Source organism: Equus caballus, chromosome 8 (assembly GCF_041296265.1).
Source record: "Equus caballus isolate H_3958 breed thoroughbred chromosome 8, TB-T2T, whole genome shotgun sequence".
Taxonomy (NCBI): Eukaryota; Metazoa; Chordata; class Mammalia; order Perissodactyla; family Equidae; genus Equus; species Equus caballus.
The window spans coordinates 95296232-95368320 of NC_091691.1; positions in this window are offsets into that span (position 1 = coordinate 95296232).

Sequence of the window (72089 nt, forward strand, 5' to 3'; positions counted from 1 at the left end):
TACTTAAAAGTCAAATTCCTGCTATTATAAAAAATTCAAATTAATAAAAATATTTGTCAAAATTTGAAGATAATAAAATTCAGGGTAGCAATGGATTGTTGCATATGAAAGGCAAATTACTGGTGTGAAATGTTATAATTTTTATGGAGATATTGGCATAAAACATTTTCTATAAGATATTGTTAAACATATATAGATTTATTCTATTTGTCAAAATGTATATTTACCCATCTATTTTTAAATGCTAAAATGTCAATAGCTTGGTATGAACACAGTGAAAGTTGATATAGAATACACATCAATCTTAAAGCATTTATTATCTTAGCAGTGTAAGACTGAGGAAGGGTAATTTTGATTCTTTTTTATTATATACTTCATGTTTTGACCTGTAAACACAATAAAAGTTAGTGTTAGAATAAATATTTAATGAATTAAATATGACATCGAAAATGTATGAGTATAAATTAGGACAACATTCCTAAAATGTTGCTATCAGGTAAAATTATAATAAAATTTAAGTGTATTAAATCAAATTACTGTCAATTAATAAAAATTAATAATAGTAACAAGCCTGACCTACACTCTAACTTTAATATCTCCAGGCATTTAAGATGTATACATATGAATAATGATTATAATGTACACAAGAGGAAAATATAAATTACAGGCATTTTAATATTTTGGATTCTAGTTTATGTTAGGATTTTTCTAAAAGTAAATTGTTATGCTATTTTAAGAATATACATATAGATCTATTTTTCATATTTTTAAGATATAAGTCCTTCTATTAATCTATTTTTTCTGAAATTACATTCAGATTTTCAGAATCCATTCAGAAATCATCAGAATTTATTAATATCTGTAAATATTATTCTAACTTTTTCTCAAAGGGCAAGTCTAATTATAAGGAAGAACAATTTGGGAAAAATACAATTGTGAGAAAGAAGTTAAATTACCAGATATTAATATAGATTAGCAGACATTTGTTCCTTTCCAAAATGTCCATGGAGACTTTGGGTCTATGCCAAAATGATATTGATATTTGGTCCTGTCCAAAACCATTTAGCCAGGGCCAAATATGCTCATGGACGTTTTGGACAGGACCAAGTGTCAAGGACTTTTGGCATGGACCAAATGTCTTATAGACATTTTAGACAGGACCAAATGTCCTGCAGTAATTAAAGTATACAAAATGATGTTACATTGAAATTCTGGCAGCGAAACCATAATTGTCAGAGATAGAATTAAAAATTAGAAGCAAGAATAAGCTTACACAGACTTTTTAATATCATTGCACTTCAAATGAATAATCAAATGAAAAATAATTTTTAAATAGTGTTAGTAATATTGGCTAAAATTTGAAAAAGTAATAATTTCCCTATCTCATATTTACATCAGAATTATTTACAGATAGCCAAATCCTTTGATTATAAAAATAAAATAAAATATAAATCCACATGCAGTACAAGAAAGTGTAGGCATAATTATATCATCATGTTGCTGGGTAAATTTTTTTCTGCTTTAAACCATGACATAAAAAATATGACAAGATGAAAAAACATGCAATTAGTTAAAAATATTTTCACTTGAAGAATAATTGCACTTAAATAATTTAAAAATATTCATAGGTTAATAAACAATTCAACAAAAATGTCAAATTGTAGAAATATTTATTCTTACTAACTAAAGAAGTGACAATTAAAACAGTTAAATACCAATAAATTTGTTGTTCTTCTGGCATAGTTCCAAAGAGTAGAAACCGTGATAATATTCAACAATGATGAGGAAGCTGAAAATAGCACTTATTAGTTCCTTTTAAATAAAACAAAATTTCTGCAATATTGAAAAACGTAGTATAAATGTGCATACACATATATACATACATAGAGATATTCATGTGTATATCAGACTTTTAAGCATATATTTTTAAAGTAGATATTATTTTTCTGAAATTTATGCCAAGAAAGTTATTGAACACATGCATAAAGATGTATGTGCAATGTGTTAAAATTTTAACAATCTAATTGGCCAGAAACAAGGGACTAATTAAAATAGAACCAGCATGCCTGTGAGTTCTTTATCTTGCTGTTGTGCCTTTTTTTTCCAAAAAGAGCTTGTCATATAAATTTACCAGTTCTTTATCGAAAGTCAGGCAGAGCATTCTTTATTAGGGGAACAAAACTGGCAGTTGACATCCAGGTAAAGAAAAAGCGAGTTTGTTGAAGGTCCTTCTTTTAGATTCTCCCCTTGCAATTTTGCAGGTTGTCAGAGCTGTAATATCTCTGGGAGGATGTTGACCGATTTATGTAAAGTTCATAGGCTCACTCTGCAGGGGAGTCAACCTGGACATTTACCTTCCCCTAGAGATTCAGAGCCAGGGAAACCCTTGTGTGCAGTGATTTGGCTGAGCCCAGCCTAAGGCCATACAAGGCTAACAAGGCAACAAACTTCCAGAAGTGGTCTTAATAGGAGGAAAAAATAAAGAAGGGAGGGATGAAGAATGGGAGGAGGAGAGGAAGAGGGGGAGAGAGAGAGAGAAACTCATCTAATTATGCTTTGGCAGGAGTGATGCTGTGTTCTTTGCACTGCAGCCTATGGGGAGGCATAAGATGATATCCACTTTGAGGACTTGATTGACATGGGGTCTGCCAAGCTTCTCCACTATAGAGTTGGTTTTTTTTTAATCAATAAGTATTTGATTGGAGGTAGTTGAAAGTATGTAAATATCACATTACTTGCCAAGCTTTCCATTTACCTATTTATTTATATCTCTATATATTCCTTGTGTCCAATTTTATTCAACAGGTTATAATCTATATCATTATTTATTCTGTACCTAAATTATCTTGACATAATCAGTGGGAAGCTGTTAAAACTGCCTGTGAGAACCTGATTTGACATGTCCACATGCATCTCTGAGCACTTCCTTGCTTTCTGGCACAATACCACGCTCAAGCCACAAATGGTACTTTGTCTGCCCTAGTCCTGGAATCATGCACGTTTATATATTAAAAGTAAAGAAAATAAAGTTAAACTCTAAGGTTGGCAAAAAAGAGTTTCAATGAAACAATGATGGAGAGTTGTAGATGGATTATGCAAGCATGACCTTGTTCCCAAAAATGGGGTCTCTCCCTGATGAATCTTTCCACATTTATACTGGTCTCGGTAGGAGTTTGCTCTTGCACAAAAAGATGTGACACTTTTCTTAATCTTTTGCATTTGCTAAACCAAGGCAAAGTCATTCAAATAGCCATATTTAACAGTTAGAGGTGACAAAGCATATTTAAGTCAGAGCATATCCCACCTGCAAAATATTTCCCATTACTTTTATTCATATTTGCCATTGCCCTTGCTGCTGTCTTCCCTACACTCAGATGCCTCCACTCTTAGTATTTATTATAATTCTAGTATTCATTAATTCGCCACACCTTTATTCCTCTTTATTTTCTTAGCTATCACGACTCAAGATAATACTATTTTTAATAAAAGTCTACTTCAATTAAGAAATGTTCACTGAGAACTTATGAGTTAGTGCTATTTTTGCATTTTGGAGAATAAAAATGTAAATAAGGTGCTTTCTTTATTCTCCAATATATTACAATATAGTTAAATTATAATACATATACTTGCATCACATGTAATGAAAGCTGAAATAAATGTTCATACAAACTGATCTGGCAGCATAGATGCTGGTCAACTTGTTTTAACATGCAATCACAAAGAACAGAATTTACTTACAATCAGTCTTGTTAAATGTTAGTAAATGCATGCACACATTAACTTAATAGATATGAAATATGTAAAGACCATAAAAATATAGGAGATCAATAAACAACAGGTTGAAAAAAAATAAAACATTGGTTGCTTTTGACAAATAATAAGTAGTCTGATGTTAGGGAGTATAACAGGCAAGGTGAGTGAGAATAGTGCTCTTCCTTAAGAAGGCTACCACAAATAATGACCATGAAAGCCAAGAGCATGGATTTTTCTATTACCTTTGTTACTATTGGAGATTTTGGTGGAGGCAAATGCACACTGAGCACTGTGCTGTCTGTATTAGAAAATTTAATTTGGTAGAATGGATTGCACAGTGGTGTTATTTATATACGCCGATTGTCATAATGGAAGACTGAGGAGGCAAAATGGACTTAGATCCAAATTATTAAAGACAAGCCAAAATAGAGATACAGACTAGAGCAAAGCCAATGAGGATAATTGCTGTCAAAATGACAAACTAAGACACCAAGGTAACATATGATAGTCCTTTCATAGCAAGTGGTGGATAGAGGAGTTAACTTAAAGCTGAGTTACAGTTCAAATGACCGTAAGGGGCACTTATGCTAGATGGGGCTGGGGTCCTTCCTGATCCCTCCACGTGTTCAGGCACCCACGCCCAGCTGCTGTGATTGTCCTGGACTTACAACAGTTCACAGCTCCTCTCTTCTCCAGACAGGCCCTTGGCAAAAGGGGAACAGCCTCACTCTATAGGCTGTACCCTCTCAGGAGGAATGCTTCACAAGTAACTGACTGACAAGGCAGTTTGAGCCTCACTCCCAACCTTGTTTCAAGTTGGAACAAGCTCTGAGGTGCAGTGTCTCTACAGACCTTCTCTAGCTGACGCCATATTCTTGCCTAGCTTTCTTTCCTTTGCACTATCATCTTTCTCTCACTCCATTTATTCTGTGAGAATGTCTTGAAAATCACCTAAAGAAGAATCTCCACATCAGGATCTGCTTCCATAGAACATAATCAAGACCCCACTGATTTCTGAACTTCTTAGGGGATACCTGTAGCCTCTCCTTTTTTGACTTTAAAGCTTTTCTACTCCACTATTGGCCGTTAAGTGTCTGCCAAATGCAAGTGATGGTACTGGCTCCCTTCTCATAGCAAGCTCTGGGTAAATTGTCTCTGCTTGTTCTCATTTGGCTGGTCTTTGTTTATTTCCACATTGGGAATGAAAGCAAGGCAATGCCAAGGTCAATAAGGAGAGCTTAGTCATTATTTAGACAACGGTTTTGAGAGAAAGGTTGAAATAATTGCAAGATCGTGAGTAATTGGAAGCTCTTGTTACCACACAATGATGAGCTCCTTTGCCCAATGTGCATAAAAAGCCACTTATTATGCCATCACCTTTTGAGAAGAGAAAAAAGCTTTATTGCGCGGTCAACCTGCAAGGAGACAGGATGCAAAAACTCTCAAATCTGTCTCTCTGATTCAGGGTTTGGGGTGAAATTTAAGAGGTTAGGGAGAACAGGCTTGTCCCCGGAAGTGTGAGTGGGGTAGGTTTTGATAGGAGGGCTTTAAGCCTTTATGGTGAGGTGTGGAAGGACCTGAACACCAAACCTTCCTAGACAATGGATCCCTCACTTCTGATAAGAGTCTGACTTTCAAGTTCTGGTCATGCCCCGTCCTTTGGTTCCGTCAGGGTAAAATCTTTGGTTCTGGTGTCATTTCAGGTCAAGATTTTCTCCTCTATGTATGCTCTGGTGACGTGACTTGCAATTTTTTTTTTCTTCTCACTGCCCATGAAAAGCAACTTTTAATCACTCGGTTGATTAGATGGGGTCAGTTTGGACTGGTCCTAGAGGGCTCGTGGTTACACTCTTACCACTTCTTTTGAATATGGAGTTCACTAGCAGGTATTTTTAAAGTACAATGTTCTATATGCTAATATTCATTAAGCCAAAACTTTGTTTAGTTCCAAATATAACTCTTTGAATGTACATTTGATGTTTTCCTAATTCAAATAATCTAATACTTATTTTTAAATGTATTCATTAGAGATATCATAGACTTTGATCTTTTCTAATTTTGACCCAATCTGCATGATTTTAGCCTCCCCCATCACAGTGCTATGCTCTCCTGCTACAGAATTCTAAGTTGTAAAAGTTACATTGGATGCAGATTCAATACCTATGTTTAAAGATAGGCAAACCTTATTTTGTACAACAGACTTATTGTAGTAGACACAAATTCAAATATTAGGATTTGTTTTTATCTCTGTGAATTTTTTTTTTTCTAAAAAATGCTCACATTGCAAAATGACATCAATTTTGCCTTTCAGAAGAAATTAATGTTGACGATAATGTATGGCAGCTATATCACATGTGGAAATGGATTAGTTTGGGCACATTTCTGTTACTGGAACTCTGCAAGGCTGCACAAGAATGACCAGCTTAGCAAATAGATGCTTAGAACTTCTGGCTGTGATCTGGTCAAGTGTACTGTTGACTCCTGGGATTGCAGCCTCCTGTCCATGAAGAGGGGACCATAGGGAGTTGCTGTGTTTGCTTTCCTGAGCCTGTCTTTGAACATAATTGCTTCTTGTGATTTGTTCCCTCTTTAATCAGGTGCATGACTTACACTCTAATGCACATATAAAATCTCTGTGGTTCAACTCTATACTCATCTGAGTCCTTTTATGAACATCTGGAAAGAACCCAAAAGCATTGGAAAATCTTTCTGAAAATATTACTTTGCAATTGGGTCTCCTTTCAGATGTGTATGGAGGTTATGAATCACTAAATATAATGACTGAAATATTATGAATTTGGAGATAACTTATAAAACTGAATATTCTTCCTGAGTCTTTTCATCCAAAGATTATGAGTATATACAAACTCATTCTTCAGTGGGAAATAGTATTATGGCTTTTGAAAAATTATGTCCATGCTTTAAAAACTGTATATGCAAATAAATATATTTTATTTTTAAGGAAATTTTATTCAAAAAGTTTCTTAATTTTTTGATGGGCTTTAAAAAGTCAATTTCAGGGACAGAGCATTACTAACATATATTCTGTTGAGGAGTTTATGTGTACTGTTTTTGAAATAAGCAAAATGCTTCTTTGAGTTTAATATATGGGATAAGTAAAAAAAATGTGTCTCGCATTCAACGGTCTCAAGTCCCACGTATTACTTGGGGAGTTTCATCAAGGTTTATGAGATATGTAAGTCCCTGGCTGATTTTCCTGTCATTTAAAAACTATTAAAATTACAGTTATTCAAATGTCATTTTAAAACTCATTCATTTAAATACTTCTTCGTATCCTAAATAAATTGTTCTGTGCAATGAAGCAACACTTTCATACACAATTCGTCTTTGTTCTATTGACTCAGAATCAAGTTGATATACTATATTTTCCTGAGAAAATGTTGACTTGAAATACTCCAACAATTATCTCCTATTTTCATTTTCAAAAAGCTTTAGAAATATATTCACTGAGTAATAAATGTGTGTGAATCTGTTGTGAATCCACAGATCTCCTAGCAAATTTTCTCTGAAATAGATGTATAATGTTTGGGTAAAATCTCTGTTTGGAAATGAAATCTAGATCCTCGGCTCTGTGAACCCCAAACTAAATAATTATTTTGTGATAATTTTTCCCTTTTTTTAAATTACTGCGAGCACATATTGTGAGAATTTATGATATTTTAACTGGCAATGACAAAAACATATGACAGAGGCTAAATCATCTGGGTCAGAAATTGGACGGCTGTATTTTTCTTCTTCTCCCCAAAGCCTCTCAGTACCTAGTTGTATATCATAGTTGTGAGCGCCTCTGGTTGTGGCATGTGGGAGGCCACCTCAGCATGGCCTGATGAGCAGTGCCATGTCCGCACCCAGGATCCCAACTGGCGAAACCCTGGGCCTCCAAAGCGGAGTGCACAAACTCACCCGCTCAGCCATGGGGCTGGCCCCTAGACTGCTGTATGTTTTATCTCAGTATATACTTTTCCAGTGAAAAGGACGCAGAACTTAAACTTCAATATTTACTTCTTATTTGCTGTGTTTTTTGACCCAGCCTTGATTTCAGTAAAAATTTTCATGAAACATCTTACTTGGCAATCCCTCAGCCCTATTTCTGTTCTCCACTGCCTCTTCAATAGTTCAAGGTGTTTCCTTTTTTACAGGTGAACCTGTGACTTAAAGTCACATTCTTACGACAATATGCTCAAGGAAATTTCCCTTTGAGTTTTAATGGTAAATGTTTTTATTACCAAAAAAAGTGTGCATCCTTACAAGTTGAGGAATGAATGAAAGGTTATTTATCCTACTCTCATTCTTCTAATCACATTCCTTATATACACATATAGGAGTTACCCTTCTTACTTTCTTTTTGTTTACTTTAATATCTTTTTATAAAATCAGAATATATGTTACACGATATTATTAATATTGTTATTTGGATTTCTTCTGCATGGAATATTTTTCTCTTCACCATTTACTTATTGATTCGATTACTTATTTATTTAGATAACTATGTCCATAGGAATATTAATTTTATACTTTGGATTATAAAAATCACTACTTAATTTTTTGCTCCTATCACTCCAGATTTGGCCATTGGAAGATCTGTCCAGTAACACCTGTGCACCTTTGACATCCTTCTGTGTGTGCGTGTGTGTCTGTGTGTGTGTTAAAAGTTCCTTACTTACTGGCACTGCAAGATGCATCAGGTTCATCTTGTATATTCCCTGCCCAAGTCCTAGAATCAGCATTTTCTCAGAAGAGCCTGGGTCCTTTTACTGGAGAATGGTATGACAAGCCAAGACGTGGGCTCTCGTGTACTCTCTGCTCCTGGGTGTTGTTTCATCTAGGCCCTCAGCTGACAGGGTAAAGAAATATGTGTGTGTGTTAACCCATAGCCACACAAATATATAAATATTTTATATATAAACATATGTATGTGTATTAAGCTAAACATGAATTTATCAAATTCTCTTGTTTGCTAAGGTAGAAACTTAAATTTTTGAGTACAGCTACCTTATTTTTGAATATATGTCCTTAATGATATATATTTCCTTCTCCTGCCAGAGCTATGAGAATTATTCTTGGCACTTTCTAATGGGAATCTGGTGGTGTTCGTGGAAATAAAACTCGTGCAAGTATGGTGGCCACCATAAGACTGGATGGGATACTTACAAGCTATCACCAAAATTCCTTAATTAAAACTGCTCACATGCTTTGGCATTTGTCTGATACCTAATGTCATTAGTCCCACTACTAAATCCTGCAGAGATATTCACAGGTCTCCCCTGATTGGATGATGCATTTATTCTTCAGGTATGTGATCCTTCTCACTACTGTATGAGCCAAAATATTTATATAATGTCTTTTTTACAACAGAAAAGTCAGCCATCAGTAGAGAAATCCCACGCCCACAGCAGTTCCGTCTCCTGGTTAATGAATAGATTTTCTTTTCTGCTCTCTCACTTTCTCTTTCCTTTGCACTCACATATGTCTCAGCTCTTTTTTAAGTTAAGATGATCAATAATGGCTCAGTTTTGCACTTTTATGTGCTCTTGGAGACCATGTGAGACCCCTATTTATCCTCTCAAGGGTTTTACATTTGTATAAATGAATAATGCATTGGCAGCACCATTTGCTTCTGTTTATTTTTTTCTTTCTTTCTTATTGCTGAATGTATAGGAAACTCAGTCATGTACTTTTCATTATTATGCCTACTGTATTAGCAACAATGATATGGATAACAGACTCAAGAGTATCTGTTCATTTTATGCTTCATTTAGTAGGTAATAGACTTCTCGGTAGATTTGTGCTGCTTAAAAATCCTCCCCTGGCTTCTGAGCTTGTACTGTACAGCAATGTGTCATGAGAAATGCCTTGTTGAAAGAATGGTAATTGAATTTTCATTTACTGACTTTCCTTGGGAAGTGGATACGTTAAAAGCAAACATTCACACCTATTTTGAATGTTCAAAAAACAATTTGTAACTAATTTTTGGAGGCTGAAAAGCAAAGATAATAGCAGAATTGTGGATTGTGCAAGATGGATAACTCTGTTACACATATGATTTGATTAAAACTCAGATGGTTGTTAGGATGAAATCCTTACTGGAAAACATTTCAAAAAGTATTCCCTTATTGCATAGATATACAGTCTTAAATGTCTAGAAAGCATCACACAAATATACTACAACGAAATGTCAGATGCACAGGTGTGATATATCAAATCAAAACACCAAACTCACTCACTTTTCTTTATTATTTCAAGAACATCCTTAGGTGTGAACACCATGTACCACCAGGAGGAAAATATGACTTGAACTCATCTTATTAATCTTATACAGTTAAGACTTACAAGTTTTTAGGCGAACCAGTTGAATACACTTTTAATTCGTGAACACAGTATCTATATAAAATTAAAGAGAATTAGAAGTTGAAAAATATGCAGTTTTAAAATGATGGCCAGTTCTCTCTCTCTTTTTTCTTTTCTCAGAATGGAAGAAAAAAATGCAAGGTAAAGTGTTAAAATTCCTTTCAATCTTACTTTGGTGTCTTTATTTATTGATTGTGTTACTGTCTTAATTGGGACAGGTTACTTTATGCTACAAAACCAAACAGTGCCAAAATCTCAGTAGCTTAACACAAAAATGTGCTCTTTTTTCTTTCTTTGTTTTAGGCTCTCAGAGAATTAAGCTATTGAGATGCCATCTTGCCATATGCTTTTATGTTTATGTTTACGAGGGTAAGGGCAGAGTATGTGATGGATCAGTGTTGGCTTTTAATGGCCACCACCTGAATGTAATACCTGCCACTCCTGCTCATTTTTCCCCAGCCAGAGTAGTCGTGGCCTCAGCTAACCTCAAGGATACAATGCAGCGTAAAATGCAGCCCCACCATGTGTCTGAAAGCAGGAAAGCTGAAATATTTGTGAACAGCTCAATGACTACTACATTTGTGTAAGTTGAAACAAATGAACACAATCTGGTTATTTTGTCAATTTTCATGACTTACCCAATAAAGAAAATTAAAAAAAATAATACAGTGCTGCTACTACAAGGACCTACCACCATTCCCAAGTGCCACCAAAACAAGTCGTTTCAGAAATTCAGAGCAGAGATTTCTAATATAAAAATTGGAAAGAAATAAAAATCCCAATATCAACAGGCAGACATATTCAGTTATCCCCACATTCTCTGAAAAATGCAAGGACTCCATCTCTTGACTGTCTCACCTGTGGGGGACTGGAATTGGCCACCCCAAGACATGTCTCTTTGGCATGATGATTATTTGGGGCTTGTTACTTTTAATAAACTGCAGACAGGAAAGGAGCTCTGAAAAGCAGAGTTTACTTACCCTTTGTTAAGAAACATTTACATCGTAAGGGAAATCTCCATCTGCAAAGGTGTCTCCCTCTCTGTACCAGGAAGAAGGGGGATGACATTATCTCTCGAAACTCTTAATCACTGCCAAAGGCAAGGATTTAAATCTGCATTTGTTTACTGTGCTTGTGTGGTAATCTCCCATGATCTACTCCCCCTCCATCCCCAACATCCTCCTGTGTTCTTAGCTGAAGATGATATTTAAGGTGGTGCCTTCAGCCATTTTGACAAGTTGCTCAGTTTGTCTGAGCATCTCCCACGTATACATGTTATAAAGCTGTGTTTTATTTTCTCCTGTTATTCTGTCTCATGTGAATTTAAGTCATTCTCCAGCCAGAAGAACCCAGAGAGGGTAGAGAAAATGTCTTCCTCCCCTACACACCTGAGTTAGGACCATTTTAATTTCTTCTTTCCGCGGTATCTTAGCCCAGGCTCCTAATGACTTATGCACATTATCCCAATGTGCAACTATTTGATTATTCTGGCCTCTAGAGGCAACGTCACTTGGTTCAATTACCTTTTTTTAAGCCTTTGTCCATAATTGAAATTTTCTTAATTTGTGACATACTCCTTTTATATTATTTTCTACTTAGGATTCTTGTGGAAAAGCAGTCTGCTTTATTCATCAAATAAACTCTAAAGCAATCTTAAATATTTCAAAAATTTCATAATATGTTTGAAATTCTCTTCTGCCTAATAAATAGCAAATATCTGAAAAAAGAATGTTCAAAATTCTGATTTTAGTTATCTGAAATGATGATGGAGATGAATTAATTCCTGAGTCTTCTATTTTATTTAGTGATATAAAAATTTATAATTTATAGCACACCTTTAATTTTATTTCTTGATGATGAGGCAAAATGAGTTATTAAAAATAGCATGTTTTATAATTTTAAGAATTTAAATTTCCAATTGACAATACTTACTCTTGTGAACAAATTTAGTCTCTGTGATTGCAAGAAAATTGTATAATCTGATTCTCAGTTTTCTTATAAGAAAAATAAAACTGTGATTTCTAACATGTAGGGAGAGAGAGAACACTAAATGAGATCAACATGGAGAGAACAACCCCATGTCTGAAACAGTACAGGGTCAGTAAATGTTACTTTCATTTTGTCATTTTCATTCTGGCATTTTAACAAAAATAGCTTGATATTATAAACACAGAATATTCCAGATTTTGGCACTAAGGCATACTAAGAGAGACACTTGACACTTGTTCTCATGGCCTTCCCAGAAAACAAACCAACCACCCACATCGTAGACCTGCACAAGTTCATTTATTTTGAATTCCTAACAAAAAGGAAAAAAAAGGGCAGAATATACAAGAGATGAATTTAAATTTTAGATCCTATTTTTAAAGGGATTAGGAAAACTGCTAGACGATCCATGCTCTCTACATATAGGTTGGTTATTGTTTCCTATAATTGTATGGTCTTTATTTTTCAGATTCCAAAAAATGAGAGCAAACTTCAATTCATTTCTCTGATTTACCTCTCCATGATTAGGCTGAATTCGAAGGCAAGAAGCAGCAGCTGCAATACTCATTAGTGCTTTAGGCAGAGTTGGAATTATGTGAAGTCGGAATAGCAGTGAGTGAAAATAAATCCAGTTGTCCTAGTGGGTCTTATGGTAACTCAAACAAATTGAAATCAGCTCTGTTCCACAGAGGCCATCCAAATGAACCCGAGTTCCAAAGCTCACACTGATAATACATCAGTGTTCTATAGACATAATTACTGTTTACTTATTGTCTTCTTAGCACCTCAATCTAGTCAAAACAGTCAAAGACTGGAGGAACAACACTTTTGATAATTACCGAGGTAATTTAAGCCAGTATCCCAATTTTGGAATTAGGTAAGTACTCATTATGGTTTCCCTGATGCTTTCATCTAATACCTGAATTTACTTGAACCTACAAATTAGCAGCTTTCAAGGTGCTTAGCACATTTTCATGTGACATATAATATTTTTAAGCATTTAAAATTCATGCTAACTTACAAAAACTCTCTCTGAAATGTTAGCACAAAATTATGTAACCATTTCACATAGGGTAAATTGGAATTCATTATTTAAGTAACTTGCCCAAGGACTCACACAATTTATAGAACTAGCTTAGAAAGCCATATTCTTAGTCTAATGTTATATTCACTGAAATAAACCTCTTTTCTAGGTATACGTTTTTACTTGTTGGTACTTAAAAGAAAAAGATACCATCTTTAAAAAGTTGTTTCTTTTGCTCTCGTTTTTCAATTATTTTTTCTTATATAATTATATGAAGAACAGGAAAATAGGGTCCCAGTGAATACTGAAATTTGGAGTAATTTGTGGTAGATATTTATTGAGCCACTATTTTGTATTAGGCACTGTGCTAAGTGCTGGTGAGTCAGAACAAATTTTTCAGTTCATGTTCTTTAGCAATAAACAAGTGCCATTGTTTGGACAACATTGGTTTAAACAAGTATATGCAGTTTTCTTTTTGCAGAATGTCTGGCAATTTGTTCTGCTATTGTTAATTATGAACACTCAAAAAGTGTACACACAGTTTCTCAAGCTTAATTTTCTACATACTTAACTCATGACAATGGTGTTCTCGGGAACAAATGAGGGAAAGTCTCATCAGTAACATTTATTTTACCAAAATTGTTTGACATGATATTTTTCAGTCCTGGGTCCCATCTTCTCATGTCAGTTCTGCTGGATTCTTACAACTAATTATCATCTATCCAAAATTTATGTTTTCCTAGGTTCACATAATTTCTTATGTACTTGGTTAGAAACCATTATTTCAGACTCCAAACAGACTGCTTTCCTTGCTACTTCCTTTTAGATTTATATCCATTCATAAGAGCATTGTTTTGTGTAAATTATGTACCACCTGACCATTACCTTTCAAACAGAGACATTTTCTTCTAAACTCTGGAACTGATTTTTTTTTTTATTTTTGGATATCAAAAATACCGAGAATAAAATATACACTGACATTGAAGTAAACACAGAGTTGAGAATAAAATTCTTATTTCTGCAAATCACTGAAACAAGGCAGGGGATATAAGAGTAATTCTGGTACTTAAAAACAAGGATAATGTAATATCTCATTTAATGTTGCTATTTTTATAGTAAGGTTTTGATCTGCAATCAAAAAATACAACATCACAGTTTGCCAAATCTTTAAACTGGATATTTTGAGACATTTTAAATTAAAGTCATATAGAAGGGGAATAAATTTTGCACAGTATAAAGTAGGTAACTTTTATCAGAAATCTATGGATTGTGTAAATATATATTGTAATTATAAAGGTATTAAAAATAACTTTATTCTCACAATTTGTAAATATTCAGTTTCATTAATATGTAATTCTTTAGCGGTAGTAGCTAAATTAGACATTGCTCAATTGCCAATCTTTCCTAAATGAAAAAAATTGTTAACCTAATTATGGAAATTATTATAATTAAATATCACATTATGCACCAATAAAATAACTGTCATTACAAACCATGATATGCTTATAAAATTAAAAGTAAATTCACAAGACATATTACTAAGTTGCATATTTTGACATAAAATCTCCAGAGGCTAATTGAGTCTGAAAAAAATTAAAATAAAAATAGATTGGGTTCAAATTGGAACTGTTGAGTGATCTTGGGTCATTTACTTCGATGAGCCTCAATTTTTTCGTTGAGGATATTGGCATAATAATAAAGACGAGGAAAGATTGTTTTAAGAAGCATTCCACTTGACAGAATGTGCAAAGCTCTCAAAGAAATATCTTATAGTTTTCTGGTTTGTTGTTTTGTGAGGAAGGTTGGCCCTGAGCTAACATCTGTTGCCAATCTTCCTCTTGTTGCTTGAGGAAGATTTTCGAGGCAACATCTTGTGCCAACCTTCCTCAATTCTATGTGAGATGCCACCGTGGCATGGCTTGACGAGCAGTGCCAGGTCTGTGCCTGGGATCTGAACTGTGAACCCAACCACCATGCCACTGGGCAGGCTCCAATATGTTATGGTTTTAATTTCAGTACTATTCGTATTAGTAACGCCGTGGTAAACTATTTTTACAATTATAATCTAAAGACAAATATTCCATTCTCTCATTCTGACAACGGCCTAATAAACATTTAGTAAATTCTATTCTTCTTTATTCTATTCTATCTTTTTCCTTTGTTCTTTATCTCAACAAACTGATTTTTGTGTTTTTATACAATCTATATAATTTCAAACTCTTTAAATGATTAAGGATATTTTATAGTAATAAACCTTGCAAAACATATTCAGAATAGATGCAAATTATGTCTTATGTGTTCTTTTTGGAAACTATGAAAGGAGTTATACCTCAGTTCTTCCATATCATAATTTCAAGAAATCAGTCAGATTACTTAAGCTCTTTGAGCTTTTATTACCTAGATGTGGGATTAGTTTTTCATTTAAATAAGAAGATTTTACCTAAAAGTATGATATCAATGTTAGGCACATAGGAAATTCATAAATTCATAATATTATATTCATAATATTGTTGTTATCAAGTAGATAATAACAATGCTTAAAGGATGAATTGGATCCTAAATACAAGTTAAAAGTTGGCTAGAAAACAATATGTTAAGCTATGTGGAAGAAAGGAGGATACCAAGAATGTTATTTTAGCATTCAAGTAACATTAAAAGTGGAAGGAAGTTAAGTAAACACTAAAAAATTATTTAAAATCAGAAAGTGACAATACTATAATAAAAGATGATGAATGATGTTTTATTTACTAATTATTCATAATTCTCTTGCTATTTTAATCTATAAAACAGTCAAACCAATGAGACATGGTTAGTGACGTCACCATTATATTTAATTTTTCTGTGATTTCTGTGATAAGAATATTAAATATTAGGTAAGTCTAATTGTTTTGCTCCCTCTTCATCTCTATTTGATTTTAAAAACTGATAAAATGATATAAAAATATGACAATATAATTGCAAAACCAGTATCTGGTTATGTTTCCATATGTAAAAATATCTAGTATTTATATTAGTACCCTCCTTAGTGCCATCCTTATTTAAGATACAAAGCATTTATGAACGTCATTTCTAAAAGAGCAAAGTGCCAGGGCCGGCCTGGTGGCACAGCAGTTAAGTTCGCACGTTCCGCTTCTCGGCGGCCCGGGGTTCGCTGGTTCGGATCCCGGGTGCGGACATAGCACTGCTTGGCAGCCATGCTGTGGTAGGCGTCCCACGTATAAACTAGAGGAAGATGGGCACGATGTTAGCTCAGAGCCAGGGGAGGACTGGCAGTGGTTAGCTGAGAGCTGATCTTCCTCAAAAAAAAACAAAAACAAAAACAAAACAAAATAAAAAAAAGCAAAGTGCCAAAAATAATATAGAATTTTCAAAACATTAATATTATTTAACATATTTTATAATTTTTCCATTGAATGATAAGAACTATTCTAGACCTACCTGTTTATTTCTATTATGATTTTGCTGGATAAAAGAAATATTTATTCTGGCATTGTTAATTTCAATATGTCGTGTAACTATAAAATTACTTTTAAAGCTTAACTATAAAATTAGAATAAGAAAAAAATTATAGCAATTCAATTTATTAAAGCTTAGTATTTTTCAAAGACTTAATTAAATAGTTACAAAGAAGTCTCTTACAATCCCAGAGAAAATTTTTAGATACTGATTTTCTCCAAATTTTATTTGTATTAACTCCTACCTAATATTCAAGATGGTTATGAAGGCATTATTGCTTCTCTTTCCTATAATTCACCTGAGTCCCAAAATGTAAAGAAAGCCTAATTTTTATGGATAAACTAAATATCATTCACTATAATTGGATAAAAATTTCTCATTTACATATTTTACCTTTTTTTGTAGTTTTACTTATTTTCATATTCTTTAATGTGGTTGTAGCTGTCCCTTCTCTTGATGTTGTTATAACTGGCTGAAGACTTAGAAGGTAGAACTATAGAATTAATTATTTTTTACTTTGCCAGTGAGGTCACCATGAGAAAGCATGAAAAGGTGTTACTAAATATCTCAGTCTGTGTACCCCAGAAACAGAATCTGGGACAAGGGCTTAGGCCTGACTATCTTATTAAAGAGTTCAGTTCCAAGACAACCAGAGTGATGGAAAAGGGAATAAGGAAAGCAAGGTGGGAGAGCCAATAATATCCTCTAAATTGTTTGTCCTATGCCACCTACTGAACTTCTGAAACAACCCCACATGTACATTGTGTTCTCTCTGTATTACTCTCACGATAACCTCTTATTTGCTTCTCTCTCAAAAATTTCTCATCCCATCAATTTATCTTCTGTAATGTTTCCCCCAAAATCATCTTAAAATAAAATTTTAAAAATAATAATAGAACTTTTTGACCCTGACAAGATGGAGTAACACAGACCAAATTTATCCTTCTACTGCAACTGCTAAAAAGAGAAGAAAAAAAAAATAGGATGTAAAAAAAAAAAATGGTCCAGACTTTGGACATCAGCAGCATAGGGAAGCAATTCCTGAGAAATCGTTACTAAAAAAGTCAGTCCTACGATTGCCCAAATTAGTGCCCCACAAGTTTCCAGGACACTGGACAGGCAGGAAGAGTGCTGGTAGGACCCTTCACTCTCTCATAGTTGAGGAGTGGAAGCTGTTGGTGTATGGAGGCCAGGATGGCTAGAGTTTACAGAGAATATCAGAGAGGAGAGAACTGCAGAGACAGAGAATGTTCTGGAGTTCTGCTGAGGTCTGTCTTGGGTGTTCAGCCAAGAACTGATGAGCACATGCATGTGAAGGAACTACCCAGAGTCTGAAAAATAACCACTGAAAAGAATTAGCAATAACAATCCCAAAAGCTCTGAAAGGGCCAGGAATAGTGTTCATCCTCTAAGCCAGAATGTAAAGCTTCATAATAGACAGGCTACAGGGTAGAGTCCTGAGAAGGATATTGATTACCAGACATTCTAAAGGCAGGAAAATACAACCCACATAAGAATAAAAACCATCGATAAGAGACAGAACTATAAATGTTACATATGATAGAATTAGTAGACAGGGATTTAAAAATTTCTATTATAAGTGCATTCCTTATTTTCAAAAACGTAGAGAAAAGATTTAAAAATATAAAAAAGATAAAATGTAACTTGTAGGGATGACCATCACAATGGCTGAGATGATCATCAGCAAATTAAATACCACAAAAGAATACTGAACTTGAAAAGATAACAATATAAATATAGAGAGAAGGAAAATGATATAAACAAACTAGAAACAAAAACGTTTACAATAGAAAAACGATTACAGGAGCATAAAAAAGCTATGGGACAATTTTAAGTGGCCAAATACATGTGAAATAGAGTCCACAAAAGGGAGAAGGAGATGAGAACACAGTGAAAAGAAATACTTGAAGAAATGATGGCTAAAATTTCACAACTTTAATGAATAACATGAACTCTCAGGAGAAAGAAACGATAAAATTCAACATAAGACGTAAAGAAAACCACAATAAAGCATATATCATAATCAAATTGCCTAAAAACTGTGATAAAAGCAGATTAAAAGTGCCCAGATAGAAAACATTACAGATGAACAAAGATGAGAATGAGAGCAGGTTTCTGTTCTGAAACAATGCAACCCAGATGACAATGGATTATCATGTCCAAAGCATGGGCAAACAGCAATAACAAGGAAAGCAAAAACCGCAAATTAGGAATCTACATATATTTCAAAAAGGGAAGATATTTTCCCTGATACAAAAAGCTAAAAGGATTCATCACAAGACCTGTGCTTCAATCGCTGTGAAAGGACCTCCTTCAGGAAGAAGGAAAATGATGCCAGGAATTTAAACCACCTTAAGTTGTAAATATGTGGATAGACATAATTTTGTCTCTTTTTACTATCTGTAAATACATTTACCTGTTTCAATCAAAATCAATAGTAATAATAATCACATTAAATGTACATGGTATAAAGATACCATTATAAAAGATTGTGAGACTCGATAAAAAAAGCAAGAACCGAATATATGCTACCTACAAAAACCCACTTTCCATATAAATACACAAGCTACTTAAAAGTAAATGAGTGGGAAAAATATCGTGCAATGACCAAGCCAAAGAACATTTAGGGGATAAATTAATATCAGACTAAGTAGATTTCACATCAAAGACTATTACCAGGGACATCGCTGACTCAAACAACACAATCAACTTAAACTCATTGACATTTACAGAAAACTTCCCCCCAAAAAGGCGAATACATATTCTTTTGTATAACCAACTCTAATTAGATTACCATTTTACCAGATTTCCAAGAAACAGTAATCAAGTGCTTGGCAAAGACTGAATTCAATCAATATTGAATAAATGAACAATTAATGAATGGGTATGTCTCTATATTATCAGATGACCTTTAATATAAAACAATGTAATAATGTGGCTAATAGGAAATATGGCAATATATTTTCTGAATGCATGTATTATCTGCATAGGAATACAAAAGAAAAATCTGTTGTATTTAGAAATGATTAGAGTTTAGGTATGCTAATATTTAACAAGAGAAGACTACGTTTGATAAAACATCCTCGATGCTTGTGTGTAATTATTGTAATGAGGACAATTGAGGCCTTCAGCTCCAGAATGAAGAAGGCTTTCATAAATGACACTTCATCTCACATTCCAATTCAACCTACTCAGTTAAATTGGATTAATTTTCCTAAAATAGATGTCATTCCACTGAAAAGGAAGTTAAGCAGCTTGCCCAAGCAAATAAATGGAAAGTCTGGGATTTGCATCTAAACAGTCGGATTCCATTGTATACACTTTCAACAACCATGCTGTCCTGCCTCTCAAAAGGCAGTGCTGTGTAAGAAATGAAGTGTTACATGTTATCGGGGATAGTAGGAACTCAAAGGAGGGACACCCATATCTTGATATTTTTAGAACCCTTTCGAACTTAATATGTCTTCTTCGGTGAAGTTGTCTGGTTGACCTGATGGAATAAACCTCTACTGCCTCTGAAATTCATAGGCTAATAAGCCGCTTATTACATTCTATTTTGTTTAGCTACATATGGCTGAACCCCTGGTTAAATTATGGACTTTTTAAGGACTAGAGCACTGTTGAATGCGTTGTTTTATCCCTTGGACTTTTCACATGCCTCCTGTAGAATATATGAACGTAAGTGGAGTGACTGCACCATGACATGGGTACTAAACAATAAAGGCATTTTCAAACACAGGTCATTCTTTGATTATGTCCAATTGTAATTGTAATTGCTCAGATTATATTATGGATGTTTTAGTCCTTCTAGACTTTCTCTTTTCAACGTATTTTCTTATTATGACAATTAGGTGGAAAATTACAGTCTCAATAAAGTTTGATTTTCTCCAGTCTCCAAAATTATGATGATTTTGACTTAAATTCCTCTTTTCTTTCTGACTATGTAGTGAAGCATTGGCTAATCAGACTATGGTCAGGTGAATTAAAAGATATATGTGTATGGTTAAATTTAAGTGGTATAAGATTTTTATTTATAGGATATTTTTATTTATAGTTTTATTTTAAAATCTATTAGCTAATTAGAATCCTTTACCTTTTCTAAAAATCTCCTATGTTTTACCTTTATCTTCTTAGCTCTCAGTTGTTTCATTTTGCCTTTGGTCATGGTTTTTGTTGATCTCACTTGTTTGGAAGTTTAACATAAAGAATATTTTAATTCCACATTGCCTATGCATTAATTTTGTTAAAAAAGTTTCCTAAATTAAGCTTAAAGTGTTACTAATGTGGTGATTCTTTTTGTAGACAAGTCCAGACCTAGATGTCTATCTTAGAGTCAAGTTTATTCTGCAGCTTAATTTATCAGTTAAAATACTCTTCTTGAATTTTGCCATCTGATATTTATTAGGGAAGTTGCTCAAGTATGTTTTGTTGAAAAATAGTATTTCCAACATCTTTCACACAAAATATTACTTACAAAGTATAACAGATGCTCTTAAAATATGGTTACTTTTTTGGAACTGGGGTTATAGCTGGGCCTATAAATTTTTCTCTTTATTCATCACAATTCATAAAATGGAAGTAAAACATATTGCTTATTGTTTTTAAATATAATTACTATAACTCCTATATCCCGTTTATGCATAGTATTAAGAAACAAACAAACATGGAATTTGATGTCAGGCAGAACTAGTTTTCATTTCATGTTCCACAGTTTATTAGTTATACGAACATGCTTACGTTTCTTTTTATCTCAAGTGTACAAAGAACACTATTGTATCCACATGATGTAGGCACTGCCTATCCTCACTAGTCAGGAGATAACACAGAAACCAGTCTAGGTATTTTAATCAGTAAGAGATTTAATACAGGAACTTAAGATCTTAAAAGATCGTTAGAACTGTTGAGAAAAAAAAAAAAAACCTGGTTGCCAAGCCCTCTAGGTGAAGCAACGTAGCAACACTGGTCCGATTTTTCTGTTGAAATTTTTCTCTGGGCTTTGCTGCAGGAAATCATATTGTGCAAAACAGCAGAAACAGCTAGAATCGCAGAAAGATCTCCTCTGCCTGATTGCTGTTGGTTGATACCCACACAAAATCTTCTAGAAGCCAGGACCAGTTATTCATTAGAAACCATGTGAAAGGGAATCTGCCATCTATTCAGCTGTAAATCCAATACTGTAGAAGACAGAACAAAAGTGATTTGTGGCATCAACAAGAAGTCCATCACAATATTTTTTTAAATTTTTTCACAAAAATATTCATGCAGTTTATATAGTTAACCTTAATTTAATTCAGTTCATTATTTTGAATCAAATCGAATCAGGCTTTCACCTAGCACTACCTTTAAATTAATGTGGTCCATGTCTGTCATAATGACTGGGTACACAATCCTTGGTCTTCATTACACTGGACCACTCAGCAGGACTGACAGTGGAGCTTTCTCTACTCATAGATTAAAAACAGAAAACAAACTTCGTTTATTTTAGTAACTTGACTTCAGTAACACCGCACTCTTGAGTTTTTCCTCCTATTTTACGGTCATTCTTTCTCAGTTTCCTTCTTCAGATATGCAGCATTTGTCCTCTACGTGCTGAAATTCTTCAGAATGCAGTACTTCAACTTCTCTGTTGTAACTCCACACACTCCTTAAGTAAACATTCTGTCTCACGACTTTAAATACTGTCCTTTCCAGATTTAAACTCCACACTACTCCTCTTTCTTGAATTCCAGGCTGATATATCCCAATTGCCTACATAGCATCTTCACTTGAATGCCAATTAATTACAAGCTTAACATGTCCCAACTCAACTCGTGATCAAAACTCAGCCCCCAAAACTGCTCTTACATCCATAGCCAATTCTTTAGAAAATTCTACAGGCTCTATTTTCAAATTATTTCCCAAAACAGACATCTCACCACCTCCACCACAACTTTCCTAATCCAAGTAACCATCATCTCTCCTCTGCATCTCAGTGCCTCTCCTTTCTATTATGCCAGTCTTAGCATGTTTCCTAGGCCGAAAACCTGTCTTGCAAAATTACCTCCAAGAGATTAAATTTCATATTATAATTACAACAGCAATTTCTTTGAAAATTCATTTTGGTTAAATGTGCGGTCAAACAGAGGCAATGGCTCATAGAGCACAATAATAAGAGGAGAGGAAAGTAGATTGATGCCTTGTGAGATAGACCATCATTTATGGATTACTCAGCTAGCCTCTTAGCTGCTGTTACTGCTTCCACTTGGTCCCAGTCAATCCAATTTTACTCAGTGATTACTTTAAGCTTTTATTAAATTCAGTCATGTCACATCAGTCTTATACTCCATACTCTCCAGTGACTTCCTATCTAACTCAAAGTAAAATTAAATTCTTTACCCCAAGATGCCTCATGATCTGGTCCCACTTCCACCACTCAGACCCATCGCCTGCCGTTTTTCCCATCTCTATACGTCCTATCGTCCATTAAACATGCCAAACACACCTCTAGTTCAGTCTTTGCACTTGCTCCTGCCTGGAACACATTTCCTTTATGAAGACACGTGGATTGTTTCATTTTTTCATGTCTATATTCAAATGCCACAGTTGTAGAGGGGCCCTCCCTCTCCACTCCCATTGCAATATCAAGACATTATTCTCTAGCTGAATAGAACTTTATATCTTCTTAATAGCACTTACTATAGCTTCATTTCTTAGAGTAGTTTTGTTAAGACTGTAAGATTCAGAGGCTCTGCCACTCCATGGTTGCATGAAAGTAGGATGATGTAATATTTATGTACCTTAGTTTCTTGATCTGTATGATGGAGGCTATCACATTTTCAACTTAATAGAATTATTATAAAGATTAAATGAGTTAGTAAATGTTAACAAAATCAGAACAATGACCTGCACATTTTAAATACTCAATAAATGTTGGCTCTCATCATTCCATTTCTCCTCTCTATTCCTCATTAGAATCTAAGCTCCCTGCAGACTTTCTATGATTGTTTACTGTCTGTTATTTTATCAGGTACCTAGAATGGTGCCTGCTGCATAGCCAGCACTCAGCAAATATTTGTTGACTGAACTGAATAAAGGAAAATTAGGTAACAACAAATAACTGAATTCCACTGTAAGAACAAGACTTTTATTCTTAAAGCCAAATACAAATTGAGCTATCTGCTAAAATAAAGGACATTTAATTATTTGGCACACACAGTTAAATAAACCCAAATTCATGAGCTTCACATACTTTCTCAAAGACCTTGTCAACAGGCAGGCAGGGCCACATTTTTATGAACAGTGGGTAAAGGAAATTGCACTGTTAGAAAGAAACGCTGGGATATATGGGTAGCTGGACATCCTGTTTCAATAAATGATGTGTGCACCAATGAGGGCTGGACCGCCTAGTTGAACAATCATTTCACTTATTGATGCCTTTCTTCTCTTTGATTCACAACGAAAGGACAAAACTGAGAACCATAGAGCGGGAGCTAAATGGATGCACTGGCTAAATAAAAATGTGTCTGAAGCCTCCTGTGTTATTTTAGTGAGACACTAGGAAAATTCTACATATGAGAGTTAGACAATGAATAGAGCAGCTCCTACTAAAAAAGCTCAAAATATTCCAGAGAAAACTGACATTGTGAGCAGCAGGCTGCCTATAAGATATCACCTTGACAGTCAGTAAGCACAGGCGTTTGTATAAAATCAAACCACAGTGAAATAAGTTTATCAGCTTCAGTTCAAAATTATCAGTTTTGATTAAAAAAACAGACTTCGTTACAGACAGGTTAGGTTCCAGAGAAGCAGTTTGATCTCATTTGTATTAAATCCCACAGTAACACAACACAAATGAGCATGAATGTCATCTGTTCGTGGTGGGCATGGTTGATGTTTTGTTCTGCTGTACAGATTTGCTCATATCAATGAAATTTCATAAGAAAGGGAGTTTTTATGACTTATTGCACACTAAGGATACCAGTAAGACTTATCCGGCTTCAAGTTAAAGAATCCAGAATTGAAGGTGAGTTTTAAAGTACAATTTTAGTCCTAGCTGTGATGTTATTGCTTTTGACCATTTCTCCCTGCCCTGAGTTTGAGCAGGTACACCCTTGAGCACTTAACACCAGACATTACAAGCTATTTGATTACAGAGCTTCTTAGTAACTATTTTTGCATTATAGCTTGACCCAGCTATATGAAAATGTTTTTAGACTTCAAAAACATATTTTCTGTGTCTCTCCAAAGCAAAATGATAAAAACAGCAAACTTTGCCATCTGAAATGGAGATAATTGCAGGGGAATCGTCAGGGTGTTGCCAGGGAAAATGAGGCCAAGGCTGATGATTCAGTGCTCTGCTTGGGTCTGATAGAGGAGGAGGCAGGAAAAGGAAAAATAAAATAACATACTGACCTTCTGAGTGTGCATGAAGGGAATTTACTATTGATGAAAAGAGCAGACTTTTCTCCCATGAGCTTGGAATATTCAGGGGACAAAATTGCTATTGTGAAGGGAAACAATATCAAAATACTCACTTTTAGCAGAAAGCAGTGAAAAAGAGAATAAAAACCAAATTCACCACCAAGAATAGCTAAACTTCTCTCCCACATCTATCCTGTCATTTAAGTAAATGGGTATGCTCATGTTAAGAATACCTTTTTAAGAAATGATATTCCTAAAGAGCCATTACTTGCTTATGTAACCTGCAGGCAACAGGCTGGCATTTTTTTTCAGTTAAATGAGCTATTAATTTTACATGTAAACTTGTTTTTTATGAGTTTACGTGAACAGTGAGTTTCACATACCTGGAATAGCAGATCCTTTAAGACAAGCTGGTGGTACTGATGCTAGTGAAGGCAGGCTCAAAGCAAACATCGTCTCTCACTGGAGGGTGTTCCAAGTAATAGGGCTAAAAATTTGTAGCATGAAAACATCTTATGTGTTTATCTATAAATACTTCCTCTTTTTTTCCTTTTTAAACCACTTTATTGAGGTATGATTGACAGGCAAAAACCTGTACACATATGATATATATGATTCAACGAATTTGGGCGTAAGTATACACCCTTGAAATCATCACCACAATTAAAGCCGTAAACATATCCATCATCTTCCAAAGTTTCCTCCCACTCCTTCTATTATTCTATCTTTTTGTGTGTGGTAAGAACACAACATAATCTTTAACCTCTTAGAAAATTTTAAGTATACAACAGAGTGTTGTTAGCTATAGGCACTATGCTGAATAGATCTCCAGACCTTGTTCATCTTCTAACTAGAATGTTGTATCCTTTAACCATTACTTCCCTGTTTGCCCCCCATCTCCCAGCCCCTGGAAATCACCATTCTACTCTCTGATTATATTAGTTCAACTATTTTAGATTCCAAATATAAGTGAAATCATATAGTATTCTCTTTCTGTGGCTGGCTTATTTCCCTTAGCATCATGTCCTCCATTCCCCTCCATATTGTCACAAATGACAAGATTTCCTTCTTTGTTAAGGCTGGACAATATTCCATTGTATGGATATACCACATTTTCTTTATCCATTCACCGTTGACTGACATTCGAGTTGTTTTCATGTCTTGGCTACAGTGAATAATGCTGCAATGAACATTGGAGTGCAGTTATCTCTTCAAGATCTTGATCTCAATACCTTTGGTAGCTCTATTTCTAGCTTATTTTGTCCACTTAATGGCCAATGTAATAGCCATTTAATGGACAATTTCCGAGATACTATCATGAAGATGCTACAATTTTTTTTCATTTTGTGAGTTAAATTTCGTTTATGAAACTCGGTTATGTTTCTCCTCAAAACAGAAACAATGATTTTTGTTTATATTTGTAATTCTCTAATTTCTGTAGACATACTAGCTTCTACTTATTGAGACATAGATAATATTAGAAAAAGAACAGCATAAAAAGAAAAAGAATAATGTCTCTTTTTTTCTTTATTTTGATTCTAGAAACTAGTAGATCAGGTCACAAAAACAGGATGCAGGGCTAGAGTCTGAAAAATTCTTTGAATATATATTCCAGAAGGATGTGTGAGTCACTTATTTATTATTTACGTATAGTTCCAAGTCAGGCATCATATATACCAATTGGTCTCTAAATCTTTATTCCTAATGAAAATTGTTCAGGATAAGTCTTTAATACCTTGCAAATATTGAGAAATTCCTCTTTCAAGACACCTCTGCTTCCTGGACTCTCCTAATCCATATGAAGACAAGTAGGGATTTTTTAAAAAATATTTTGAAGAAAATACTGTGCCTGATATTAGCAGTCTTTGTTATAATACTAAAAACCATACAAAAAGCGCATATTAAATAACACATTGAATATTATGAAATCATGTTTAATTCTAAAATCAGCACTGAATGTCTTTACTTCTCATTCGTAGACTTGGCTGGGAATCAGATTAAGGTAGATTTTTAAGATGAGGATTCATTATTTGATAAATTTTTAATAAATGACAGAAAATGAAAGGCTAATTCCCCAGATGAAAATTAAAATAACTTAGTAAGTTTCCAAGTATCTATGTGAATAAAAGTCAGGTGAGAAGAATACGAACAGTATGAGAAGAATGTAAATTGTGTAATGTTGAGTCTTACCTGAATTTACCTTAGACTCAGTTTTCTCATATGTAAAACGGAGACAGTAATATTAACTTTGAAAAATTGTTTAGAGCATTTAATAAGACAATTAATTTAAAGTGCTTTTCTGGACGAAATAGATAACATTTTAGTGTATAATCATCTCTTTTGTGAAGATTTTGAAGACTATTTGGTATCAGTGGCATATCACATATATACTCTAAACACTACCTGTATACATGTTGTTTGAAGAACAATGTTTTAAGTTTTTTACATTTATTATTTCCCAATAATGTTCATATTTGATAGCTTCGGTAAGTCCCTAATCATCATCATATCTTGGGCTGCCAGGCAATCCCCAAACATAGGTGTTGATGATTCCACCTGAATCCTCTTCTTCCTCCTGCTTAAATGTTATCATTCCACCCAACTTTTGAACCTTACTGAGACTCCAGTCTGGGGAAAGCCAAAGGGAGAAACTGCCATGAATATTGGCTTGAAAATCAGGGATGTTCTTGACGTGTATTATTGATATTATAAAGCAAGGCTTTTATGAAGTAGTCATATTTAAAATAAATTTTATATCTTGGGGGGTTTTAACTTTACAGAAGAAATTAAGAAAATAGTACAGAGATTTACCACATACTGCACATTGTGTCTCCTATTATTAATATCTTAAATCAGCATGGTATATGTTACAATTAATGAAACAATGTTGATACGTTATTATAAACCAAAGTCCATAGTTTATTCACTTTTCCTTAGTTTTTACCAATATTCTTTTTGTCTTCCCACCAGACTCCATCCAAGATCCCACATTACATTTGTTCATCTTGTCTCCTTAGGCTCTTCTTTGTTGTGACACTTTCTAAGATTTTCCTTGTTTTGATGACATTGAGAGTTTTGAGGAGTACTGGTCAGGTATTTTGTAGGATGTCTCTCTATTGAAATTTTTCTGTTTTATCCATTATTGGATTAGTTATGGGCATAAGGTAGGGAGATCACAGAATAAAGTCCCAGTTTCATCACATTATATCAAGAGTACATGCTATCAACGTGAGTTCTTGCTGTTGATGTTGACCTTGATCACCGGGCTGAGGTGGTATTTGCCAAGCATCTCTACCTTACATTACTTCCCCCCAACTCTATACCATAATTTTGGAAAACCTAAATTTAAGGAGTAGGAAGTGACGGCCCACCTTCAAGCAGGCCAAATATCTATATAAATTATTTGAAATTTTGTCTGTACAGGAAGTTTTTTCTCTTTAATTTTTAAGTTTATTCAATCATTTATTTGTATCATTATAGTCTCATAAAAAAGTCCTTTATACTTGGGGTTATAACACTTCATTTTGTAGTTAAGATTATTCCAGTTTTGGCCATTGGGAGCTCTTTTAGTTGGCTCTGGTGACCCTTGACATATACCCATCAGTGTGTGTGTGTGTGTGTGTTTATTAGCACTTACTTTCTGACCGTGTAAGATGCTTTGGATTAATCACTTAAATTTCCTGTCCCAGGCCTAGGATCAGAAATTTCTCCAAGGAACTCTGGTTGTCTTATTGTTTTACTGTTTATCCACTCACCTATGAAGATACTGTATTTTTTTGAGATTTTTGAATAAAGCTACTGAAAACATTTCTGAGCAGATATTTTTGGGACACAAGTTTCTAAATCATTTGGGTAAGTACCCAGAAGCATGATTGCTGAATCACAAGATAAGACTTTGTTAGTTTGGTAAGAAACTGCCAAACTGTTCTCCCTCTTGGATGTGCCATTTTGGATTCCCATCAGTAGTGAATGAGATTTTGTGTTTCTCCGTATACTCACCAGCAATTGATATTATCCATTTCTTGGATTTAACCATTTTAATAGATGTGTGGCAGTATCTCATCATTGATTCTGATGAACAATTTTAAGATAACATTTGTTCTTTTTTATTATTTAAATGTAGGAAAACAGACAAATCTTTTGGAAATTAGCTCATTTGTATCAATAGGCAAGAAAAAGTGCCATGGAGGGGGTTAAGAATTTGGTTTCCCCTTTGTGAAAGTGTGTCTGTTCGTAGCGTGTACCACAGATTGCATTTGGCCAAAGTCTTAGGAATTAAAGAAGAAAGAACACAAATGGTGGGAGTTGTTTCTAGGTACATTCTATAAACTGGCTTCAAGATCTGTTTTCTGTGGTAACAGTTTTTGTTGTAAAGTGATTCAAACACAAGATAGGTAAGAATAATAACAGAGATTAGCATACTGTTAACAGTTTTTGTTGTAAAGTGATTCAAACACAAGATAGGTAAGAATAATAACAGAGATTAGCATACTGTTAATCTCAAGTATCTGACCAGTCTGTACTCTTATAATCCTTTATGCATTTCACTGTTTGCCTAATGGTATCTTATTTAAACAGGGCTGGGTGAATTCAACATGTTTAAAGTATTTTTCTTAGATGACATCAGTTAGACTGCAAATTAATGCAGGATAATTTCTCTAAATGATAGATATTTAGAATACCAGGTAAATACCAAAAATCCAGTTATTTTATTCACTGGAATATGAAATGGAATGTACTGTACTTGTTTTTTCTTAATATGGTGCCAGTAGACCTTTGCTCTCTTATGCTTCATGAACATTGTAGAGTGTGTGGGTCAACCTGCTTCTGATCTTCTACAGGCTAAAAAATGGTGCATCTTTTTTCTTTGGAGAGGAGTTAAGTAATTTAGGAGAAAGGATAATTATTTTGCTAAGTACCAATATATTTGTCTAATAGATTCAATTATATTAGGCATCCTTTGACTATATTCTATTTCTCTATCTCCCGGCCTGGAGAGAGAAAAATGTAAGGGAGTCAAACTACTAAGTATAATATCCAGCAAAAATTTTGTTCTTTTGTTCAAATAGGTTTTGGATGAAAGTGAAAATATCCATCTAAGGTTAAAAAAAAATGATTTTTGCATGAATACCATCAAGTGAACCAAAAGCAAAGAATTTTAAATTGTAAGTTTTGACAGAATGGGAATACAGTGACTGTGTGTGTATCATATCATTGCTACTTCATAATCAAACATGTTAAACTTTCTCAATTATAACACGATGGTCTCCCTATTTTAAGTTTTCCATACATCTGTTTTTCACTTTCATCTAGTATAGTACTTATCAAATGGTGGATTTGTTGTTGAATTTCTTCCTCTCAACTAGACGGGAGACACTTTGAGAGAAGGAGTTCAGTCATGTTGATCTTTTTACATCCAGCATTCAGCATAAAGTTTAGCATAAATTATACACACAAGACATGTTTGTTGGATGTGAGTTTTAAGTTGAATCTAAAAGGAAGTATATTGTGAAAGTCAGATTTACATGAAATTGAAAGTATTGGCTGTTAACACATTGATAATATACTGTACATATTTGACATTTAGTAACATCATACAATCAAATCTTTATAGACAAAAGTTTTGTTATATAAAAAATATGACTCAGTACAAAGCCTTAATACAGAGATCAACCAAAGGAAATTCAAAATCCCCAGAATAAGTTGCTTTCTAGGAGCTGATAGAGAGCTGTTCATACTTTCATTTCAATTTTTTTCTGTTTTGTATTTAGTGTATCATAAACCACATTAATTCCAATCTCAATTGTTTATTTAATTGGCATATTTCATAGAAAACTTGCCTAAATCTCCACAATCTTTCAATTCAATCCTGCAAATGAAGGTGGTAGAATTTTAGAAAATGTCAAACTAAGAAAATGCAACACAGCTAACAGTTGTTAGAGAACAATGTTACAGAATATCCAATTATTATTCTCAGAATTCTCTTCCTGGAGAATGTCAGTCAAAGTCTACATTTTGGCAGCAACAGCAAGAGGACCCGTGGACTTGGTGATAAAAAAATGATAATATTTTTAAAAATTTTATATATAAATGCTCTATATAATAATAATTTCATAGTCTTTTAACAAAAATAAGAAATCTCAAAACTGTCTTCTGTGATCCTTACATTTCATAAATCCAAGGCTAATGAAAGTAAAACCTTTCAGTTGAAAGACATCTAAGTTTTCATCTATAGAGCAAACAGTGTGGGTCTATGGAGAGACCTAGGGAAACAATTGTCATGTTTTCATTTTATATGTTTATTCATTTTATACAGTATGAGTTTACTTCTATGTTTTAGGGTATGTTTGAAATCTGATTATATTTACCAAAATCTATTTTTAACCAATATCTGTATAAATTGTATGGGAAAGTTAGATAAAAGAATGTTTAATTACATTATTTATAGTGACTCTATAATATCAAGTTGTCTGCAAATAAAAATGTAGTGATAAGTTATGATGTCATCATTAAGATCTAACATGTAGATAGAAAAAACATTGGAGTACAATTTTGAATACTCTGATCAAGATTCTTATGTTGTCTATTTAACTGAATATACCTTACATATTTGTCCTAGGTATGATGTTACGTTTAACATACAGATTGTTCAGGATGTGGTAAATCCATCAATGAATTAAAATGAATGTTTAAAAAAGATAAATGTGGTTATTTGCCTATGCAAAGAACCCCAGTCTATTCTGGCATAGGCCGGGATACAGTTGGCTGCGAGAGGTTGAGGTTGGGTTGATGAATGTGGTTTTAAGCATAACCAGAAACATTTTAAGCACAGTATTTGAGGTAGTAAAGTGTACTTTTGACTGTTTATGAATCATATTATACTAAAAGTATAACTTTTTAGTATCTTATACTAAAAGGATTATAAAGAAACTCATACCCTATGTCCACTTTTAAAAGCAAACATCTCTTTTGCTCATCCTTTTTTTTTAATGTAAAGCACTGAAAGTAAAATTTTAAAGTTAACACATTTTAAGTGTGGCCATTGACAACTCCATTAAAAATATATGTTTTCTCACTGATAAATAGGACAAGGAGATGCAGCTTTTCATTTTGGAGTTGAAAAATGTACTTTAGGGACCACTGGGTGTTTAACCCACCTCAGGCTGAATACTAAGGCCAAGTTCTCATTTCACTGTGTGAAGAACTAATGGGTATCAGTTTTATAAATGGGTCAAATATAAGGTTTAACTTCATAACCATCAATATAAAAAATAAATTCAAGTAAAAAATGCAAATTAAAATGAGAAATTAAATACTATTCCCAAGGTTCTTTTTTACCAATAAAGCATCAAGAGTTCTTAAAATTAAAATGTATTATTTAAAAAACAATGTTTCTGTTTGTTAATGTATGTTAACGCAAACATACCAAGAACAGCCCTACACATATTAAATTTGGTGATTTTTCTTCTGACACAAAACAATAGTCCCTTAAAAGTGAATGAAACACAACTGTTGTTTACCTAAAATCCAAATCCTAACCGTAGAATTTAACCATTAGCTTTATTCAGTGCTCTCTGGTATTTTAAAATTCAAATACTACAATCAGTCTTTGACGGCAAATATGCTGGAGGTTCAGAATATCCCCTACTGAATCATATAAATAAGAATATAAATATGTGAAGATAAAATTGTCTTCTTGCTATAGAAGAAATACATTAAGTTAATCAAGTAATAATACCATGATTAATATTTTGGGAAATATTTTCCTGAGATCTTTCAATGTGATATATAATTAAAATAAGATTATTCATAATCCTTTTCATACCTTAATCAGATAAGTTTATTTCTCTATTCCAAATCAGTATTATATTTTAGTAAACCACACACAAGGATGGGCATTTAACCCTTCAATGCCACTGTGGTTGTGAGAGCCATTCTTCCTTTACTTTCTAGGCAGATTTTATAAGAATTCAGAAAGTAAAGAATTGCCTATGCTTAAAGGTTTCTAACCCAGGATTTATGCATAGAGAGCATTTATAACTCCTAAACAGAATTAACTCCAAGAAAACATAATGTGACTTGACTTTATTTTCACAATACCATTTTGATTAATTTATTTTTAGTCAACTAATATTTACTAAGCATCTAAAATGTGATTGAAATGCATCTGGTCCCTTTCCATACAAAACAGAGTGATGTTCCCTTTCCTGGGGTATGAGAGTCAGGTGGAGAGATGCGAGCAATCATTAAATGTTTATACCAAACTTACAATACAATCAGTGGTTTATTTCAGCAAAAACATCTACACAGTGTAGAAACGGCATGGTATACGAAATTGTTTGGGGGAACAGGACAGGCTATGCATATTCATCTGTAGTTAGCTCAGAGAAGTGAATTGCATTTTCTGTACCTAAAATATTGTTTAGCACCCTGATGATGAAGGAGTCTCAGAAATGCCATTCTCCCAGCCTGTGCTCCTCATAATATGGGGAAATAAATGTAAGGTTTGTAAGAGGTACCAAGTGGTAATGCGGCCACTCTCCATCTAGGGATGCATCTCAACAAGCACCAAAGCCGTCTGAGAGAAGCCTGGGTTGTACTACGCTTTCAGTGGCTTCACTTAGTAGTTCTCGAATCTTCCCTAGCCTGCAGAGTAGACATTATTTCAAGTTTGAAGATGGAAAAGCTTAGAGACTTAACTAAAGACGTTTGGCTCAGTCCAGCTTTAAAATATAATCTATTCGCCACATGATGCTACTCCACGTAAACAGACACAGATAACCTACGTGAATTTGGTGCACTATCTCTTAATATTGAATTGCTAGAAATTTTCTCTCACATTTCCATTCTAACGTTTACACAATCCTCATGTGTATTTATGATTTCTTTATGACTTCAGAGGAACAAGGTTGAAATCATCAGCAATGGTACTGATACATGGAGTGTTCGACATTAGAAAATTTACGTTTTAAATCAAGCCAATATGTATAAGGAACATTTTATACAATTTTATTGCTTGTCAATCCCTCAATTTTATTCGAATAGTTCATGCTTAGAAATCAAGAATTTCTCATTTAAGTGTAGAATATTTTATATAATTATGTTTGTGGTATTATTTCCACTTATTTGCTGTTTTTGTCCATGGATGTGATAGAAAGATTGTGCCTATGATAAATATAGTTAACTGAGAAACATCCATAAAGCCAAAAACTAAATTTTTACTCAAACAGCAGAACCATTATGCCTATTTTTAACTTGTTTTAAGGAGAATAAGCCAATTATGATAATAAACATTAACAGTCCAGTAACAAAATAAACTTGTTGATGCTATCTTTACTTCAAATTTTATTTTAGATAGAGGAATTCGTGAGTGTTTCACAGGTGGATTCCCTTTGCATTTTCTCTATGCAGACAAATGTGTGGTATGATAATGGGAACACATCCTCTGTCATTTTCCCAGCTGCTTACACAATAGAGATCATGCTGGAAGTCCCCATGGATCATTATTGATGTTACAGGTGGCTGTGGAGGATTTAGCTCACATAGTAAATTCTACCACCCTCGTATAGAGAATTCAGGTATCAGCTAAGGTCATTTAACAAAGTTTTCTGTTTAGTAAAATATTTTTTAATAGAAAATGTGAATGGTCTTTATTTATGGAGATTTTTAGTAAGTTTATTTACAATGTTTGATTATCATTCCAATTAATTTTAAGCAGTTGTACTTTTTACATTTTCAAATGAGAGTACCTGCATTGTATTTCTATGTATGACCTGTACTGAGTTGATTAGTTTCTCCCAAAAATTGATGTCTACCTGGCACCTCACGTGTGACTTTATTTGGAAATGTAATTAGTCTTTGCATATGTAATTAGTTAAAATGAGGCCACTTTTGATTAGGGTGGACCCTAACTGCTATAGACTATTTATGTCTCTCCAAAATTCATATGCCAAAATGCTAACCCCCAATGTGATGATATTTGAAGGTGAGACCTTTGGAGGGTGATTAGGGAGGCTTCCCCTCATGAATGAGATTGGTTTCTTTTGTAAAAGAGGCCCCAGAGAGCTCCCTCACCCTTCTGCCATGTGAGGACACAGGAAGAAGACGGCCATTTAAGAGCTAGGAGGGCAACTCTCATCAGATACTGAGTCTGCTGGTGCCTTGATCTTGGACTTCCCAGCCTCAAGAACTGTGAGAAATAAATGTTTGCTGTGTAAGCTACCCAGCCTATAGTATTCTGTTACAGCAGCCCGAACAGATTAAGATACTAACCGAATAATTAGTGTTCTTATAAGAAGAGAAAATAGAGACACAGGGAAAGCATTACGTGAAGACAGAGGCAGAAATTGGAGTTATGCTGCCATGAGCCAAGGAACACCAAGCACTGAAAATCATCAAACTAGGAAGAGGCAAGGAAGGAAGATTCTCCTAGGGCCTTCCGAGATCATGGCCTTGATTACACCTTAATTTGGGGCTTCTGCCCTCCAGAACTGCGAGAGAATACATTTCTGTTGTTGAAGCTGCTCAGTTTGCGGTACTTCCTTAAGACAGCCATTGGAAACTACTACATGATGCTATTCTCTTTCTAATGCCATTTTTTTCCTTTACAAAGATCTCAATTATACTTAGCTTTGAAATTTCTACCTACACTATAAGTTTTTCTAAAATTATACAATTTCTCCAGGTTAGGATGACTGGGCTTTTGTCTTTTCACTTTCCAAACTTTTTTCATAAATTTGAAGTTAATAACGAGTTTTTAATACAAACCCAAAAGCATAATACATGAAAGAAAAAAATGATTAGTTGGGCTTCATTAAAATTAATAAACTGTTCTGTAAGAGACATTGTTAAGAAAATAAAAAGAAAAGCCACATACTGGTAGAAAATATTTGCAGAACGCATTATCTGATAAAGGACCTGTATTTAAAATATACAAAGAACTCTTAAAACTCAACATTAAGAAAACAACAAATCCAATTTAAAATGTGTAAGAGATACAAACAGACACCTCACAAAAGACATAGAGATGAAAACTAAACATAAAAAGATGCCCAACATCATAAATCACCAGGTAATTGCAAACTAAACCAACAATGTCGCAGCACTTCACACCTTTTAGAATGGTTAAAATAAAAAGAAAACAATAGCAAATGGTGATGTTGATTTGGAGAAACAGGAACTCTCATTTATTATGGTGGGAATGGAAACTTTATAGTCATGTTGGAAGGCAGTTTGGCAGGTTTTTTTACGAAGCTAAAGGTAGTCTCACCATGGAATCTAGCAATCATACTCCTAGCTGTTTACCTAAATTAGTTGAAAACTTAGGTCCACGTAGGAACTCACATATGAATAGTTTATAGCAGCTTTACTTACAGTTGCCAAGAACTGGATGCAACCAAGATGTTCTTCAAAAGGTGAATAAATAAACTGTAGTACATCTGTATGATGAAATATTATTCAACAATAAAAAGAAATGAGCTATAAAGCCACAAAAATACATAGAGAAAACTTAAATGCATATTGCTTAGTGAAAGAAGATTGTGTGAAAAGCTGCATACTATATGATTCCAAATCTATGACATTCTTGAAAAGGCAAGACTATAAAGACACAAGAAAGATTAGTGGATGCCAAGGGCTTGGGCACAGAGAGAAGGGATAAATAGATGGAACACAGGGGTTTTTTAGGGCTTGAAATGATCATGTTATGCATTTCTCAAAACCCATAGAACTGTATAACACAAAGAGTGAATCCTCATATAAAGTATAGACTTAGTTAATAATAAAGATCAATAGTGGTTCATCAATTGTAACAAATGTACCACACTAATGCAAGATTTTCATAGTAGGGGAAACACTGACCAGAGGAGAAGAGAGCCTATATGAGAACATTCTATTCTATCTGCTCAATTTTCTGCAAACATAAAATGGCTCTAAAATGAAGTCTATTAATTTAACATACATTCTAATATATAGGGCTAGATTATCTGAAGTGTAGTAATCATATTAAATTGTATCCATAGTCACTTTCAACTCTATAATTGTATAACTTTTATTACTGGACATTACGTCATGGGATGAAATATATTATTTCATTGCATTAATCCCCTTAAAAACCTCCTGGTTTAACATGGAATCTCCTTTCCCTTGCTTCATGTTTACATAAAAGGGTGCTCCATTGGAGTAATACCCCACATTTCTTCACTTATTCCTCCTCAACACAGTCTGCTTGGTGTGTTTAAAGAACAGCATGGTGGGCAGACATAATGGAGCAAAATGACTAAGGGAATAAGTGGTTGTCAGGGCCAGATCATGTAAGATATCAGAACCCATGGTCAGGTGGCCTGATTTACTTCTATCAGAGGAAAATCTTTGTAAGTCTTGTAGGGTAGTGAAGTTATCTGATATATATTATAAAAGATTCCTTCTCTTAAAGTCCAGTGTGAGAGTCAAGAGTAGAGATATAAAGAGTAGTTAAAAGTCAATTCTGAACATCTATGAAACAGGTAATGATGATGTAGATTAGAATGGTATACCAATGGAGGTCTTAAAAGGTCAGCATATGTAAAAAAACATTTGCTGAAGGATCAGATGTGGAAAGCAAGAAAAAGATGTGAATTAAGGTTCTTTTTAAAGATTTAAGGCCTTAGAAAATAGTTGTGTTATTTATTGATTTGGGCAACACTGTGTCATAGAAGAGATAAGATTTAAATTAAGAGAACAGACCAAGGATGGATGATCCAAATTAATAAGCTAATCTGATGGCAACTTATACTTGTGCAGTATAAAGAAAGAAATAGAAAAAGAAGGAAAAGAGGACTAAAAGATATGTTGTTGCTGCTCTGTATTTTCCCTAAGGCAATTGTTACTTTCATTGAGTTGAAGAATAAAAACATGAATCAATATTCAATGATTTTTCTCTCTAAAAATATATATAAGTAAGAAATGCATTTAACTGCAAGTAATACAAAACCTGACTAGAAATAGAATAAACGCATAAGTGTTTCTTTTTCCCCACATATCAATACCCAAGGGCTAGGCAGTTTCAGTATCCGTTCAACTACTCAGTACAACCATCAGAAGACCAGGCTCTTTCTCACTGTGTTTTATCAAACTTACTGTGTTGGCTTTTTCCTCATGTTTATTGCATCATGATTGCAAGTAGGTTGCTACATCTCCAGGCTTGTGTTTAAATTCTTGGTAGGAAAAAGAGAAAACGTGAAGATGCATATCTTTCTCTTTGGGTCAGAAAAGTAAAAATTTTCATAGAAACCTTCACAGCACAATTATGTTACATCTCATTGACAAAAACCTGTCATGAAAAAATTATTTCTTCCTTTGATGAAAATAAGACTGAGTAACCTGAAACTTAGATTTGTATACAGAGAGAAAGGCATTCCCCCATCAGCATTATTTAAGCCAGCATACTGCTTTGGTTACCTATGTTCATGTACCTGAGAGTCTGTCTCTGTCTCTGTTTCTCTCTTTCTTGCTCTCTCTCACATACACATTAATTTGTATATTTGTATTCATTTTAATTCTTATTTTAATTCATTTAACATATCCCTTTTCCCCACTACTCTCAATAAGAACTAAAATATAGGACAAGCATGCTTTGAATCACTTAATGTGACCTTGAGAAGCAAGTTAAAAAACAATGTAACAAGTATACAAAACAGAAAATAGCATATAACATTAGAATGTCAGGAAAATTTTTTACCTAATCTTAAGCTTTTCTATTTTTTTCATTTGTTTGTTTATTTTCAGATGTTAAGATTTCTTGATGTATTTATTTTTAATCTGTGAATAAAAGCAAAAGATTTGTGATGTGTCCTCCCTAGGAGCCTGCTGCATGCACTACATCTTACAAATGTCCAAGATGTGAAAGAGGCTCCCATGCTTCCAGAGAGATCTGAACAAAATACCACGTATTCTGCTTCCAGACGCTAGAGACGGGGGCAGAAAACTGGCCACAAACATTCTCTTTCAAAAGGATGAATTAGAATCACATACCAGTCACTGACCCATAGCAATTTTGAAATATAATTAGGCACCTGTTTTCAGAACTCTGTATTCTGGGGAAGATGGTATTCCTTTTGAAGGGCTTAATTCTTCTCCCTGGGAGTAAATCCAGCCTGAAGTTCTTTATCGCTGCCTAGGTGTGGCTTCCAAGGTCAGAGTTTGACAAACATTTTCTATAAAGGTCCAGAGAGTAAATATTTTAGGCTTTGCGGGCTGCCTACAGGTTCTATTGCATATTCTTTAGTATAACTCTTTAAAAATACAAAATCATCTTTTCAAAATCTGGACAGTTTCCTCCTCAGATCTTGGCTCTGCTCTCTCAGATCTTAGAGCACAGATCTCAGAGGGCATAGACTTCTGGCCCGCCCTTTTCTTTACTTAATAAATTTCCCATCAATGCTAGCACTTGGGTAAATAAGTCAGCTTGATTTTTGTCCATGAAAATGTTGGTAGTCCAGAGAACATTTTTTTTTTTTTTAATTTTAAAGTGTCTCCGTCTCTCTCAGTCCAATCTGGTGGTATATTTGACAGTACAACACACTGAAACCCTTTTTCAGCTTTGTATAAATCTGAATTGGATTCACTCAAACTTCATGTCCTTAAACACACATCCATAATTCTTTTCAAGATAGGCAGACCTGTAACTAACCGCTTTCATCATGTCTGGTCTCTGTAGATAAGACTCTGAAGATTTTGAGCAGTCCTTTTGCCTAGCTGAGAAGGTCAACCAGCTTCTGCTTAAATCTTTCAAGAATCTTAGAAAAGAATCTTCAAGCCACATTTCTCAACTTTTATTTGATCTCTATGTCCAGGTTTTACTTTACTTTGAGGATTTTTTGCTGGTAGAGAGATTGAAGATGAGAAAGAGATTTTTTTTTTTCCGGCTCCCACTTGCAAATGGAACAGTTCATTTTTAGTTGTTGTCTTTTCCTTTACCTTATTACATAAAGCTACTCTAAATGAACAACACTGTTAACAGTTTATCAGGCGATACCCATGGGCAAATCAGCAAGTTCCTTAGTTACTCTTCCCAAATTGCTGGGGGGGGAACAACTGGGTCAACCATATTGCTATTAGATAAGAAGATTACTTTTTATGCCAACCTGCAAAGGTTATTTTCTCACTATTTTTCTAGACTTTGCTAATAGTTTATTCACCCTTTTGCCAACCTCTGCTTTTGCTTGGCCCCAGAGCCAATGCCACATATTTGTCTTTTGTTACATCAGCACATTCATGTAGATCAATTTTCATGACATAAAAAAGAGCACTTACTTAGCAGATCAGTTTGGACCAGGATAGGTGGTTCTTCTTGACAAAGCCTCACTGTTGCCAGCTGAGCTCAGTGACAGCAGGTCTAGAGACTACATCTGTGAGATCACCTTTCCCTGTTACCCTAACAGGTAAGACATACTGAGGAAGATCAAATGGCCAGAGCATAGTGTTCCCAGCTATCTTAAGGAGAGGACAAATGATGAGCCCAAGGACCACGGAAACATAGCTAATCACCACTGTCAACTTTACTTGACATGCTGGATTGCCTCTTATCATCTTGGCCTCCCCATCACAACTCAACTCCAACTGAAGATTACATTTCCCAGGATCCATTTCTTGAAATGGTTCCAGATTAGAGTTTACCAGTGAGAGGAACTTGTAGGAAATTTGAAGTGTGACAGTGAAGTGGCGGTCACTGGAGCCAATAGGCACTTTTCTCAGACATGGAGTCTTTGTCAGGTACACCAGATTCACAGAACTTCCCACAAGCTCCCTCGTATCGTGGTTGTATTAGGTTTACATACAGCTCCTTTTTTGGGCTCACTAGCACTTCAATGACTATTGGATATTCTGTCTTCAGGTGTTTTGGACATTCATTCCTCTCACATTTGAATGGCTCTTTGTCTTTGAACATTGCTGTTTCACTGCCCTGTGATTGCGACTGGCTCTTTTTACTTACAAATCTTCGTATTTATAGGCGTCTTGATTTGTCGATTGAATTGCTTTATCAGACCTGTGCCAGAGCCACACCCATATTCCTTCAGCACTCAAATTCCAAGACAAGTAATGGCTTTCTGCTGAAGCCACTGCAAACTCTTTACCTAAGGGTTTTGGTTTTGGTTTTGGGTTTTTTTTTTTTTTTTTTGCTTGTTTGTTCGTTTGTTTTTCCTAGCCGTTCACAGGACAGGGTATAATAGTCCGGAAATTAACAACCTTGGGAGTAATAATCCTCAGCCAGTGATAAGCAGGAGACGGAGGGTAAAGACTTCAGTCTGAGACTTCCTTTTATGAGACAAAGCTAAAGTATGCTCTACACTGGGAGCTAGCAAATCCAGGCTGGTACATGTTTTTTAAGTAAATTTTTTTTAGGGCACAGCCACACTCACTCTTTTACATAGATCTATGGCTGCTTTTGCACTGCAACAACAGAGTTGAATAGTCATGGTGGAGACAGTGTGAGTCACAATGTTTAACATGTTTACTGTCTGACTCTACAGAAAAGTTTGCTGAGCCCTGATCTACAACACTCCCCCAAAGGTCCCCAGCAAATGGAGCCCATGTAACCATAGTGGAAATTTCTCGTTAAGGCATACTATATCAGCTCCCTTTGCTTTTCCATCTTGCTTCCCTGTTCCTCTTTAAGAGTTTCTTGGGATAAACTAAAGAAAAAAAAAAAATGAACTCAGTTTATCAACTTGTGGTTTACATCTGGGGAACTCAATCTGAGATTTTCAAAATCAGTTCTGAAAATATTCTCTTGGCCCTCACTTCTCCAAATATTATCTTTTCCCCATTTTCTTTCTTCTTTCTTTCTGGAATTCAAAACCTCTCAAATCCACTACATTTATCGTTTTCAAACCTCTGCATTTCTTGCAAACTCTGCATTTCTTTACAACTCTTTGCCTCTCAGGACTGTGTTCTGTTTATTGTTTTTATTAGCGTGATTTGTTTATCTTCCAACTAACAATTCTCATTTTGAGTGCCTGTGAACTTCTAAACTTGTCTATTGATATTTTTTATTTAAAAATATTTTCTTTTTAGCTTTAAAGATTTTATTTTTAAAGAAATAGTAATATTTGAATATATTTAATCATTTAGTTTACTAGGGGAAGCACATCAATTATATTTAGTTTCTCTCATCTCCAATAACTCTGATCTACAAAGGCTTTGTGAGTGTGATTCTATTTTCTGTTGTTTCTACTGGTATTTACATATGCTGGTTTCTTTCCTTATATATTTTGTTAGTTTTCAACAATGAGTTTCTCACTTGTCATTGAAGTGTGAGAATTCTTTGAATTACAATGAATTTCTCTAGAGAGAATCTGTAATTGATTTTTCTCAGTGGCCTGGGATAAAGTCAGAATTATTTTAAATTAAACTACTGCTCTGAGTTTTAAAAATTCACTTAAGAGGTTTCCATTCATTCGTCAAACACCTAAGAGAGTTGGCTGAGTTTTGTTTAGTTTCTCAAGTGCACATAATCTTCCTTTCCTCCTCCTCCATCTCTTCCTCTTCCTTCTTTTTCTCATTTTATTATTATTATCATTCTTATTACCTTTACACTCATCAGCACATTTTGATGCAGGCAATTTTCTTAGCACTCCTCAGAGTGAGATCTTTATTTCCAGTTGGCTATTCTTGAGGTTTTACATTTAGGGGACTTTCCTATTACGCCTGTTACTTACAATGGGCCTAGACTTTTCTCCTCTCTTCAGAACTCTTCAGGACTTACAAAATAAAGCTCAAAATCCCACTGTGTTGCAAACACCCTCTAGGAAAAAGCATGCTTCAATGACCCACTTATCTCTCTGTATCCATCATCACTTTGTTTTCAGCAGAATATTCTTTATTTTCTTGCCAAATCATGAACACATTCAAGGAGCCTTAAAATGTTTTAGCAAGCGTGGTTTATTGTTTTCAGGGGAAGGCTAGACCAGGTTTGCAAATAGCAAAATTACTAGGAATGGAAAACTTCTTTCCCCATGCAGAATGTTTATACAAATCAAATGCAGACTCACTTGGTCCATCATTGCAATTTCTATACATTATTTTTCAACAGGTCTTTGAAATAGTTCCTAGATTTACAGACAATTTGACTATTTAGTCATATGAGCCCCAGTTTTATATTATTCATTAGCTTTAGATCAGGACTGAGGAAATTGGTTCCATCTATCTCTATCTCTCTAGTTTTAATCAGAAAATTAAAATCTTGTTTTACTACATAGTAGCTCCTATATCTGCCCATTTAAAAGATACATAGTGTATACATGGATTAGAGATAGATAATGGAAAACTAGATAGTTTAAAAGAAAGATGCATTGCAATCTGTCTCAAGATTACAGGTTACTTTTAATTCAAACCATGAAGTCTCTTAAACTATTAGCTTAAAATTCAAATTTCAATCAAGATTTTTCTCACTGACAATAGCAATAAAGTATTTTCCCTCCAGTACAGCTTTATACCCTTTGTAGACTAGTCTATAGGACCTGTCATACAGGTTGCTTTAGATTCTCCCCATGTTCTTTTTATTATGCATCAACTATCACCAACATCAATTACGTGATATTTGAGAGAACACTGAATAATTTCTATTCTAACAAGAAATAGATGTGTTGATTGCTTAAAAATACTTACTTGATTGAACTGACTTGAATTGAGTTATATCAAACTGAATTGCCAGCAATAAAGACATATCTTTTTTTAAAAAACTAAGGATATTTATTGACAAAAACTAATTCATAGTTTGCTAAATTAATAAGAAAATTTTATTGTTGGATAAGCAATTCCTATTTTTAAAGGATGCTATACACTAAGTATTGTTCTCTTCTAAGTACAAAGCTAAAGAGAAATGGTCACCTTTTTAGACCTTCTAAGACACATTCGATTCCTTGGGCTAAGCAAAGCGAGTAGTAGCCACATGCAAGCAACCTATGCCCATTTTTAACCTTAACACTTCCATTAGTATTAGAGCTATGTTCCAGAATGAATCAAAGCTATTTTTTGGCCGTAAAGGGAAAGCGACAATGCAGGTACCCGGGAAAGGAACACCTTAGACCCCACGAGGTACAGGAAAGGAGAAGCACAAATCAACTTTGTATTTCAAATCAAAAGCCCCAATAGCCTTCTCCCAAAGAAAACATCCTGGTTGGCTCTCTCAAACTGTTACAAGTACCTTAAATTTAGCTGATGGCTGAATCTTCCTCTGCCATCCCTTGAAAGATGACTTGACCACAATTTGATCATTATTCTCCTTAAAGCACAGAGAAATTTATCAGAAACAGCTGGGGATGGTCCCAGCTCCTGCACCTCCTATGCAAATTCCTACCACTTCATCAGTACATCTTCCACATTTCAATTCTCAGTCACTTCGTGGCAGAAACGTGGCTAGTGACTGGACAAATAAACCAGGTAAAACTGACTACCCTCAAGTGATCTTTTAAAAATAAGGACTCAATTATTCAAACTGGATTGGAAACCCTAAGGCATACAGGCCAGCCAGGAGGTCATTTTGCAGCCAATGTCAACCTGTTCTCCTGAAGTGTTAGAGATTCTGCTTAAGAAGCCCCATAGTTGTAAACAACGTTTTTTTTTTTCCAGTGGCACCATATATGACCTTGGGATTGTGCTTCTTGTGCGAAAACTAAGCATGAACATGCTTCCCTCCTGGATACACTGATTTACAGCTTAGGGTAGTCATAAGAGACTTTCAAATGTTTAAGGAATCACCACCAGAAGATCACGTAACCCTCAGATGACCCATAAAATTTCTTGAAAATGAGGTTACCCTTCGTTGCTCAGCAGAGTTTCCTGAAGACATAACTGAATGCCCATCTGTAATCCCTCCCACTGGCCCGTCTCCTCCCCAGGCAGCTACTGATCTGCTTTGACAAAATAGATTAACTTGCATTTCCTAGAATTTTATATAGATGAAGTGATACAGTATGTCCTCATTTGTGTCTGTCTTCTTTCTGTCAACATACTTATTTTGAACTTCAGTCATGTTTTTACATGTATCAATATTTCATTGCTTTTTATTGCTGAATAGTCATCTATTGTATGGATATACCGCATTCGTTTATGTATTCACCAGCTGATGGACATTTTGGTTCTTTTTAGTTTTTGGCTATTATAAAGAAAGTTATTATGAACTTTCATATAAAAATGTTAGAGACAAGGTTAACTTAATGGTATATTACCGTATTTCTGAAAGATATGAAAGTAGGGATCAGTGTTTGAGGAGAGAGACACTCTGGTGTTAGTCAATGTGGGACCTGGAGGTTTCTGTTGACTCTCACAAAATAATGAGCATGCATAGAAATTCAAATGAGTGGAGGGGCAATGTGCAAGGGAAGAAAGGAGGTGGTTTCATGGAGCAGACAGAATTAAAATGTTATTAGAAGGATAGATATGACTTTAGGAGGGAGAAAGAAAAGACCTGCAGGGTAGGGGAAGGGCAGAAGGTGTCAAGTTTATAAAACAGGGAGAGTTAAACGATAGGGAGCCACTGAGAAAAATGTGTGGAAAGTCAGAAAGAGAAAATAGGGAGCTTTTTAAAGGACTGTAGTTTTTTAAATTATCAAATACTTAGTACTGATAAACAAAGCTACCAAAAACAAATCTTGCATTGAAGCCAATTTTAATTCATATTATTTTATTGAAAGGAGTACCTAAAAAAGAAAGACTTCCTGCTGACCACATTAATACATTTATAGATTTAAATGTTGTTTTGAACTTTAAATAAGTACCTTAGGTTTTGCCGTGGAAGAGCAACATGTACTCTGGATCTCTCTGGGAGAGTTGTTAAAACTTGTTCAACTTGTTCTATTTTACTATGATTTGAGATCAAGTCTCACTAGTAAGCAAACTGCCTGCAAAATGATGCAATAAGGAATCTGAGAAGTTTCTCTTCAGATGTCACTTCCACAAGATTCTCCTTGGCCATGAACGGCCATTCTGATTCTGCTGTTGATGCTGCGCCATCATCCCGTGTGTCTGTCAATATCCTCCATCTACAGACTTTGAGGATACTGACTCAGCCTCCTTTCTCTATCAATTGTGAGCTCACCAGGCCCTCTGCATAGTTGATCTTTGCAAGTAGACTTTATCTATCTCTTCACGTATATTAATAATTCACTTGTCTAACTTTTAAAATATTATTTTCAAGAGGAATGCTGACCAGAGGAAAAGAATGTGAGTTATTTACTGTGTTTTTAAAAATTATTCTGAGGCTATGCATATAAATATATATATGTATTGTAATAATCAAAAGAAGCTATTCTTTATTATAGACTAACTGAATTAAATATAAAATTATTTTTAAAATATTGCTATGGTTATAGAAAAATTAGAAAAAGCAAAAATTTGAGTCCAACAGCTATTTTTCTGTTGTGTGAGAAATATATTGTGCTTTGAAATTATGTAATATCTCCATTTCTGTGAGTTCAAAACATTTGATAGTTAGAAATTCTCTGAGATAAGAGGTTACAAATAGCGTTATTTACCCTTTGGTTCAAACACTGGGAAACAAATCAATTATTACAAGCAACTGTAATGAGGAAAGCAATGGAGTAACTAAGCCCTTATCTTTTAACCCAATACGTTATGTTAATTTCAGTTCCTTATCACAAAATCCAAAACTTTCCCTTGACAGAAAAAAGTCACTGGATTTTGTCAGTGTTTGTTCAGTGGACACTATGCTTAGGCTTATTTCCATATGACCCACACTTGAAAGTTAATAATATTTACCTGTCCTTCTACTGTCACTAAGAAATCTCTAACCAATGGACAATGCTATCAAGATTTTGCTTTTGTCCTCTTCAAAGTAATTTGCTAATAGGCAAAATCAGATGGAAACTTCCCACAGTACTCTTGTAGGAGAATATCGAAGGAGCAAAGATTTAGAAATACATTCTGGCTTACTGGAAGTTTACAACGAAGATGAAGCCCCAGAACTTATATCCAAAGTATCACTTTAGTAACTTCAGAAAAGCTAATTGGGGTCCAGCCCAGAGGTGCAGCAGTTAGGTTCACACGTTCCACTTTGGAGGCCTGGGGTTTGCCAGTTTGGATCCCGGGTGTGGACCTATATACTGCTTGACAAGCCATGCTGTGGCAGGTGTCCCACATATAAAGTAGAGGAAGATGAGCACAGATGTCAGCTCAGGGCCAGTCTTCTTCAGCAAAAAGAGGAGGATTTGTGGCAGGTGTTAGCTCAGGACTAATCTTTCTCAAAGAAAAAGAAAGAAAAAAGCTAATTGGATGATGCCAGAAAAAGTGGCAGAGAAAGAACCTCTGAAAATTCACCCTTTCATAGAAACAATAAATGGCAAAAATTATCAGAATCAATTTTTTCAGAACTTTGGAAATTAACTCGAAGTATGCAATGACCTGAAAACATTTCTTCAACAAATGAGCCAGATCTCCTTAAGAACACAAGCCTTGGGGCATTTTAACTTGCTGTAGTCCCATACTCCTATAGCCAGCTCAGCAGTAGTCTTGAGAAAGCACACACGTTCCTGGTATCTAGGGAGCAAAATAGAGCTGATGCTGTTAGAAAACCTCATTTCCAAAGAATTATGATGATTGAAACTGTCTTGTGGTTCCTTGGAAGATCCAACTTGAAGACACATTTTCCTGTAACCTGATTCAGAGATCTCCCAGAGTTAAGGCTGTCTCCCTGGGGGGCATTTCTAAAAACATGCACAGACATATGATTAATATTGTTGCAGCCTGAAGTAATAGGTAAAATGTGGAGCACACTTTAGCCTAATTAAAAGTTTGAAAGGAAGGATAAGAAAGGGGACACCCATAAAGACATAGAAATATTCAAATGTAGGCATATTCTTGGGCTGGGGACACACTGAGGAAAGACCTGGGAAGGCCCTAAACCCTCTCCTCTGGCTGGTTTGGGGGTCCTGGGCAGGAAGAAAAGGAAAGCTAAGGCAGAGCTGCAAACTGCCTGTCTCATCTTTGATGGCACTGCCCTAGACACACGCAGAGGCCCTCAGCAAGCACTCGAAGGTTTGTCGCATCTACACATTTAAGGAAAACTGTTCAATTATCAACTGACCTTGAAGCTCACTGACCAGAGATTTCAGTGGCCGTACATGACAATGCATATAGACTTCACAGAATTAGTTCCAAAAGTGAACTAAACATAAACAGCAACTGCTGTGAGAAACAGCAACTACCATAGAGGAGGAAGAAATTTTCCTGTACCCTTCTAGGTTCTTCTGGCTACTCTAAGAATTAAATTGATGTGAGACAGAAGAACAGGAGAAAATCAAAGCTTAGTAACATGTATGTATGGGAGAGAGCCAGGAAAACTCAGTAACTTGCCAAAATGGCAGGAGTCACCACCTTAAATAGCATCTTCAGATAAAGAAAAAGGAGGAGGTTGGGGAGAGGGGTTTGGAATTCAAAAGGTAGAGAGGCAATTCACATGGAAATGAAAAAGCAAATATTTGGTAAACAAATGTTTGCCTTGCTTTGTGGAGTCAATGGGACATGGAGAGGACTCTGATCATGTGGGTCTTGCTAGGTTCCCCCTTTTCTACCACAACTACCACAAGATAGCAGAGTTATCTATGGTGATAGGGCCTTCCTGGAAAAGGCCTTCTATCTTAAATTCTTTTAGGCAGTTAGGGGGAAGGTCAAAGTTTCTTCCTGAGTCTTTTTTTTTTCAAAATAATCAAGACAAAGAGACATGTTTTGGGCTAGCAAATTCTGCTCCCCTACACTACAAATTCAATTTTAAACAGATGTGTTGCTATTTTTGTTATTAATTTCTTCTTGAATGTGCTTTGTTAGTTTGTGTCATTTGAGGAATCCATCCAATCATGTAAATTGTCGAATTTATTAACTTAAAGTTATTCCTGACATTCACTTATTTTTCTTATCTATAGAGCATATATATTCATGTTTCCACCTTCTTTCCTGATAGTAGTAATTTGTATTTCCTCTCTTTTCTTTTTTTCATGATCAGTCTGGCCAGATGAGTATTAATTTTGCCAGCCTTGTCAAGATCCAGCTTTTAGTTATGATGATTTTGTTTTTAGTATTATTATTTCATTTATTCTGTCTTCATTTTCCTTCAGTTTACTCTGGGTTTGTTTGGATCTTTTCTGGTCTCTCAAGTGAATCCCATGCTCATAGATTTTAGACATTTTTTTCCCTCATTCATCCTTTTAATACTATAAACTGCCCTCTGAGTATTGCTTAGTTTCATCTCACAAATTTGGAAAGTTTTCTTTTGATTTCTATTCAGTTAAAAATATATTCTGTGATGACATGTTTTGGCCTATGTGTTATTTAGCAGTGGTTGTTTAGTTTCTACACATGTCGGGGTTTTCCATGTCTCTGGCTAGATGTTTTCTAGGTGTGTGGTGGTCAGAGAACAAAGTTACATGATTTTAGACATTTAAACAAATGTGGAGAAGCTTCTTTTATGGTCGAGAATATAGTCTAATTGTTGAATGATCTGTGTGCACCTGTGTGAATATATATTTTCTCAGTGGCGGTTGGAACATTCTAGAAATGTCAATAACATGTTTGTTTCTAGTGCTGTTGGAGTCTTCTATATTCTTGCTCAGTTTCTGTCTACTTGGGATCCATCAAACATGGAGGGAGAAGTTGTGAAGCCTCTAACTAAAATTGTGCATGTATGTGTCTATTTCTCCTTTTAAATTTTATCAATTTTTACCTCATGTATTTTTTTTGTATGTGGAAGATTGGCCCTGAGCTAACATCTGTTGCCAATCTTCCTCTTTTTGCTTGAGGAAGATTGTCGCTGAACTAACATCTGTGCCACTCTTCCTCTTTTTAATGTGAGATGCCACCATAGCGTGGCTTGACAAGTGGCGCTAGGTCTGCACGTGGGATTCAAGCCTGTGAAAGCTGGGCCACTAAAGCACAGTGTGCAAACTTAATCACTACACCCACTGGCTGGGCCGTACCGCATGTATTTTGAAGTTATGTTTTTAGGTGCTCACACTTTTAGGATTCTCAAGTCCTCTTGATAAATTCACCATTTTATTATTTTAAAATATATCTCTTTTCCTCTTGTAATATTTTGCTTTCTCATATTTATTGGCCAGATATTAATAGAATCATTCCAGCTGTCCTTTGATTACTAATTGCATAGTGTATTTTTATCGTTCATTTAATGTTAATGAATTTGTGTTTTTACATGTAAGGTAGGATGTTGTATATAGCATAAAGTTGGATTTTGCCTTTCTTTTTCTAATCTAATAGACTCTGCCTTTTAATTAGAACGTTCAACCATTTTCTCTTAATTAACAATATAGTTGATTTCAAATCTACCATCATCATACATTTTTCTATTTGTCCTATCTATTTTTTGTCTTTTTTTCCTTTTCTGCCTTTTTTCAATGAACAGATTATTCATTTAGTATTTAATTTAATGTCTTTCTTTTGGTTTATCATCTTTAACCTTCCTTTTAAATTTTAGTGGTTGCTCTAAGGTGTACAAAATGCATCTGTAATTTATCATAGTCTATATACAAATCACATTATACCTTTAATCAAGAATTTAACAACCTGCAAAATATATGTTTATTTCCCACCTCTGTCCTCTGCGATATTCTTCCAAACATTTCATTTATTTTTTTATACTATTAATCCCCAAAAATATTATTATTACTTTGGTCATAAAATATTAATTATATTTTCTAAAAAATTATTATCAGATGAGAGAATGTTTTATGTTTACCAATATATTTTATATTTCTAGCCCTCTAATCTTTTGTGTAGTTCCAAATGTACATTTTCCTTATTCCTCAAGAACTTGCTTTATTATTTTTTATTAAGCAAGCAAGTCTCCTAGCAATAAATACCATATTTTTTGTCCGTAAAGTGTTTATTTCACACATTTTTAAAGGTTTTTTCACAGTGTATGGAAATGTTGGTTGAAAGTTGCTTTTAGTTTTTGTTATTGTTTTTGTTCTAAGTAAAGATACTCCTCTGTTGTCTTCAGATTTGCCAGTTTTCTGCAAATAAGTTGTAGATGTTCTTCCCTTCCTCCCTTTGTACCTAACGTGCTTTTTCTCTGTGGCTATCTTGAGATTTTCGATTTTTCGTTGGTTTTCGGCGATCTGTGTTTAACGGGGCTTGTGTGGAGACGTTCTTTGTGTCTTTTGCTTACTACTGATAAACTGCATTGAGCTTGCATCTGTAGTCTTATAACTCTCATAAAATCTGAAAAAATGGCTATTCTTTCTCCGTGATGCCTATTTTTGTTAGCTTCTCCTCCTTGTGGCTCTCCTGGACTCTGTTCACACGTAGAAAAGACTGCTTGGTATTTTCCACAGATCAAACATCCCTGCCTATTTGATTTTTCAGACTTTTCCATGTCTGTGCTTCATTTTAAATAGTTTTCATTATTATTTTCTTATTTCTTCAGCAGTATGTAGCTGCTATTAATTCCATCATGGGTCTTATTTACTTATTGTTATAATTTCTAGAATTCCCATTGGATTTTTTAATGTGTTCCTTTTTCTCTTTATCATGTTCATGTTTCTTCTAAAATTTTGAACATTTGGACCATGTTTATGATAGGTAATTTATATCATGTTTTGTTTGTCTGTTGGTAAATCATTCACTCATGTCATTTCTGTCTATTTCTAATGGTTGAAATTTTTCCTGCTATGTGCCATGTTTTCCCACTTCTTTGCATGCCTGGTAATTTTTTATTGAATGTCACACATGGTTTGTGTGTTGCATGCTAGATTTTCTTGTATGCCTTTGAGTATTTTGGACTCTGTTCTGGCTCACCCTTGGGTTACATTAAATCAGTTTTATGCTTTCAAATTTCACCTTATGCTTTATTAGGGAAGATTCAGAACACACCTTATCTAAAGGCCAAGTTAGCTGTCCTACTAAGAGGAGGACTTCCTCAGCCTCGTGTTTGTTTGAACATTGAAGCCTAAATATTTGTTCGAACAATGAAGGCACCCGTCTGCAGACCTCTCTCTCTTTCTCTGCAGTTCCTTTCTCTCTGATATTCTGTCCCATAAACTCTAGCCAATTCGACCTCTTCCAACTCCCAATTTTGTCTCCTAGACTCAAAATTACTGACAGGATCTGTTTGTGTATCCACTCCCAGTCTGACTTTTGGATACTACATCTAAACAGAAGCTGGGGCAATCATCTGAGGCATCCATGTTTCTCCTTTCAGGGATCACAGTCCTACATAACCTGTGGTCGAATGTCTGAAAAGAGTTGTTTTGTATTTTTTTCTTAATCACCTTAAGCCAAGGTGATAAATTTGTTTGCTCAAATAAAAAAACAATTATTTTTTTAAATTCAATTTTAAATCACTGTACTGATCTTGTGTTGTTTTCACGTCATCATTCAAATTTTCAGATTAGTGCAGCCTTATGTTGTCAGTGCTCTGGAGAATTAAAGGGGACAGCTTCCAGGCACACTTGGGGAAAGGTTCTGGGGGCAGAACTACAGCATTTGTTTTGAGACAGAGATAGTATGCAGAAAACACAGAAAAACTATTTTAAATTAAAGGTGACAAGAGACAATTAGGATGGACTTGCAGAAACACTCTGGCATTTTCAGAAATTCTCAACATGGGGAATGATTCAGCAAGGAACATGAATTTCTTGTGGTCAAGCAGGTAAAGTTTTGGACTATATTAGTTGTATATTTAGGGAAAAGATTAACTTTTAGAGCTAGAACAATTGGGAATTTTAGGTCATATGTATTTTTTTAATCTAAATAAAATGCTTAAATAAAACATTAAGGTAAAGCTCCAATTTAACATTGTGGTTAAACATTTTCTTATAAAACATTTCAAATTTGCTTCTTTAGTTTTGTTTTCAAACTACTTTCTGTATACTGATCAAAAAGAAAGAGTGATAGGAATTTTATGTAGTTTGACCAAATTATGATTTATTTTATTTGCTTGATTCTAAATAAATGTACACTCAAATTGGGTTTACATGGAAGTGTTACTTCTTTACATGTGGGATCATTCAATGGGAAAATTTTTCATTATCTGAAGAAACAATTAACATTTTGCAATATTAATCTACAAATATTAGCTCAATGTCAAGCTCTAATTTCCATGTCAAATGATGTGTCCAGTAAACTTGATTATTAGGCAACTAGGCTTAATCCATCAATTTTACGTTTTTAATAACTGGTGCATTTTATTTTGTTGAGTTAGATATTGATTAAAAAATAAAGAACTCTAGAACTTCAAAACTAACCTGAGATTATATGTCTTTACACAGCGATAAAATAAAAATCTTTAGTTTTCTTCTGCATAAGTATTTGGTTGCTTACAGATATAGAGCCTCTTTTTCTCAAAGAACTTTACTTCCATGTGTGTGGAATAGTTTTAATCACCAGCACTCTGAATATATTCTACAGATGACCAGCCAATATATTCTCTCTATATATGACAAACCTGTCAGTGATAAGATACTGATTTCCAAATTGCTTTCGTAACTCTGCCATTTGTTTTCTTGAGCTAGCCTAGAATCACACAGTTACCATGTGACTATTAGAATTAATTATGCATTGTGTTCTTGAAAAAAAACCTGATCAGAAGATGGTAAACTTTTATTTGTATAATTACTTTGTAAATTTTTCTTTCCTTTCTTTCTCTTTCTTCATTCATTTCTTTCTTCCTTCCTTCTTTTCTTCTTCTTTCCTTCCCTTCTTAATTTCTTTAGGGAGCTCACAGAAACATTGCTCTTCCAATGACCAGAAGAATGATATAGGTGTTTAATTTCATATTTGTAGAATGAATCTAGCACCAGCTGCAAAATATTCTTCTAATACGCTTACGTATTTGATCATCAAATATTAGGTGGGTAAAATTGTACTTGCAATGTGAGGCAATTGGCTTGGGACACGATTGAGGATGTTTCTATACAAGAAAAGCTACAAAGACACCCAAACTTCGAAATTAAAACACAGTAAAAAAAAAAAAAAAAAAAAAGAGCGGGTCAGTAGTTTAGACCTAGATATTTTTATTGGTTTCCTAAGAATACATTAACATTTAAAAAATATTTTGGTTGTGTACACGTGTATTCAGGGAATAGGGCTGACTGAATTAAACATATTCCAGACAGAAATTATAGTTGTGGGGGGGTTCACTTTTTCACTTTGATAATTTCCATTGCCCCCTATTAAGCGCACTTATCAATTTATCTGATTCATAACCAACAGAAACACATTTCTTGTATCTTGATATTGGGACAGCAATTGGGCTTCGTAATAGGGAAACCAAAATCTGAACTTTGGAGTGAGATGTAACTGGGAGGAAAGTGTTTCATTTCCATATTTAAATATAGAATTATTTATAGATACTTCACAGAATTTGAGGATGAATGTATAGAGTCAGAACAAATATGAAATGCCTGGGCATTGCTTTCTTCTACAAATCACACTGTCATGTTTAGGATTTGTCAAAAAAAACTAACAAATGATTTTATTTGAAACATTAAGCATTCCACACCAATAAAAAAAATGGAAGTACTGATAACTCACAGGGTTCTTTTAGAGATTAAACGTGTCAATATATGACAAGCCTTTAGCACTGTGCTTAGAAACTAACTGCTCAATAAATCAGAGTTATTTTCATACATGACTTTTAAGTAAACATTAATTTGAAAAATAGTAAAAACAAATAAGACATTTTTCTCATACTCTCCCACTGTGGCAAGGGGAAAACAGTTTCCTTAACTTGCCCTCTTTTAATGGGCAAAGGATCTCAGTGAAGGTAACAACCTACTGCCTAAAGGTTTTTATATTTCTGAGCTTTCACATTTGTGTATAGCATTCCCCCCTTATCTGCAGGGGATATGTTTCAAGATCCTCAGTGGATGCCTGAAACCATGGATAGTAACAAACCCTATATATATACTATGCATTCTCCTGTATATATAGACCTATAATAAAGTTTTCTTTATAAATTAGGTACAGTAAAAGGTTAACAACAATAACCAATAGTAAAATAGAACAATTATAGCATTATACTTTAATAAAATTCATGTGAATGTGGTCTCTCTCTCTCAAAATCTCTTATTATATTGTACTCACCTTTCTTCTTATGTTGATAGTGTGAGATGAAAAAATGCCTAGGTGATGAGATGAAGTGAGGTGGGTGATATAGGCATTGTGATGCAGCATTAGGCTACTATTGACCCTCTGTCAATAGGTCAGAAGGAGGATATATACAGTGGGAATACTACTCAGCCATAAAAAAGATGAAATTTTGCCATTTGTGACAATGTGGATGGAACTTCAGGACATTACGCTAAGTGAAATAAGTCAGACAGAGAAAGACAAATACTGTATAATTTCACTCATATGTGGAAGATAAATAGCAACAACAACAACAACCACCAAACACGTAGACACAGAGCATAAATTGATGGTTACCAGAGGAGAAGGGGAGAGTGAGGAGGGCAAAAGGAGTAAAAGGTGTTGGATGGCAATTAGACTTTGGGTGGTGAATACGATGTAGTCTATACAGAAATCAAAATATAAAGATGTACACCTGAAATTTACATATTGATATAAATCAATGTTACCTCAATTAATAAAAACAAATAAAAAAATAGGGGCCAGCTGCGTGGCTGAGTGGTTAAGTTCATGTGTTCCGCTGTGGTGGCCCAGGGTTTCACCAGTTCAGATCCTGGGCACGGACATGGCACTACTCATCAGGCTACATTGACACGGCGTCCTACACGCCACAACTAGAAGGACCTGCAACTAAGATATACAACTATTTACCAGGGGGGATTTGGGGAGATAAAGCAGGAAAAAAAAAAAAAAAAGATTGGCAACAGTTGTTAGCTCAGGTGCCAATCTTTAAAAAAAATTAATTAATTAATTAATTAATTAGGTTTTTTTTAAAAAGAAGGATCATCTGCTTTTGGACTATGGTTGACAGCAGATAGCTGAAACTTTGGAAAGCAAAACTGCGGACATGGGGAAACTACTGTACTGCTGAAGATATCAACAGTTGTACTTCACATATATTTAAGATGAGGATTATAGAGAATGCAGTGGATCAAATCATTCGAGTATGATCTAGCCTCTAATCCACCTGTGCTCTCTACAATTGTTGCGAGTACAAACTTTCCAATATTGTCACACCTAGCTGTCAACAAGGGTGGAAGGGAAACACTACTGACTGGATTCTCCCTTGTACTGTAAATTTTCCTTCAAGTAACTTTGTGATATATTTTCTCCTTTTTCTTCCACGTCATTTTAATTCAGGATTGGAATAGCTGTCTCTAAGCTAGTCATTCTATGCCATACTTTTCTGTGTATTTTTTTCATAACATAGTTCAGAGACTTGCATTTGTGCTTCTTTCTTTAAAAATAAATGTTTCTCATGCTATCCCAGCATGTTTATTTTCTTTCAGGCTGAAGAAATCATTGAAAAAACAGCATCCATAAAAATTGGTGGGTTTTTGCACGGCGGGGATTTTATTATATCATAATAGAAAATGAGTGTTTGAAACTATAGTAGGCTGTGACTTATATTTTCATTTATGCTTAAATAAACTGTTTGATGGGTTGTATATTATTCTCTGCAGTCATCACAAATTATTCTGTAAACTCATTGAAGAAATGGTTATAAAAGATATGCATCTCAATTAGGTGATCCCAACCGCAGCTGTGTTGTGCTCAAATAAGTTAAAGTAGCAAATACAAAATACTGCCTTTTCAGAGGCATAAATGATTACTAAAGTGTCTTGTAAATTGTGTCATTTAGATCTTGGATGACTTTCAAAAAAATCCTGCCCTAGACATACATATTCATAATATTACAGAACGGGGGTTAGCCTGGATGCCATTTCCTCCCAGAGGAGGTTTTACAGTGCCCAGGGTAGGTCCCCTACTCTATATTTTTCCTTATTAGGCATTTTTTAAATTATTCACAGCAAATTACTTCTGCATTTATTTTTATGCTTCTGTTTATGTGATTTTTGCCACTTTCTCACATTAGAAAGTGTGGGGACCTGGAGTTGGCCACCCCAAGATATGTCTCTTTGGCATCAGGATTATTTGAGGCTGATTGCTTTTGATAAACTGGGACAGGGAAGGAGGCTCTGAGGAATGGAACTTGCCCTTCCTTAGGACACATTTACATTTGTAAGGTAAATCTCTATCTGTAAAAGGTGCCTCCCTCTCTGTACCAGGAAGAAGAAAGGAGATGACCTTCTCTCCAAAAACTCTTGATCAATACCAAAGGCAAGGACTTAAGTCTGCATTTTATTGTGCTAGTCTGGCAACCTCCTGTAACTGACTTCCCTCCCCCTCCCAACTTTGGCATTTCCTTAAAGATTAAGCATCTTTCTTTAGGCTGGGAACCCATTGCGGCGCTCATCTGTGGACCTCCTCCCCCCAGCCTGAGGCAACACACCTGCCACCCTGCTGCGCTCACAGAGACAGCAGACCTATCTGCCGTTTCCATCAAGCGCTGTGCTGACAGAGCGGCCTCGTGACTATTGTAAAAGGGACATTTCAATCACATGTGAAACACCCTGTTTAGGGGTATATAACCATTATGTGCACCCCACTTCTTCGGTGCCCTTTCTTCCTTCGGGAAGAAAGGCCCCGGGCCATGGTTCCTCATAAAGCTTTGTTTAATTTTCTCTTGCTATTCTGTCTCATGTGAATTTAATTCGTTCTCCGGCCAGACGAACCCCCATTTGGGGAGAGGAAATGTCCTCCTCCCCTACAAAAGTAAGCTCAGTAAAGGCCTGTGTTTTCTTTTTCTTTTTCTCCTGCACAGAGTCTGCACAATATAAAAATGAAACAGATTTAGTGAATAAATGTACTGCAACTTAGATGATGCACCCAGTGAAAGCATTAGTTTAAAATCACAGTTCTAGAAAGTAGAACAGAGTTTGAAGGTGATGCATTCATCGTGATGGTGATCACGGTGGAAAGTTCTTATTGAAAGTAAAAGAATTCTCACAAAATGTTGATGCAGTACCGTGGTATGGCGGATTGACCGACTGATCGCTTCCACAGCTCCTCAGACAGACTGGAGATTTTAGTTTGGCACTGTCGTTGATAAGAAAGATAATTTTAAAATCCTTGAATGCCAGAGGGAGAATGAAGGGTACCACTTAACACTGAGATTTCTAAGTCTTAAGGAAGTAAAGGAATGGGAAAATAAAATGCAAAGAAAAGAAAAGAATTCAAAATAAGAGATGGGAAAAAAGTTGAGATATAAGTGAATGTAAATAATGAAAGAAATGGCCAAAAAAAAAAATTATGCATGTGTAGTGGTACATTCAACAAATCCTCTCCTAAGAATGATTTCCATTAAGGTACCTCAAGTAGAGATTGTCAGTTATGGACGAATTGTTTTCAGAGTGCTTTGCCCTTTCTACTCAAGGGTGAAAAAAGATATTACCTACATGGTAAAGGTCCTAGAGATCAATACAGGCCACAGGTCTAAAACCCCCATGACTAGCTATGAATGTCATTATTCTGTTAACTCATTGCACCTCTAGTTAATATAAAATATCTCTTTATGTCAAAATTTTTTTGTCAAAAGAGACTTATTGTTGCTCCAGCTGTCACATCCTGATAGCCAATTGCTCACTGAAATATCCTTACCAAAGCCCTTTAGCCTTACACTAGTGTGGATAATTGATGATAACATTTAAAAATCCCTCGGAAAGAAAAATATTTTGACTGTTCATCGAGCAATCCAATGAATTAAGATTATGTCTTGTCTTTGCGAATTCAATTATTAATTGATCAATCACTGTGCTTTAAAATAACTGATGGTTTAGGATTTTCTGTGCCTGCAAGGAAATTAAATGCAAATCTGTCAGTCATCTGTTAACAAAGGCTCCTTTAAGGAATCCACTGGAATACAAATGGAACCCCCTGCAGCAGTCTGGGTCAACCGTAACTCACTCTTTTATTTATTTTTTTCCTAATAACCCCCTATTTAAGGTGCCTATTTGATTTTTCTCTGACTTCTCTCCTTTAGAAAGGAAATCTGATTCAAAGGTAATATATCAAAGCACTTAACACTGATACAAATTAGAGTTCTGTCTTTTTTCTTTTTCATGCAACTTTCTAGTGGATATAGGCTTTGAGCAGCCTGAGGACAGAATAAGCCCTGAAGTCTCAGCCATTTGGACTTCAAGGAGAGAAGTGTTTCTCCCTTTGAGATTTTTTTTTTTTTTTTAAACCACTGGCAGGGTCATTCTCTGAAAATCTCAAATGAAAGAATTTTTTTTTTTACTCCCAGTACCCTGTGGTACTGATAATTCATTTTAAAAAAATATTTTTGCAACAAGATTTAAAATATAAAATATTTTGATTTTTGATATAATTTACATCATATTGAATGAAACTCTCCACACTAACATTATACCCTACTTTATCTAATTAGTTCTGGTCCATGCATTGCCCATCTCTTCATCATTTTCAAAATGAGGAGGAGGACACAATGAACAAGCTTCCCATCCTTCCACTCATTCACCCAAAATATGCACTTTCCTCTACCCTTGTCAAGCAAGGTGGCAGGTGTTATTTAAAAAAAAAAAAAAAAAAAAAAGAATGAAAACCTTCAAATCTCTGTTATTTGTGAACCAGCATTCCATTGAGAAGACCCAATAATTGTTGAGCCTGTAATTCCAGTGACTACCAGTGACATCACCTCAACCAGATAATTCCTGATTCAGAGAAAAAATGTTCAACCCAATTTTGACAGCAGCCATTTGCTATTAATATATCAGTAAATCCTTTCCCAATGCCCAAATGAAAAAAAATGCAAAACAGTTCAAATATTCTGACAAAATCACCATTCTTTTTAATCTCTGAGTCATCCTGGATTCCGTCTCTCCTAATACTTCACGTAAGATTACCAAGGCTTATAGGTTCTTCTCTAAACATTGCCAACATTTTGTGAGTCTTACTTCTCTGTGAATCCAGTAGAAGTTAATGAATTCCAAAACTCCACTGTCTGCACCTCTCTTTGTCACTTTATTTAAACCTAGAGTCTACTTATCCAATTTAATGTCATTTCTGAAACCTGAGGTCTCTCCCCGTCACTCACTGGCAATTATTATTAACACAAATGTCTCCATTTTTCTTTTTACTCAGTTACTTTTTCATTCTGGGAGATTTAACATTCATGCCCATGACACTTACAAAGCCTTAGCCTCTCAATTTCTTGGCATCCTTACTTCCTGTGACCTCTCCCTGAACTGAACGTATCCACATATTTCCATGGCCACACTTTGGACTTTTTAGGTTTGGTAACATATAGAAGTGTTCTCAAACGTCTATTCCCTGTCAGTACATTTATTTTCACAGTCTTTTACAATTATTAGTTTCACGATACCTGTTCTATAAACATAGTGGCACTTCCAGTCCAAAGAACCCTTTAATTTCTTTCCATATTAGCCGCTTCTTTCTTTAATGTACCTGGCCATACAATCTCATTTTAGAATCCAAAATTGAATCAGATTCTGTCAAATTCTCTCTACATTTCCCTTCTATCCTGCTGCTTGGATCAAAAGTTTATATCTACATTAAGTCCAAGTGCCTGCTCTTTCCATGTCTACAAGGGTTCAAGTAAGTGCTGCTGAAGAGAAATCATATAACTGGGCCGAACACATCAACTACGAGTCCATGGTTTCCAGCTCTCTCACTCTCAGCAGATGACTACATCGCAGATGAAAGAGGAGCGCTGGCAGGAATTTGCAAATTTTGGAACTTGCTATTTCCCAACATAAAGCTTACCAACATGGTATCTCTTCTTTCCTACAGTCCTCCTGTCCCCATGGATAATGTGTGACTATGGCAAGTCTCTCCACCTGCTTGTATGTATGCAATATTGCTTAAAGCTGTGGAATTAGCACATGGGTTTGAACCTTGGCTCTGCTACTTAATATCTGTCTGATTTTGAGTAATAGTAACTGTTCAATGCCTCTGCTTTCTCATCTTTAATTAAGGTAAGTGATAAATACTATTGGTATTGCCATTGTCACTGTTCCTCAAGGTCACTGACTACTACTCCTGGTGAAAACAAACACATTTCGAGTATCTTTCTCCTTTCTAATTCTCCCTGTCTTCCTCATACTTAGTTTGACTATTATGATTGCTTTTCAGTTTAAAAGAAGTTGATCTCTTTCCTATATAACCCTAGTGCCAATTTCTGGACTATTGATTTGCACATTTGTCTACAATGACTCGTGTGCTTTTGTTGAGACAGTTTTAAAACTCGCTCTCCCTTTAGCACTGAAGAGCATTTCTCTAAGACTTAACAAAGCTTATAAACCACTTTCCCACTTGAGACAGTTTCAAACAGATATTTACTCAAATAAAATATAAATGAACTAAATCCTCTGTCAGAAAATTAGAATTGAAAAAGGCAACTGGCAAAATCAGTTTCATCATGTCAGATGAGATTATATAGGGAATTTAGTTTCTCACAGCATTGGAGCTTATCTCAATTACCTCATTATGATGGGGAAATATTTTCACAGAAAACTCACTTTAGATTGCTGTTTGAATGAAGGATGAATTCTCTTCCTACTCCTCTTGCTGGGGTACCCTTTATAGAGCGATACCATAAACCTACAAGAAACAGGGTTCAATTGACAAAGATCCTATTTTTAAAAATATTTTAATCTGTCTTCTCCCTTACTCCATTTCTATATAATCCTTTAATTTAAATCTAATCACATTAATAGTCTTCTATATCCATTTCAATATTTCTCGAACTATAGCTAAATTTACCTTCAAAAGTTGACTTAATGAATACAAAGTAGAAGTATTCTAGAGAGGTGGGACAGGAAAAATTGAAAATAGTAACATTTGGAGGTGCAGACCCTTCCTGCACTTCATCTGACATGTATGCAAATAACCCCAAAATACTTGCTCGCTCACTTCCCAGGTCATTTTCCCTTGTGATAAGCTAAATATAGTTATTCAGAGCATCTAGTAACCTCCAGAAAAGCTACCATTCCTCTCTTCTGATGGGGTCACCTCGTTTATAAATATTTAGATAATGTTTTGCTTCTGAAAAAGATCATCTTTCACATATTATTTAGTGTAATATATGGTACTTATTAAGTAGTCAGCATCATTCTAAGGACCTTATAAATAATAACTAATTTAAGCCTCACCATCTGCCTAGATGGTAAGAACTGTTAATTTGTTTTCTTTTCATGCATAAGAAATTGGGATGCGGAAATGTTAATTACTTTCATCAGGGGCCACACATCATAGGTAGCGTCTCCGGAACTGATAGCTCCTGCTCTTTCATGCAGTTCTACCTGGGAACTGGAGTCACCTTAAAAGACCTATTACACCACTTATGAATGATGCTTTATCGTATGATATTTCAAGAATAGATTTTAATTTAAATGTCGTCTCAACCTAAACAGATTGTCAAGTATGGTTCAATTGTCAACCATCTATACTGACCTCTGAATGTCATGTTTATAACTGATGATCACTAGAGATGCTGTGGGTCTCTACAATCTGTAGATAGATTGTTGTCACCTATCCTATTTTTCAGAGATCTAAGTGTTTACTTGAGGATGAAATTCCCCTCTAATACTTTGTAAAAAGGTAATACAAGTATTAAAATCAACCATTTGTCACCTGATCAGATACTATCCTATTCATTAATTCAAGTTTGGAAGCAAGTGAATTGCAGCAGTGAGTGGAACCATATGGCAAACATAATATTATAACAATTAATATTAATACATGTATAAGAAATAAAAATAGGAATAGGTAGAAAGTGTCTTGAGTTGTCTACTTATTGTGTCTTTCTATATCCTTTCCATATCTTTGACAGATATGTATCATTTTGATTTTTTTAAATGAATCAAAATTAAGCATTTAAAGAGAATGAACATTTTTGTATTTTAATTATTGGATTCAATAAATTCTTAACAAGAAATTCCAGACACTATGTTCAGAACTGAATACACAGGGCTCTCATGGAATTTATACTAGTAGAGGAAACAGGAATAAGACAAAAATGTAAAAGCTAATGCTTATTGACAACAAAGAGATGTACAGGGAAGTATTAGTTTCTATTGGTGACATGGGCAGTTTTGTCAGAAATCTTCCCTGAGTTGAAACATAAATGAGAAACAGTAATTACCGGGTGTGGTGGGAATGTGTTTGGGGAAAGGGTTTGGAGCAGAGAAAACATTGTGTATGAAGGCCCTGAGCCAAAATAACAATTAACGAATGAAAATAAACATATAAGTTTTAAAATTCCTTAAGTTTAATAAGCACAAAGTTAAATTTCTTGAAACCAAAATCTTCATAGTTTAGTAATAATTATTCTTTTAAACAAATACAAAAATCTTCATAAATTTCAAAGAAAGTGAACAGAAATGTTTTTAAATTTTCAACATATAGTCATTATATGAAATGAGTTCCTTATTAGTAACCAATGGAGGCAAACATAATTTCTTGAATGTTTAGAACAGTTACACTTCCATTATCAGTTGGGTGAAAAAGGAACTCATTTTGTCTAGCAGCAAAAATTTTTGCTCTCCTCTCCATAAGACTTAGTGTGAATTACTTGACGGTCCAAATGAAAATGTCAACATGAACTCCTAGAACAACTATGCCAAAAGAAATGCACAGTGTTTCATCTTCCATTCTCAACTCTGGCTTTCATCAAGAGCAGAGTGTTTCAACCAAGATGGAAGACCCTAATAATCCTCTTAGGCCTAATCCAGCAGGAAGTGTAAAGCAAAAGAGAATTTGGAAGACTGTTAAGGATAGAGTTGAGGTCAATTTACTGCTCACCAAATAGAAGCTTTTATTCCTGGGATTGAAGAAAATTTAAGAGCAAGGATCAAATGACCTAGATTCCATTTGAATTTAGCCTAGATGCTGACCTGACCCAATTTCTACTGAATCCAAAATCTATTGCACCCACTCACATCCTCTTGATGAACCTCTTGACTCCACTGCTGCCATGACAACCACCTGAGGGTGGAAGTGAACTGTCAGGACCTCGGTTCAGCCTCAGCAGCACATTCAGCAAACTTCCTGCATGAATTCCCCTGCCTCCAGCTGGAGTTTTGCCTGCAGGAATCTGCTCATCCATTCCATCATGAGTTAATCTGAGAAGGCGAGGTGGTTGAATGGTGACACGGGAACCCATTAATGAGTAGCCTCTCTTTGATGTCTGGAGTGTATTCCCCACAGCATCTCAGGAGCCCCCAGTACCTTTGAGGCCCAGTTGTGGACGGGGTACCCATCTTGTTAATGACTCCTTGGATTTATTTCTCTCCTTCCATGATATTCTCCCCTGGCCCCCAAACCTTTTCCCTGACATCATCTCTCAAAATAAAGCTCCTGCAAACACACTCAATATATTACATGAAGTTAGTTAAGGATTAAATAAATTATCATTGGTAATATTATTAACATATCTTAGGGAAAAATAGTAAATTCTCTGTATATAAGAAATCTGAACTTGATAGAATCTTAGAGAAATGAACAGATATTAATAAAAGGTTCTGTTTAATGACATTCTATTCATTATCATGCATTGTAATAATTTTTTCAATCATTTCAAAATCTTTAAGATCCTTTCAGTATTACATGATAGAAATGTAATTTATGAATCCACATCCCATTTGTTCTTTCTGAATGTATACTAATGCAAATCAAACAATTGATAATTTTACAAGACACCAGGAGTCAGAACTATTAAATGTATTAATGGATACAAAAGTAGAATGTGATGGAACTTTCTTTTCCTGCAAGCCTTTGCTTTTTCATCTGTGCAATTTAGCCTGCCATGGACCTTTGTATCAGATTCAAAAGTAACTACTTCTAAAACTAAAAATATGAACCTTGCTTCAAGGAATCAGAAGAAGGAATGGGTAAAAATTAGCATGAATAATACAGCAGAATATTAGTAGGACGGTTGACAACCAATAGTAGAATACAAACAGGAACAAGTGTCTGGCTAACGTTTATTGTCATCTCTGTCATGAATAAGAATTCCAAACTGGTAGCAAGAACTCCTTAGATTTTATTTACAATATAGTGTATATAATAATGTTTAAATTCTTATAAAGTAAAAGTATGCGATTCTCATCCCAGAGTATGTCCGGGAGCACACGAAAGCTGTAATAATTATACAGTTATTTTGTGATCGTTAGTTTAACATCTGTCACGTCAGCTAGGGTGTGTTTTGTGAGGTCAAGGGTTGTATTGATTTTTGTTCACCAGTAAATATTCAGAATGTGTGTATCATATAGCAGACACCCAGGAAATGTATGTTTACAGAAAGGATTGGTGTTGCCCACACAAGTAAATCTTACATAGTTTTATAAATTTGTGATAGAGGAATAATAATTGTTGGGTTCTTTTCCAAATTGATGTTTAGAAATTAAGATTCCAGTACGAAGATTAGGCAAAATCAGGTAAAAGCAAGCTTTATTGGATATTGTTTTTAGAAGACATTTTTGTTTGTATGTGGCATGTCATTGCCAGTGTCATTGAATCGTGTGGACAGCAGAGCAGAATCCTGTCCAGTCTTTTTGTACCATCCTCTAACCTTCCTATAATGTGTCAGACAGTGCTCTGTTGCCATTTACAGAGTTTTCATGGCCAATTTTTAGGAAGTGGGTGGCCAGGTCCTTCTTCCTAGTCTGTCTAATCTGGAACCTCTGCTGAAACCTGTCCACCATGGGTTACTCTGCTGGTATTTGAAATACTGGTGGCATAGCTTTCAGCGTCGCAGCAACATGCAGCTGCCACAGCATGACAACTGACAGATGAGTGGTGTGGTTCCCTGACCAGAAATGAACCTGGGCCAATGAAAGCACTGGATCTTAACCGCTAAACCACCAGTGCTGCCTCTGGTATATCCTATCAATATTAATATCAATATTAATATTAGTAAATGGTATTATTATCAATATTTCAGGGGGAATTTTAAACTATTTTTTCTCAATTGAATTTTCAAACTACACATGCACACACATCCTTTGGGTTTTCAATTTGGGGGTTGTGACATATAGCTCTATCAAAAATTAGTTTATATCACAAAAGTAAGTTAAGTTTGAGAGAAATTATCAAAGAAATTCTTCTCATATGTAAACTCACATTAATTAGACGAAACTAAAGTTGTCATTTCTAGATGCCTAGTTGTTTACTTGATTTTTCTACCCAACTATTATTGGACACATGTATAGGAACCAGAAACTTATAAATGGAAGAAACTTTAGAGATCATATAGTAGCAACATCTTTTCCAATGCAATTCTCATCATCATCTCTAGATGAATACCATCAGAATAAATGGTATTTGGTAAAATTGTGATGTACAGGGGAAAAAATGGATTCTGGATGCAGACTAATCTGATTTTGAATCCCATTCCTCTAACTAAACTTACCTTAGACAAATGGCTTTTACCTCATTAAGTCTCAATTGTCTACATATTAAATGAAAATAATATTTTCTAAACTATCAAAAATCTTATGAGGACAGCATACGAGCCAGTCATAGCATATCCTGGTATACAGCAGGTGTGTAATAAATACTATTTATTGAATGAATACTATAGCAGCAATTCTCAAAGTGTCATGTGGGGATGCCTCTTAGTCGTTGTCATTCTTTTAGAAAATAGTGCAAAACTATTTTCATACTAAGTTGCCATTTGAATTTTCAACCTTTCTCTCACACATGTACAGGGGAGTTTCTCAGATGCTACATGATGTATGAAGACCTGACTCATCTCACTGATAAGTGTAATGTGTGTTTGTGTTTAGTTTTTAGTTTTGATTTCAAATATAGGAGATATGAAGAGATATAATCTATACAAACAAAAGCTCTTTGGAGTTCTCAATGATTTTTAAGATTGTAAAAGGGTTGTGAGACCAACAGTTTGAGAATAGCTATGCTACAATCTAAAACACTGTGTCCTGTACATACAGCGATGCAGCTCCCAGTAGTGAACACTAAGAATGTGAGAGGATATTTTATGACAGAAAATGACTTTGTGACTTGATTATTTGAACTCTGCATTTATTACTTTACTTACTTGCTCCAGAATAGGCTTAATGTCACTCACTCACTCACTCAGTATTTCTTCTTTAGGGAACCATCTGAATTCTTTCAGAAGACTGATGCCTTGATAATCTAGAAGTACTCCTATTTCCAACATTTTCAATTATGATAAGTTGCATTTAGTGAACAGAATTTTATAAAAGCACAGGATCTAATGGGGAAATCATTTGTTTTGACACTTAATGTCAGGTAAATCAGGGAGAAAAATATATCGAAAGTCTGGAAGTCATCACTGATAGCTCTTCTTTCCCTTAAACTGAATAGTTAATTGATCATTGCATCCTGTTGATTCTATCTCCTAAATAGCTCTCAAACCTGTCCTCTTTTCGGTATCTCCAGTGCCACCATATAGTTGAAGCAACCATCCCTCTTGCCTAGATTATTATAGCAGCATCCTACCTGTCTCTCACAATTCACTGGGGATGGATTCAGGAAACTGATTTCAGTATTTCATTGAAGCAACTGTTTTCTTTGAAACATTGTTAAAAATGTTGTCATATTGTGTTTTGCCCCCGTTCATGGTGGGCCAGGCTCTCAGTGAACCACGACAGTGAACACTAATTGGGATGTGTTCTTCAGTGGCGCATAGAAGTTGTCTGATGGCTGAGAACATCAGCCCAGATCTTTCCAGTCAATGCATTTCACCAAATTTACATAGATCTAGATAAAATGAATCTGTCAGTCTACTACAGCCATGAAATGATGGGACTATGAAAATCTCAATTAAGTCTACCACCAGGTAAATTTTGAGCAGAGTCAGGGTAGAGAATAGCCGTCATAGAGATAGGAAATCTCAGAATATTCCAATTCTGAATCCTGCTATACACAGCTAAAGAAAGATCAGATAAAAACTATTTATTTGCTGGGTATATCTTGGAACTAAAGTATTTGCCTCTATAATATGACAGACTGAATGAAAGAATGTCTTAAAATATTTATCAATATTTCCTATCAGTGAGAACTGTACTTATAAATATTTATTATATGTCAGATAACAAATGAGGATGAATAAAAAGTAATATAAGGACTACTGCTATATACTAAATCAATAAGGTGTAAATTATAAGCAATCATTTTAAATATGTCACATATTTTCAATGAGCATATAAAGGAAATGGTTTTAAAACATGAATTAGTTGTACAAATAATTATAGTAATAGGTTTATCACTCATTAAAAAAATTGCTTCTGAGGCTTTTATGAATTTCTGAAATGCTTACAGAAAGCAAGAAAGTAAAGGTTGTATTACTCAACCACGAAATATTACTAAGACACCTGCTATGCACCATTCATTTTAGTGTCAATGATTAAAAAATCAATTAGACACAGCCTTGCTCTTGAAGGGACCTAACTGTTCTTTAGCAAAACACAAGAAAATAATAAACATTTTATGGAAGAAACTCCCTACTCAAAATAAAATTCTGATGCGAAAAGCTATCCTAATTTTGGGGATATGTGCTCTCCAGGCATTAATGGCATTGCTGGTATTGCAAGGTCATCTAGTTCTTTAATGATATCTTTTAGTCCTGTTGTAATCCAATCATCAATCAGGGGTCTAAGTAGATCACCCATGTAAACAGTAAAACAAAATACAATGAACAGTTTTACCTTGAACATATCAGAAAATGCCGCAGTGATTTGCAGCAATATGTAATGTAATAAAATTCGTATAGAAAGACATGCCAAAATCTTGTATGTTAATGTCTTGATATTAACCAAAATGCTTTTGTTCTGTAAAATCATAGCAGATTACGTTTTCCCATCATAAACATTATTTTCATTCTACCTTTTTAAAGATATAGACCACCTCTACAAGGAACAAAAAGATGAAGATGTTATTTGTAGTAAAACCATTCATTTTAGTGTCAATTAAAAACACAAGAAAACTTGAAAGAAGAAAGATGAATATACACAGTAATTATCTTTTCTATTGTGGATCCCATGTTTTTCATCATATTTTCTGTATCTTTCTGGCGTAATTGGTTCTTATCCTACAACCAATGCAGAAAGAGTTAAAAAGTAGATCCTGGAGAGCAAGTGGGGCAGTGGAGGAAATTCTCATGCTGCTTCCATCGCATTGACACTCTTCTTTCTGAAATTCTATTTTATCGCATTTTTCCTTTTAGTCCCTATCATTCTGTACACCACACTTTGTGGCAGGAAAATAACCGTAAGTCAAACTGAAAAATTTGCAGGAATTTCTTTAGCAACAAAGAGAGAAAGAAGAATCATAAATCTCAGAAAACTGAAAAGTCACAAACAAAAATTTGAGGCATGTCTATTCCTTTCCTGCTCCAAAATTCTTATGAATAGGGCCACAGTTTGCCAAGTCACTTCTTGCACCTGAAATTTCAACAATTAATATTTCCTTTCATGTTAATAACATAAATATAGACAACAACAATTCAAATATGTAAAATCCAGACAGAGATACTACATTAACATAACATTTATTATTAACATAATTGAGGGGTTTTTTAAATTGTATTTGCTGTCACTGAGGAATAAACAGTATCCCCAGAGAATGATGACAATGTGCATGCATGCAAGTATGGATAAAGCTGTGAGATGTCACTTAACTCAGAATAGGATTCTGGGAAGACAGGGGATCACAGGGGAGAGGAACTTGAGAGAACCCGGAAGATGAAAACAGTGTCAAGACAAACTTTATCTAATCATTTTGCCAACAGCTAACCCTACACCTACAGTCTGAATAACAAGCAACATTATATATAATTTAAAAGCCCCTAACTGCTTGGGCTGGCTTTACATTTGATCTCTTAGAATCTTTATGTCAATGCATCAGATATCGGATTGGCTACCATTGCTAAGATTATTCATAATTTTACATTCTTTTCAATATAATATTAAGATACAATATCTACAAAGAACTTCCAAACATTCTAATTGATCCCGTTATTATCAACTTTAAAAACCACCAGCATATTCTTATTAAATATAGCAAAAAAATCTAAATTCTTATTATGACATCTGAAACTTTCCATGATCTGGTCTTCGCCCATAACTTGAACTTTGTCTGCATGCTGCTTTCCACATGGCTGTCCCTCTAATCCATATCTGTGATCGCTGAATTCCATATCCAGCACATGGCAATTTATGTCATTGCTGTAAAAATTATGTCAAGGCGTTACCTTTTCCTTTAATCTCTCTTACTCTGCTGCCTGGAAAACACCTCACATTCTTTAAATTGTTAGCAGTTTACTTTGCTGCAAATCCTTTCCTGATCCTGATCCATGGAAAATGACCATTGCCTTTAAATATCACTCTCCCCACCCCCAGCAATCTATCTTGATGCCTATCATATTCAATTTCACTGAAATCTGTAAACGTTTCTTTCTCCTTACTAAACTGCAATGAAGGTAGGGATAATACCAAGTTCAGCAGAGAAAATAGCATATAGTAAGCATTAAGTAATGTATACCATTTAACATTTCAGGAATTAATAGTTTTAAATATCTGCAACCTTCCCATATATTAGATTGCCAAAATTTCAACCAAGGGCTAGGAATGTATGAGCTTTTTAAGTTTCTTGATACACATCGCAAACATCAATTGTCTGACATCTGCATTGGATGCTGCTGCCACAGTCACTGCTAAGACTCAGGGATCAATTATCCTATTATTGAGCCACTGCCTCCAAATGCAGAGTCCTGGCAGACAACGCACACTGGGAAGGACTGAGGTCCCGTGTCCACCATTCACTTTACCAGAAATTGAGGAGAGGAAGGATCTGTGCTGTAATTCCACAGAGAAAGGAGAGCAAGTCGGATGAATATTCTCCAAATATCACACAAAGTCAGAAAGAAATAACTTCCCCCAAGTTAAACTTGGTACCTTCGTGAAGTGTGAATGAATGCTAGACAACACATAAAGGCAAATATCTACTATATTGACTAAATAATGAAATTAGTCTAATGGAGAATTTTTTCATCCTGTGATTTCAATATTCAATGAACTATTAAATTAGGATTTTTATCACAGTTTTGTTCATGTCCATTTTTGATGACAGTCATTCCCCGACAGTATGAGAAATTTCACTAGTAGTAGTATTCTGTGTTTATTCACAAAATGCTTTAGCAGAATGGAAACAGGCCTTTTTTAAATTAAAAAAAAAGAATAAAATAAAAATCCATGAAGGAGGGAAGGTACTTAGAGATAAAATTCTGAGGAATGATTGGCAATCAATCTGAATTTCTTAATATGGTCCATCAATACAAAGAAACAGCTCAAGATTGCAGTAAGAAATTTATTACTAATGTACTTTATATATTTAATTGCAATAAGAAACTGTATATTTTGAAGAATAAACAATCTGACAATCAAGGAACCATGAATTTCAAATCTCAGGCCTTTCCTTAAATGAAATCCTTTCCATTAGTAAGAGAGTGTTAGTCAGGGGAACGGAAGTGGCAAAAGATATGACATTTCAGAAGGGAGAAAGTTTCCTCAGGACCTTGACATATAACTGCAGGTAAAAGGGGATGAAATGATTTTAACCATTCAATTAATCTTAGATATCAGATAATGTCTTAACAGCACATTTCTTTTACCATTAAGCTTTTCTTAAAATTTATTTTTCTTAGGTGCAGAGATATGTCATAGATTTTTTTTCCCAACAGCATCAAATATCCAACAAGAAGAAATTTTCTACATAATTTAGGGGACATTCAAAAACTGAAATATTGCCATTGATATATGTTTATAAACTAGTTACATTAGCATTTGCTAATTTAAACTACAGTCACGCATCCCTTGATGACGAGGGCACATTCTGAGAAATGTGTCCTTAGGCGATTTTGTCAGTGTATGAACATCACAGAGTGCACTTACACAACCCAAGATGGTACAGCCTACTACACACCTAGACTATAGAGTACTAATCTATGGGACCACCGCTGTATACGCGGTCCCTTGTTGATGGAAATGTCATCATGCGGCCCATGACTATATTTAAAATA